Below are 72,089 nucleotides of genomic sequence, written 5' to 3'. Positions count from 1 at the left end.
CGTTTTTGCACTTTTTTTATATTTAAGTTTTACATTAATTGAAGGAATTTGAAATACAATTTTGTTTTTATCCATCTCCCAGGTGTTGTTGTTGTTTTTTGTTTTTTTAATGTTTCCATCACAGAAATTTATTAAGATTTAAAGATTTTAAAAATAACAGATGAACAATTCTTACTCGTTATCAAGGTTATTAACTTTAACAATGTATTGGACGTAAGTATATTTTACAATATGTTTCGTCATTTTGACAAATCAAGTAGGCGTGTTTCTACACGAAATGCCTAATTATTTACAGGTACCATAAAGTATTATCGTGGAAATATAAAACATGCTCCCTTTTCGTTCATTCGTACCTTTCGTCAAAATAGAGCAGTTGTATGAACGTCACATACCCTTGACGAATAATAAACAATACTCTATTTCAAGATCCTTTTTTTGTGTATCGTTGGCATCTTAATCGAAGCACCGTGGAGATTCGATGGCATTTTGTTTGGATATCTTATAAAATATTAGGCTTCCCTGCCCACACAAAATCAAACATATGATAAAACACACATCCTTGCTACATTCAAAAATGTGAAACTCCAAAAATAAAAAGAAAGGAGCAGTTCTTTCTGTTCAACGACAAATAATCAATAATCATCAATCTACCAAGCATGTTTACTGTTTGGTCGATATAGTAAATCCATAATATATAAATATTTTTCATAGTGAAAGATTGTTGATTTATTTTATATCAACATATTTGAGTGTTAAAAAAACAGGTATGTTAATAAAAAAAAACATTACCTTGGGTGGGATAGTCTATGAGTAGAGAACAAGGTTGGATTTTGAAGTGAGTTGTACTTAAATTCCTTTACTCAGCAGACACATTCTTAGCTTTTCATTCTGGATTTTTTTCCTTGGTCTATTATATACAACGTTGTAATACACCGATTTGGTTTAAATTTTCCGAAAAAAACTGATATTTTTTTTCATTTTGTTTTTACCATTTATTGCGTGTTATACAATTTGCACTATGTAACGTTCATATTTAACTTTATTTGCACTGATGTTGATTATCATATGTTTGTTGATTTACTGTTAATCGTATGTCTTACTACCAGCTGTTTATAAAGGTGTGTATGAGTTTGTTATTTGCCAACACCTTCTTGGCATTTACTTTTGATTTCACATCCTTTATCGTGTTAACATCTTCTCCAATGGTTCAATGTACCACTGATTTCTTTTTGATAAAACAGTATCATAATTAACGGCAAAACCATGAGAGGATAATGTATAATTTTGAACAGCGTCCGTGTACCTACTTATTTATATTCAAGAGTATCCTAATGCAAATTTCAGATTTTTTACTTTTTTCAAATCCCGCGGTCTCTCTTCTCTTCTTTTTTTTTTTTTGGTTCATTGTTTTTTTATAAATTTTATCAAAACATTTTATCAATTAGAATGAAAATTGTAAACTAGGTTGCATTTTGAAAAGTTTGTTGATCAAATAAAAATGTGAGAATAACACTCGTTCTATTTGAGCAGTCAACATGCGTTAATTATATATTTCTATGTCATATACAGTCACTGACCTGATATGCCGTTTCCTTATGAATATTTGAATAATAGAGTCGAAAATATATTTAACCATTCATAACGAACTCTACAACCTGTCATTGTTTCCAATGTATACAACGAAGAGTGGAACGAATAAAACTTATTTCATTTACATGTTTGAAAAAACATTTTAAACTTTTTTTCTAGATTGCAGTATAAAGACAATAATAGTTAAATGACTTGTCATATCAACGATATAAGGATTCGGCCTGAAACGGAGAAAAACTCAGCAGAGCCTAGTATTTCCCCAGTTTCTAAGCATCATCCTTATATTTTGCTATTATATCGGTTCAATGCACTGGTTAATTTCTATATAATAAAGTAATTGTCGACATTTGATTCAGTCGACACAATAATTTATCAACCTAATAGTTATGACACTCACCGTCGTTCGTTTATATCGGTGAATATAATATCTCTGGGATAAAACAATTTTTGTATCAACCTTAAAAAATCTATAATTTTGATTTACTTCTTATAAAGTATACAAATATCAATAAGTGTGCATTCATATATACATAATAACATTAGATGTATTGTTCATCATAATACGTTATTTTGATTGGCTACACTGCAATCTTGCGTTATTCCTTAAGCAATTGCATTACATAATAAAAAAATATTATTCAAGATGACACGATGTCCCACAATAAAGTGATATGTAAATTAAATAAAAACATAATAAAAATCGTGTTTTCATGATCCAAGATAAAAAAAAAATGTAATTATTAATGATGCTTTTGTCATTTCTTCAGAAATAAAGTATTTATATGTTATCGAATAAAACCATATTCAACATTATTGGTTTAAATGAACCGCGCGTTTATTTAAGAATTGAATGCTTCTTTTTGTAACTTCATATGGTTGAAATAGCGTCGACCGTGCGCACATTTTTGGAATGAAGCGCTGTCGTGCTTCATACAAAATGTAATTCGGTCAACGCTTTCACACCCATAATGAAGTTTCAAAAAGAAGCATTCAATTCTTAAATAAACGCGCGGTTCATTTAAACCAATAATGTTGAATATGGTTTTATTCGATAACATATAAATACTTTATTTCTGAAGAAATGACAAAAGCATCCTTTATGAAATAGTTTGACTTGCATTAAATTTTAAATTAGGTTCACATATATCCGTGTACTTTAAAATACAATCTGGTTGATAACATACGACAACGCTATTTCAAAAAGAATATGACAAATAGTTTCATTTAAATAAATCGCATTAAATATTTGGATTTGATCTAAAATTAGGTTCGTAGACATCCGTGTACTTTTAAAAAACAAACTTATTGCTTTAAGAACAACTAAACGATATCATTTAATTTAACTTTGTACACAAAAACTCCTTACACTGTATCGAAGCTGGATCTTAATCCTCCCCTAACCTGGGACAGTAATGTAACAGTACAATATGAGAAACGAACTATAAAAATCAGTTGAAAAAGGATTAATAAAGGCAACAGTAGTATACCGCTGTTCAAAACTCATAAATCCATGGACAAAAAACAAAATCGGGGCAACAAACCAAAACCGAGGGAAACGCATTAAATACAAGAGGAGAACAACGACACAACACCGAAACGCAACAGCACACAGAAACGGACCAAGCAACAGACAATACACCATGAGAATAACAAATATAACATCAAAACCAAATACATAAATATGGGATAGACAAGTACCGTGCCACGTCTTATCTCAAAATTAAGAGAAAACAGAAACGACTCAACGTTAAAATGCAACACACACACAGAAACGAACAATATTATAACAATGACCATCTTCCTGACTTGGTACAGGACACTTTTAAAGGGGAATAAAAGTGGTGGTTTGAACCTGGTTTTAAGGCATGCCAAACCTCGCACTTTAATGTCACAGTTAAATATAACATTGAAATGAAAACAAAATATTACAGGACTACAATACAAATAAAAAGCAGAACATATTAGACAAAGAAAAGCATGATTAATAGATAACAAAAAGCATCAGGTTTAAAATTCAATACGCCAAAAACGCGTCTAGTCCACACGAGACTCACCAGTGACGAAAAAAAATTACAAAATTGTACAGCACTGATGATCTAAAGTTGAAAAGGTTTTGCCAAATACGGCATTGTTTGTATGCCCAGGATAAGAACATTCATATTATATAAAACAATTCACACTATTGCAAACAGTAAATTTTAACAAATGAATATGAAAGAGATATACATGTACATAATGAAACTGAAGTAAAAACTAATTACAGAAAACTGATTCCAGAAAACTAAACCCGAATACATAACGCCCAGATATACAAGACCGAAAGTGAAAAAAGTACAAAGTTGTACAGCACTGAAGATCAAAAGTTGAAAAGGTTTTGCTAAATACGGCATTGTAATATGCCCGGGATAAGAACACTATTATATAGAACGATTCATGTTATTGCAAACAGTAAATTTTAACAAATGAATGTGAAAGATATATTCATAATGAAACTAAAGTATTAACTTATTACAGAAAACTAAACCCGAATACATGATGCCAAGTTCAATACAGCATAGACACACCAGAATCAGTGCAGGCGTTAACGCAATTAAAAAAATTAACTCATCCGATGGATAAAAATACAAATACTACAAATACAAGTGGACGTGGCCGGGTACTTGTACATCCCAACAACAAAATACACTACATTGTTCATCCATTGTTATATGATAATCATGGTTTTTAATTGTCATCTTAAAATTGTAATCTTCATGAAATCATCCATGTTTGTTCCTGAAACTTCATTCAAATAAATAATCAATAATTTTGCAGAATTCAGAAGTAATTCAGTAGTCGAGACAGGTCGAGATTAGTTCAGACTGAGTCGAGACTAGTCAAGACTGGTCGAGACAGGTCGAGCCTTGGTCAAGACCATTTCAGACAAATTAAGTAAAGTCTAGACCTAGTCGAGTACACTTAAGTACAGTTAAGTCCAGTCGAGACAATGTCGAGTAAAATGTGTGCTCGATTTTACCGGTCGAGCACAAAAACTGGTCAATTCAGACTCTGAGCAGTTTGTAGTGATGTGAATGCAGAGATCGATCTTAACTAGTATGATTGAATCGAAATTAAATTGTTCGCATGTATGGTGGGAAAATGTAATTAACACGTTTAATCTATTACAAAATGGATGAACATCTTTCAAGTGCTGAAAATAAACGAAACTGTTCAAACAGATATATCAACAGTTGGACTTGTAATTCAAGTGAAACAATCATTCATTATTTTATTTTGTAAGCATGTGTATCAAAACGTGAATTATATTAAAGTTTTTCAATTATGCATATTATACACAGTGCTTATAACCATTTCCACGGTAATAGACAACTTTCGAGGTCCATGCATTTCCGTCAAAAACTTTGGTTTAGTGAACGTCACTCGTGCGTTTGGTGCGTCGTCACTTCCGTTTCCGTGATGAGCAAGTGGTTGAAAAACTATAAAAGCTATATTGCACAAATTACTCGGCAAATTGAATTCCAATAATTGACAATCTGCACCGCTGTCATTAAGGAATTGTAATTAAGTACCTACTGAACAAACTTTATTTCTAGTTTATCCTGCACAATGACGATCACGAAGACGATTGATGAACGTTTATAGTGCAGGGATAGAGGCGAGCCCCTCTATCTGGTAAAAGGCGTCACAAATGCGCGTATAATTGACGATTTTTGTCCGGTGACGGATGAACTCGAAAGTGGTCCATAAGATCAGATCGATTTCATTTTTACTTGAAGTGTGAACACAACAGTTCAGATTAGAACGTTACTGATTATCAAGACTAATGTTAATTTAAACGCTAACAGTGTGTACGGATTAAATCTAAATATACATATTGGGTTGTTGTCTCTTTGACACATTCTCCATTTCCATTCTCAATTTTATTATAATTATATACAACATAAAACATACAACTGATACAGTTACTATTACATGATTTCTTCTCTACTGAGGAATGTGTAAAAAGTTATCAAAGGTATTAAGATTATGATTTAGTACACCAGACGCATGTTACGTCTAAATAAGACTCATCAGTGACGCTCAAATCAAAATATGTATAGTCAAACAAGTGTTAAGTTGAAGAGTATTGAGGATCAAAAATTTCAAAACGTTGTGCCAAATATGGCTAAGATAATCTATGCCTGGAATAAGAAAATCCATAGTTTTTTTGAAAAAAAATCAAAGTTTTTTAAACAGGAAATTTATGTAATGGACCACGTAAGTGATATTCATGTCAACACCGAAGTAAAAGAGGAACGTAAAATACCAGAGGGACAACCTAACTCATACATCGAAAAAAAAACTGACAACGCCATGGCTAAAAATGAAAAGGACAAACAGACAAACAATAGTACACACGATACAACATAGAAAACTAAAGAATAAACAACAGGAGTAAATTGCACAAAATAAATTATGTAAAGAATGAGTAATTTGTTCGGAAATAGTATCAGTGATGCAGAAATGCTTCACAATCTAGCTGTGTTAGAATCTACGCACTAAAACTTTATTTGAAATAGAGTACAGTTTAAAGGTCATCAAGGTTACACTTACCATGCAAGCAACAAAAGGACTTGAGTGTAAATGTACATTTTGTCCCCAATGGTTCCCTTCGCGAAAATCAGAAACCCGCAAGAGGCTCTCACTTGTTTTGTAACGCTACGATTTCTTTTCTTTTGTTTTTCATTTTCTATCGCTCATTGCCAATAACTTCACATACATGGAATAAGCAGTACAAAAATCATACCTTCCATATATTTGCTAAGGGGACATAAACAATGCAATACAATAACCTTGTAACATTATAACTTCATAAGTACCAAACTCTTAATTGGTGGGGACGTTGCATTGCTTTGCCATTAGGCCCGAGAACACAGTTATTTCGTAGTGCATTTCTTTTAGACAATAAATTCAAATTAAAAAAATTGCACCTGCTCTTTCTTAAAAATAGTTTTACAGTGTAGTGTACTACCAGTGAGACAAATAATATCAAAATTATAGAAACTTCTACCAGCTCTAACTCAAAATATTGGCAATTCTGTGTTAAGGGGGTGTAAAATTCAGTTTGACAGCTTCAGACGTGATAAAATTTGACCTTTCAGAACTGGACCAATTCACTCCTTAACATAAAGTTTCAGCACCCAAATTTTTTTGACATGTAATTACATCCCCCTACTTAATATTTCATGCATTTAATATAAATAAATAAATAGGGAAAGTGTATTAAATAAAACATGCAAGTTATACACTGTTTACACTAGGGACTATATTCGTAGACAACGAAAACCAAAGGACGATAACTGTGTCATTGGACCATTAAAGAGAACGTAACGTAGTTCAGAGGGCTTTTGTGTTTGCATAGATACCTGGTGATCTGGTGTTTCCCAAGGTGAACAACAGCAACAGTAAGAAGCTACAATTATTGCAACTATTGCTTCAACAACAGATAGTACGAATATCCAAAAGGATACATTCAACCAGAAGTTTCTGTACTGAAATATATATATGATCAAAGAAAATAATAGGATGCATGTATGGACATCCAAGTAAAAACGGGTATTAAAAGGGTCATTTTAACTTACAATTTGGGAAATACTGAATGCCTTTAAATTGGGTTGACAACTTTAAGTTCAAACCTAGTTTTGGGTGGCGTTATAGTTTATATTTACTACACCTATTTACTGCAAAACTAACATTGAGGATGATTGGTTATAATTTTTTAACTGTAATAAAACGAAAAGTATGTGTTTGAAATAATATCTAAAATTGAAGCTGCATTTTTTCTGTCAAACAAACTTATGAGTTGCTCTATTGCTTATGGTTGCCTATACTACAAAACAAATAGAACGGTGTTTTTTGATTTAATGAAATAATCCTTTTATATATTTGTTGACTGAAAATATCCTTTAAAATTGTATAAGTATTACATGACCAATTGATGTATTACAAACGTCGATTGGATTTGTTTTGTATGTTTTGTATGTTGTGTTTAGAAGTTAAACTATAATACAATTACAAAAAAATAATAATATGACTACTAACCCAAAACCAGAACGAAATAGAAGATACACTTATCACAATCGGGACAAAAACCGCTGCCCCAATAACACTGCACACCAGAAACCCTGTTTTCTAACGTAAAAAAAACAATATAAATATGAATTGATAAATAAGAAGGGAATTTGCTCAAAATATAATCCTCTTGTATGTAATTTGAATTTCAGTTTTGTTCAATAAATCATTTTCTTTGTGTTGTTATATGGGCCGTAAAGGATCGTAGCGTGGTTACGGCCTTTCTCTGCAAAGATTTTGGTGGCTTTTTGATTTGTAGCTTTTGATTGTACTTATTTTTTACGATATATATTCTGTCCTTAAAATGATATCGGGCATCTTCATTATATTTGTCTACCGCACACTGAGAAACACCACTGATCGACAATGTCTATGTGAACAATCAGTTATTTTGAACAAATATGTCATGTTAAGGAGTTTTCTTTGCGAAAAATACCAGTCGAGAGAATGTTAACTTTTGCGAGCCGTAAGGCGAGGGAAATTCATTCTCAATACTGTTATTTTTCGCAAATACCCCTCAAGAACATGCTTTATGTTTAATGACACCATATTTTAACGTTCAAAAACGCATTGATGATCGTGACGTTACAAGCGTCCAGTCGGGTAGAGTATTTTTTGACAAATACCACGACAAAGAGGATAAAAAAGGCATATCCTTTTCGCATATACCCCGGCGGCGTTACAAAATGAACAATATGCATTTGATTATAGTAAATTGGTGAAAAATACTCTGGCTATCAACCAATCAAAACCCAGGATTCTCACATAAGGTGTAATTACAGTGTATAGTCACTTTGCTTCCCAGTTACACTATCTCATGGTGCATAACAATGTAACAAATACTTATAACAAGTGAAACTGCGAGCTTCTGCTCACTGATGATACCCCCACCGCAAGTGGATAATATTAATAGTGTAAAAATATTCAAGTGTTCGGTAAACAGGACGTTGTCGAGTAATGAATCTGAAAACGCATCATACGGTATAGCTGACTTATATAAATCCTGAAACCAAATTATTTCAGAAACCCTTGTATTGTAGTTCCTGAGAAAAATGTGACGAACATTTTCAACTTGGCTATCATGTGTAAAATCATACAAGTGTTCGGTAAACAGGAAGTTGTCAAGTGATCAATCTGAAAACGCATCGCACGGTATAGCTGACTTAGATAAACCTTGAAACCAAATTTCAGAAATCCTTGTTTTGTAGTTCCTGAGAAAAATGCGACGAAAAATATTCATGGGACGGACGGACTGACGGAAGGACAGACAGAGGTAAAACAGTATACCCCCTTTTAAAGCGGGGATAAAACAAGTTTTAAACTTCATTGTAATTTTATCAGTGTGTTCTTTAAACCTAGGGAGAATTTGATGTGTGTTGAAGAACAATCTTTCATATGCCATAATTTATTGTTAATGTGTCTAGTCTCAGAGGCAGTAGGAATATCGATATTGAAACGTTTCTCCATCATTTTTATTTAAAGAAACTATTTTAGATGCGTCTATTGATAGTTTCCTCTCTCATTGCTATGTGTTCAATTGTGATGAAAGGTATCATGAATATGATTTTATATGACAGACGCGCGTATCGTCTACATAAGACTCATCAGTGACGCTCAAATCAAAATAGTTATGAAGCCAAACAAGGACAAAGTTGTGTTCTAATTTATGCTTGTTTATCTATATAAATTAATTCACTGGTGTGTTTTCAATGTTTTGTTTTGATGAAATTTACATTCTTCTAATTTGTTGATCAAAATCTGGAAATGAACATTGAATTGTTTAATTCTTAAAAAACCACACACATTATAACCTACAATTATGCACAAAGGACAAGGAACATATTTTTTTTTTCATTTTATTTTTGTGACATTTCTGACTCTATACTTTACAATGTTCAGTTCTAATATGACTTTCCTCAGAACCAAAACGACACTTCCAATTTAACATTCCTCAGTTCCATGTCGACATTTTCCTGATTTCAATTTGATATTTCACACTTCTAAAAAGCTGCAAAATGTCAATTTGGAATGTAATATCAAGTTCGGAATAAAACAAAATATCATATATCAGAATGTTCTAACCGGTCATTCATGGTTTGGAAATATCGACAGTAGATAAAAAATAGTCTTATTTCACCAAAGACGTTGAAAAAATTCTTTAAATTTCAATATATTTTCTTCTTTTATTGTGATACGTACTATGAAAAAAAAATGACAAAATCGAAGTTCAAACCTATCAAACGAATGGATAACTGTCAAATTCTTGACTTTATACAGTTATTTTTTATGAAGAAAGTTAAAACTGTAGGAAAGTATTGTTAGGAAATACGTTTATTTCTTTTTAAGATTCAAGTTATAAATACCTGGCATTTCAAGCTTGGTTCTGTATTCTTTGGCATGCACTGTGGTAGACACCCAGTCATGATAAACTGTTATGAAATAGAAACGTGTTTGATTAACAGTATGTGTGACTGCATACTATTAAAACAATGAACATATTTAGCATGCACTGCTATTGAAAGTTGATTTAATATTGTCTTGTTATAAAATCTAGTAACTGCAGCTTGCTTATTATTCGTTATAACACAACAGTCAACACTTGGTTACCTATATTTAAACTGGGTTTATTGGAAATTAACACGAAGCTTCAACCTGAAATGAATCAAACTATTTTAGTTCGACAAGTTTTTAACAAACAATTGCGTTCTACAAAGAAAACAATTGTTGATTTTTTTATTATATTTTTATCCTTTTAAGACGAAATTACTTGAAATGTCTTTGATACTTTCACTCCTAATTCTTAGCGCTTTTTCTTTTAAAATTTGATATTTATATATTTTGTGATTAGAAGGAAACAATAGAACTACTGGTATTATATTTTCTAAATTTGTATCTCACTTTGAGCAATGTAAAATTTTAACACGATATTCGTTTTGATAACAATACTGAGTTCCCGAATGTATGGTTTTCGATCGTTTTGAGAATACCATCAAATCTAAGACAGAGATATGTTAATCAAGTGGAAATGTGGTTGAAAAGCAAACCGATAATAATCGTAACTAATTGTTTTTTTTTTCAGCAGATTTAGTAAGTCTTTTGTATAAAAAATCACATAGTATGCACCAGAGTGAATACACAAAGTGTATATTTTAAATATAATGAGGCGTGTTCGAAAGCAAACAATTAAGAACCAAAATTATATAAAGTTAAAAAGTAAGTTATCTTTAATCGTGTAAATAGACCAAATAATGGATAGTAATCTTTTATAATATTTTCGAAAAAAATTATTTTGCTGTGTAAACTAGTCTTAAATTAAACCCTGCAAAACGGTACATAAGGGGGTCATCGGATTTGATTTAAACTTTCGGTGCTTTAACAACAAAATGAAAAACATCAATAAAAATAAATCATCTGGTTTTCATGCCTTTCATCTAGAAAATGCTGCAATGAAGCGATAATTATTTTTCTTTATGTTAGGGGCAGTATTTTCAAATGAAAATAATCAATTTCTGCATCATGAAACAGATGATTGGAAAAAAGAATGAAATAAGAATGAACAATCACGTGTTTAATATTAAGCAACATATAAATGACAAGAAATTTCGAGGATTATCAAAAGTAGTATCAGGCTGCCATAATTGTTCCTAACATTTTCTGATGAGATTAATATAATAGACTTACCCAACCGGAGCATAAAAGTATCAGTAGCTTAACGACCATGAAGGGATGATGATCCTTCGTAAGATCAACAATACTCAAGATTAATAATATTCCTCCAAGCGCAATCTGTACACCACCCAATATTTTAAATTTCTTCACATGGAATATTTGTTGTGGTGCTAGATTTCCGGTTGGTTGTATAATCACAGCGGTCGACCCTTCGTTATTTTTTGAAGTATACATTATACTATGATGAAAAACGTCTTGTTTTACAAATGTTCCTAACCACTGAATAAAATAAATATTTAAGGCCAATATACAAAATTACAATCACAAAACAATGACAAATCAAAACTACAGTAAGTTGTGAGTTCAAAAGGAATTACTCACTGTTTGAAAGATTGATGCATTTAATGAAAAAATTGCGGTTATACTAATCATTTGAAAAGTTAATGTGTATATTATGTACAAAACCCTGAAGAAATTTTTTTATATATCTGACCAGTGTGTTACTGGTCAAAATCGCAAACGAACATAAAATTCTGTATATAAAAAAGAAGATGTGATATGATTGCCAATGAGACAACTATCCACAAAAGACCAAAATGACACAAACATTAACAACTATAGATCACCGTACGGCCTTCAACAATGAGCAAAACCCATACCGCATAGTCAGCTGTAAAAGGCCCCGATAAGACAATTAAAACAATTCAAACGAGAAAACTAACGGCCTTATTTATGTAAAAAAAAAGAACGAAAAACAAATATGTAATTATAACACATATACAAACGACAATGTATGTATGATATGAAATTTGATAAATAAAACGTTGATAATTATCAAATAATCAACATGTATAGGGAAAATGCAAACTCTTGGAAAAATAACATAGAATTCAAAGCTAATAATCAGCAATTTGGTAATAAAAAGCGTTACCAAATGTAAACTCGATCTGTTACTTTTCATAGTTGACTCACATACTACAAATAAACATCTGAAGGCATTAAAAAAATGGAATTGTTTGTCGCGGAAAAAACGAAGACTTGTATATATTTCAATATTTTTAAACCGGAAAAGTCATACGTCTAAGTGAAAATCTAGTATTAAATCATCGTTTCTCTATTCCAAAACATGTTGTTATGATCCCCTTTCTCCTTGTTTATCATGTTGTTTGAATTCTAATACTGTTGTTATCAAACATCCAATATCATGCTTTTGCAACATCATGTCTTGTTAGGAATGATTGGATGTGTGTACCCAAGTATTCTACCAGATAAAATGGCGTGCCTAAACCCTGTGGTGCGTGTGGTTATTATCTGTATTCTCTCGTCATAGTTGATTGTTAGTGTTTTGTTGTACTATAGAATATATTTATGTTTTACTGCAGTTTTACCAACAATGTGCATGTATTACATTTCGTTTTCACAACTTATTGTCAGTTTACCAATTACTCATTTTTAAGGACAAAAAATGTACAAAACTGCAAAGGACTATTCTTTTTTTTTACATTCTACATTTTTTTTTTTATTTCTTTTCTTTGTTTCTATTCATTTGTTTCTCTTCTAATTCCATTTTATTCATATGGTCTGGAATATAAAAAAAAAACAGAATTTTTCGAAGAGGTAAGTGAAAATGAACATGTCTTTCCCGAATTACAAAAAGAATGAAAAAATATAATAAACTGAATTGTAGCTTTTTTCTTTGATTTTTTTTCCTTCTTAATCCTGGACAAAAATTGATAAAAAGATAAAAAATGAATTTGTTACAATATGAATACTTGACACTGCTTGAGAGAAGAAAGTGATGTACATCCCAAAAAAAGAAACAAATGATTAAACATATCATATACACAAAATTAAAAAGGTCTACATTGTTACCTATAGATAGATATGATTTCTAACCTTAGGAAATGAATGAAAAAAAGTATTTATTCCAATTTTAAACCAAACTTATTCATATGTAAGAAATAAATAAGTTTGAAAGGGACAGACACACTTTACCAGTACAGGTAACGTTTTGGTGCCGGATGTCATTTACACACATTTTTAATCAATAAATATAATCATTTCATCTACATGATCAATTCAATAACATAATCAAAATTGACTACCAGCCCATGCTTAACGATCCACCTAAATGCTCAGCATTCAGGTTTTTTTGTTTCCTTATAAATTGTCATTATTTGTTGTCCAACACTGCAGATGTTGGCCATTGATCAGAGAAAGTCAAATGTGTACTATGTGAAGATATTAAGTTTATTTCAGTATAAGGAAATTAAATGTGTCTTTGCAATATAACGTCATCTGTATCACGGAAATTTAAAGTCTGCACACTGAGGCAGTTTCACCTGCGTATTTTATTTATTGTTACTCAAGCGAAACGCCGATGACAGTAATAGATGCATAGTTAATTTGCACCAGTACTTCGTTCATACATGTATATCATTGATTAATCCTTTTTTTGTGTCAACTATAGGCACTTGACGAGATTCAAATTGACAAATCGGCGAAAGTGTTTATTGTAAGTAACTATAAGTCATCTGTCATAATTTAAAATTGAGCAAAACTCATACATTTGTAAAGTATTTACTCATTAGATTTTACAGCATGCTCATTGTTATATTGTATATATTAGTAGCAAATACTGTATTTAAACTTTGATAAAAAAAAATCAGAAATTTATTGAAGATAATTTTATAGTACATATATGTTACAGTAACTACTTTTAACAATTCCAACATTGTTTTCACAGTTTACATAGGGACATCTTTTTGTTCAGATTGTTGTAAGGAATAAAAATAGAAATGGAAAATTTAAATTAAAAAAGTATATTATTTAGACCAGTGTATGCACAAGGATATGACTATGATTAGGAAGAGCTAGTTGTTTCCAAAATAAACGAGAAAAGATCCAGTATATGTATGTTTCCTTCTACAAAAAGTGCGATTGCAACACAGATGTTTATCAAATCCGAACTATCCTTATATTACGAGCAATACTGAAGAGAGACATGTATTGTCGAAATGCGTATCTGGTGCCAAGAAAATTGGTACCGTTAATTTTATTATATCCTTTTTGGTCATATGATTCTTCTATCGGTCTGGTGCTTGTAAATCACTGTCTTTCAAACATTCGACTATGAACAATCGTGATAAAAGTAAATACAAAAAGCGCTTAAAATAGTGTATCCAAAAACATGTTGTTTCTAATTTTTTGGTCGATACCTCTGTTGATTGTCTTTCCGCGCACGATGGGTTCATCAGCTCAGAAAACAGAACCTCGATATAAACTTTGAGGCGACAAAGGAACTGAGGGTTTCACTACCTAAGACATATTTGACATAGGACAAATGTTACATTTTCATGCCTTTGATATAACTCCCAAACTGCTATGGTTCTTGTACATTATTGGTTTCATCATGTTCAAATATTTGGGTTTGAGCATTTATGATAAAGGTAAATCTGAAAGGGCGCTTTAATTTTTTTTAAGCACTGGGTTGACACCTCTGCTAGTCAACTATAGGTTCCAGTGGATATCATCACCTCAGTAGTCATAACCGCGGTAACTGTTATGATTTTTACACACCAGTTTCAAATATATGCTGATAAATTTTCAAAAAAATAGAAAAAAAAATATAAGGTTTAAACGTAAGCAACAAAGATCGTATACTTATCACTAGTATTACAATTTTTTTTAGATCCTTTTTAGTTTGGCTCTACGACTGTTACGGTTTTTGATAAATACTTTGCTTTCAATAATTTGGCTTTGTTCGTTCCTAATCAAATCTAGAAAATCATTTGAACGCATGAAATTTAGAATGTGTTTGGACTTTTGATTTTGCCTTTTGATTTTGGATTTTCATTTTGAATTTTCCTCGGAGTTCGGTATTTTTGTGTTTTTACTTTATACCAATTCAGGAATATGAGAGTTGCTATCCATTCGTTTGATGTGTTTTAGCTTTTTGCCATTTGATTAGAGACTTTCCGTTTTGAATTTTCGATGAGTTCAGTATTTTTGTGATTTTATAATTCTGAACACTAATGACAACGACGATGTAAATACCAATTCGAACTAGAATGAAAGCATGAGGCGGAAGATAGCAAAGCGACATTTAAATCGTAAATTTTGAACACAAATGCCATGGAAAAAAAAAAGTCGCCTTAAACAAGAACAAATCATTAAAACAACAAATAAACACATACAGACGAATGATTAACACAAAGCCAATCAGAACAAGATGCGCAATTATGTGCCCCTGTCATTGGTCGCATACTGTGTTTTCCTTGTGGAAGCTGTAATTGAGATCTTGATACTTACTAGTTATGTGATATGTCTTATTCGCAGGTGTTGCAACCAAGAACAAGATAACAGGTTGTGGATTAGTACCTAGTTTATTGAAGGAAGATTTAGTTGTTCCGCTTTTGGTGAAATACGAAAACAACATAAATTAAATGATGTGTGATTAGACTTTATTTTTCATGATATATTTTTTTGGGGGAGGGAATGTCTTGGATTTGTAATTGGACTGATATCATGATCTAAGATAATTATCATTGTTTGAAGCTAAATTTAATTGATTGTCGTCCTTTATTTATAAGTTCATAGCTAAATTAGTATATTTTAAACAGACTTGTACGTCTATGTAAATAAACTCATCATAGATGCCAGGACTAAATTTAGCATGTACGCCAGACGCGCGTTTTGTCTACAAAAGACTCATCAGTGACGCTCGAATCCAAAAAAAGTTAAAAAGGTCAAATAAAGTACGATGTTGAAGTGCATTGAGAACCAAAATTCCAAAAAAGCTTTGCCAAAAACAGCTAAGGTAATCTATGCCTGAGGTAGAAGAGCCTAAGTATAACAAACAATTCAAAAATTTGTAAACAGCAAATTTATAAATATAACCATATCAATGACAATTCATGTCAGCACAAATAGTGATGACTACTGGGCTTGTGATACTCTCGGGGAAATAAATCTCCATCAACAGTGGCATCGACCCAGTGGTGGTAAATAAACATAATTTATTAAATAAACACTATTTTCCAAATTTTATTTAAATCAACTGGACAATATGAAAAGAATATAAAAGATGTAAATATATTTGTTCAAGTAGTTAGCTTAGTAGATAAACTTTGATAACCATATTAGTAAATGATAAAACATAACAATTTAGATATATTATTAATCGGCATTTTAGGGGATGATTGGTACAGATAATCAAATACAAAAGTTTGCTTGTTAGTAGAAGAGTTTTTGACGATTATAGTTGCAAAAAACCTGAATTAATGATCCGTTGATGTATGATTGATCAATGAGATTCGAGCATAATATCAGGTCTAAATAAAATAGGAACTATAATAATTTGATTTAAGTCTATATAACACTTGAATACATGTCTATACTTTCGTTTTTCGCAGCTTTGCTAGCCTCTGAAATAAAAGAAAGGAATGTAATTATTAAGAATATGCGGTAGTTAACGATCACCAGAATAAATTATGATAGTAAATAGTATTCCTACTTAATTTTAAATGTTTTAACTCTTAGAGTTGCTATTGTAAACGTTTGCTAATATGGTTTGTCTGTATAGATATAAGAAGATGCGGTATGAATGCCAATGACACAACTCTCCATACAAGTCCCAGTTATTAAAACAAACCAGTATAGGATAAAGTATGGTCTTTATACGGCGTCTAGGCTCACAATGAACATCAAGCAATAAAGGACCTCACATACTACTAGTGTAAAACCATTTAAACAGGAGAAACAACAGTCTTATCTATATAAAAAACACATCATTGTTAATAGAATGGATTTTTTTTCGACTGTCATACAGGTGAGAGGTTTAGTTAGTTGAAAAGAAAAATATATAAAAAATGCCTTTACCATGTCAGGAATATGATATTGGTTTTCATTTCAATTGATATATTTGAGCGATTGATTTAGCCATTTGATTAGGGACTTTCAGTATTTTTGTGATTTTACTTTTTGTTGTCCTAAAATGTATGAGTGAAGTAGTTGCGTATAGAAAACATGAACACAGATATAATATATATTTCTAAAAATAATTGGCATGTGGAAAAGAAAGTATAATTCAATGTATGTGCCTGCAATAAGCATAGAACCACAAGCATGCAACAATTTCAATTAATAATTCTTTGTAACATATCGGTGGTTTGATTTTAAGGATGGTTGTTAACTCATTAGTCCCAATATATATCAACTTTGGTTATTAAATCGGCATTATACGATGTTTATCTTTTTTTCCAATGCATAATAGAACATACTCTAGCTGCAGTTCCATGTTAAAAAGTCATCATGAGATTGTGTGATTTTTACTTCAGTCAACTCGAATAATATGAACATATGCAAACTTTGAATTATACCTGATTATTCGTGCTTCATTAACGTCAATTTATTGTATATAATACCAGATACACAGTATTCACAACATACTTAAATGTTGTTATGTCTTTTTTTTTTAAATTGTTCTTTCATGTCTTTGAAAATGATTTTTGAGTTCTAAAATTCTTAATTGGTGTAGCAGTGATTGGGAATAATTTATTGTCAAACACATAGATAATCTCACCTTGTGGTGGCGTCGTCATCGATTCGTATAGCTGAGTACTGTTATCTTTTGATTTCTTATCTTTTATTTTCCTGTTATCAAGCATATATACAAAAGTATACGTTTACTTACAATGTTCAAAGATTATATCTAAATAAATACTCCATTTGTTATATGCATTGTGATTTTATAACATCCTTATCTTAATAAAAGAAATGGTCCCTTTTTCGTGAACCATTTAAATATTAAAAGACTTTATTCTTTGATGAATAAATTCAACAACTGTATCGTAACTAATGATCGTTTCGTTCAAGTTGCAATCCCCAGTTCTGATGCATAATTACCATATGATACTTTTATTTGCTATAGATTTAATGTTCATAAATAATTCAAACTTTAGAAACCTTCTGAAATATTCAACATCCTACTATAAACGAAGACTTTGCAAATGTTTTAAGGATTCAAATGATTCACACTTTGTTTTATCTATATGAACGACACCAATGAGTAATATCCGATTAAAACGCTAGTCTGACAAATGTGTACATGTACATGTATGGAATATTTTTAAGCGATTGATAGCGCTTTTCTGAAAAGTTTGTTCAGTTTGTTAACTTATTTTTGTGATTTTGAACATGCTGAAATATATGTGTGTTAGTTGGTTAGAAAAGGTTAGGACTTTTGTAAATATACTAACCTGCTGTGGTCTAACTTTGAAGTATTTTCTAAAAAAAAAACATATAAGAAGAATATTATTGAGTAGCCAGATTGCTATTTTAATTTTATGTTCATTTTGAATAACCAATATGTATTATCAATAATTACATTGCAGGTATGTTCCATTATAATACAATATTTTAATTGGCTAACAGCAATTAACATTCATTACACAATGAAACTCAACATTGATAATTACACGAGCTCCCACAATAAAGAGCTGACCGTGCGCACATATTTAGAATAAAGTGCTTTCGCGCTTCATGCAAAATGTACTTCGGTCAACGGTTTTACACCCCCAATGAATAAAAAAACCCAGAAGCATTCAATCCTTAAATGAAAAAAAGATCTGCTTCTTCGATTTGGAAAGAAAAGAAAAATATGGAAAACAAAGTCAAACATATTGACTTTGTCTTATGCTATGTATATAAATTTTCGTTAGGAATGCACGCAGCTAAATGTTACCGAGGTAAGTAATAATACCCAACTGGAGTTTAAATGATTTTGACTTAATAAAACTAAAACTTTTGAATATATCCTTTTGTACAAAGTTGCATTTCTTTTTGTAAAAATTGTACAACGCACTTTATATGAAAAGAAGGAAAATAACAATAGAACAGAGTAAACTTTCAACTGATATATTAGTACTTATTTTGTTAAAATGTCATAATGGCAATAATTATTATCATTTTCAAAGTATATTTGTCAGTTTTATTTTTTTTTAATTAAAACTACATGTTGTGGTTTCATTTGTGATGACATTCAGTGTATATGCTACGAGTTTTATCAGATTTGGTACGATTTTGGTCACATTTGTTCATTATTGTAATGTAAGGCTAAAACTATCCTATATATTTTAATTCCAGTAAAATATTAAGGCAATGCATTAATTATCTTGAATTAAAACAAAATGTTAAGTCTGAAATATCAGTATTTATCAGAATTAAATAAAATTTGATAACAAATGATAGTTGACCAATACATGTTTAAAATGCTTATTTAGAATGGTACTGACATGATATCTCTTTTTTGACAAACACTGATGATTATCTTACCTTTTACAGGCGTCTTCATTGATTCGTATAGCTGAGAACTATTGTCCTTCGACTTTGTATCTTTTATTTCCCTGTTGTCAAGCGTGTGTACAAAATTAACCATGTTTTTTTTTAAATACTATTTATACCGATACACTTTTTGATAAATGAATCTTTGATTTCGGGACAAATGAAACATTTCGTATTTTGATACAAAGATTGTCTTAGTTGATAAATAGAACAGAGAAATCATCAGAAATATTGATACATCAAAACGGGACAAAGTCGATTAAAAAATCAATTAATGAATCTTAATTGTTGAGTCATACAAACAAAAACTGTTTATTGGTAAAATATTAAACATGTTATCTATGGGCTGTTAGTAGTGTCGGTTTTGTATTCCGCTTGATATGCATGATGAACATGTAATATCTTTCATTTGCTGTTAATAATTGTTTAGTTAATGTTAAAACCGTCTGAAATATTTAGAAAATGTTTATATCATGCATACACAGACAGTAGAGTAAAGGAGATTTTGTATAATGTTTTAAGTTTTTGGTTTTCAATACATCACATTACATAGTTGTTTTTCTTTCAATGAGTTGTGTCCAAACAAATCGCAAGTCTTTCTAAATGTAATGCCTGGTACATGTATCTTTTAGTGTGACTAGTGTTTTGTAGGGAATTAATTTCTGTTGTACATTAGCATGATTAGGAATAGTTTATATCGATATTTGAAGTATCATCTTAAACATCAATTGCGTTGATTAAATTAAAGTATTGAGATTATTGCTAATTGACTTACCTGCCTTGGTCTGATTTTGAAGCATTTTCTAAAATGAAAGAATAAGAAATAAGTACGATCGCTGGCTTATATTTTTTCAATAATTATAATTAAAGTTATATCCCTTTAAACAGCTACAAAAGGGAATACAACTACACAATTGGTTAATAAACACAAATTTGACATAAAAAATTGGAAATAGCAAACATTAAAATCTGAAAATCAAATGATCCTCTGACAATTGCTTAAACCAAACGACAGCAACAAATGCGATTCTTCCAAAGCGCTTTTCATTTCATTAAAAAAAAATATATCATCACGAATGTTCATAGCGTAATATTGTCTGTTTGGAGATCAGAAGACTTCTTTTAAAAATTAGGATCGATTTGTCAACTAACAGAACTACATGCATATAGCTCTTTACATATTCAAAAACTATATATAGTGGCTTATAATTTGTGTGAGTATGAAAGTTATCAAAGGTACCAGGATTATAATTTAGTACGCCAGAACGTTCCTTGTTTAGGTAAATCTAGAAAGGTATTTCTGATGCAATAAAAGTATCGTTTCCATGTTAAAAAAACTCTTGTAGTGTTAATATGTATGTAAAGGAAATTACAGGTTTACGATGCAATTCTAACATGTCTAATAGCACTCAGTTTATACTCTTAGAATTTATGGCGGTGTATGTCACTGGTCACATTTTCTCATAATTATAATGTAGATTATATCTATATTATAATTTTATAATTACTTCCAGTAAGTTACATAATAATAGGTAAAGCATTTCATACATGTGAATGACAATATTGGGCGTCTGAAATATAAAGTTAAGATATATTAAATGTGATATAGAATGAAAGTAAATCAATGTTCTATGGTCGGGTTGTTGTCTCTTTGACACATTCCCCATTTCCAGTATCAATGTTATGCTCAAATAGTGAACATACTTACGACATGAACGTGCCTTCATTGATTCATAAAGTTGAGTATTACTGTCGGATAAGTGTGCCCTTGGTGGTTTTCTGTAAAAAAAAATGTTAAGATATCCGAACAAAGCATTCATACACTAGTAATTGATAATCATAAAACCCGCTAAACGGGTTCTTTGGTATCAATTTTAAGTGTGATATATTTTGAAAACATGTTTGTATTTACACAAATTATATAAATTCCTTTACCACGGACACTTTAAAAATAAGTACAGAATCATTAGCTTATAATCGACATTTGAATATTCAATATATTTCGTGTAAAAAAGTTTTCAAACTATTGAGGGGAAATCGATCGCGTTCGATGCATATACAATGCCTCAACTGTCAATACATATTTCTGACATGAACTTGCTTTCTAAATTTTAATCATTTAATATAAACGACAAAAATTAGGAATGTAACAGACATGTAAAATACAATTCATAGATCGAGATGATACTTAAAAATTCAAATATGATAAATATAATTACAGCACCATAGTGAAAAAAGAGAACACCTGTATCATTATGATACACAGAAAATTGTAAAATTGATATTCGCGATAAGTTTTGCATGACAGTTTTTTAATTGAAGTTACTGGTGTACTTACTCAATTGGTGGTGTATCTAAAAGTAAACAAAATATACAGACACTGAAGCACACCTACGCATATAAGTGTATGTTTCCAAATTGTATATTTTTTTTATTTTCTACTACTCTTTATTGTCAGTATACAACCACCTGTCGTAATAAAAGCAAGCTTGTTGTTGAAACGAGTATATGCCGACCAAGGTTTTCAAAGTTTGAACCATATTTTGTATTTCCTTGTTCAATTAATTGGTTACGCTGTGAATAGCTGCATTTTGCATGTTGCTTTGTTTTACAGAATGAGTTTCAGGGTTTGATCTGTTTCTTTGTTCTCCCATTTCTGTTATCTGTTATCTATGTTTTTTGTCGTAAGCATTTCAACGATGAGTTTTTTTCAAGTCTATAAAACGGCAAAGTTCACATATAACAGCTATTGTTGTTCAATATGAAATATCCATATGGTATTCAAATGAACAGTTAATGATTGCATTCTATCGTTGTCTAATAACCTTAAAATTAAGAATATTTTATATAAATTTAACATTATACGTGTTTGCCAAATTGATAGCTCCACGTTTATATTACAAGCTTTGCTAAAACTGTTTTTATCATATTCGGAATTTGTTACAGCAACACGAGGTAAGAGATTATTTGTATTAACCAAACTCATATAATAATGTTTTAAGCTTTGAAACAACGTTGAGAAATTGAACAATAAGATTAAATAGCATTATTACCTTTTGTTTCTGTACTCATATCCTCGTATGCATTAGTATCAAAAAGGTGACTTGAATCTGTCCTACAATGAAATAAAATAATACTTGATTAATGTCTGTTTAATGTCCACTAATAATCAATTAAATGAAAAGATTATAAGAATTTTTTTTTCATATTTGCATTGATTAGAGGGACGATGAAAGTTCCAATATGACTTAGACATGTTAGATACGGGTAAAAAATGTCATAAAACAGGTAACTTACGGAAAGATTTTAAAGGCATTTGTTTTTGTGCAGAAACATTACATTTTCTAATCTCATGGTTTTCCAAACATTCATTTAAGAAAATATTAAAAAAAATAAGTATAATAAAAAGGTATCATGAAAACGTCTGATGCAAAGTATTTAATTATTTTCCGAATATCTATCAAACCATTCGTTTCTCTTCATCGCAACGAAACGAAGGCTACTTGGCAAGAAGACGTTAAAATTCAAATATTCCTTAATTGGCTTGCTTGAAACGACTTTGTTTCAAACATGTGGAATTATTATATTAAAAACTGAATTTATTGTACGTACATTTTTTTGTAAATGAGACTATATTTTGATATACATTTTTTGTAATAAAACAATTTTGCAGATTCTACAAATAGAAATGGTTAGTTTTAAGAATGTATCCTTATTTGAAAATATTTGTTTCGTGTTAAGTATCATGATTTATTTTCACACTAAATTAGATTGGAAGTAAAAACTTTTTGCAATCGAGACAAACATAAATAAATTACCTGCTAGTAGATTGAATAGTGGAAATATCTGCAATATATAACATAAAAACAAGTTTTAATTGGTGCCATATTTGATGAAAACATACTCTCGTACTTACTTATAAATTGCGCTTTGTAAATACAGCTGTTGCTCAAAACACGCCACTTTTCAAACTTTTGGGGAGATCTTGAATATTCATAGAAAACTGATTTTGTTAACATACCGGTTCCCAGTTATGCTCTGTGTGTTCAATCTCACAGAGACATAACTTTGGAATGTCAACAGGAAATTTACATGTACATTTATTCTTTACATTGAAATAGGTGGTAACCTTACATTCGAGGTAGGGATAGTAAAGAAAAATAATTTAAGCTCTGAGAAGTTCAGGGCATATAAACGTTGAAAATATGCAGCACAGCTCTGTATTTTAACCTTTAAAATAATAATGGTGCATATGAACTTTCAATAGGATCAAAACTTCATAGTAAAAGTGGTACAGTTTAAGCCGTTAAAGAACTTCCTATTGGAAATTGCATTGTCAATATTAACAGAAATGCAACCTATAGTAATGTTGGTAATATATAACATGTGTGTAGTACAAGGTTTAGCTAGCTATCAGACGTGGTTTAATCCATCATTTTGTACTAAAGAAAATGTATGTACCAAGTCAAGATATGACAGTGATTTTCAATTCGTTTGATGTATAAGGGCACTTGTTTTTGGCATTTGATTAGATACATTCAGTAAATGGAATTTTCCTCGGATTTCAGTATTTTTGTGATTTTACTTTTTGTTTTCGCTTCAGTTGGAGAGCGTTTGTTAAAAAAAGACCTGGTTTAAGTTGAAAAAAGATACATTTCACACTTTTTGTCAATAATCTGAACTCCATTGATTGACCTGAGGCAAGCTCTATCATAATTAAATGTACACAAAATAAAATGTTCTTCTACAACAAACTGACGAAACAACCAATTAAATCTATTCAAATATTTTTAAGAAAAATAGTTAGTCGATGCAATATCAAAATAGGAAAATATGAATCGATTGCCAAAACTATCCATCGAAATTAGGATTGTTGACGTAATATTAGATTCTTTTTGCCTATTAGCATATTAGTTTGACTGTCCCTTTGGTATCTTTCGTCCCTCTTTTTAAAGCTATCCAAGGGTACAAGTGATAGTTTTTGTATGTGCATAGATATTTATGGGTTGTTGGTTTTCACATTGAATTCTTATAATGTCACCCGTGAGTGTGACGAGCGACTCATACATGTTATATTTATCAACATACATTTACGCAGAAAACGCGACAATCTGTTATTAGTGTTTATCCCTTTGTTTACTTCTATAGAATGATTTATGTTTAACAAAAGTAAGAACGCTAACACCTCTTAACACATTTGAATGTCGGTGAAAACATTTTAGTCTACCGCAGAAATTGAGCTATCTAACATATGTGTACTATTAGTGTTTTCTTAATATGCGAGTAAAATACCTCTCGGGACTTCCTGATTTGTATACACACTTCGTTTCTCTGTATTGGTTTCATCTGGATTTCTTCAATTATAAAAATTTGTTAAAAATAGTTCTTGAATGAAACTTTGTCATTTAGGAGTCTTTATTGCAAATGATTAACAACTTTTACAACATTTTTAAACAAAGCTTATCATGGATCACTTTCAAAGTATGTATGTAACTCATGCCGACATCGATACTGGTAATGACTTGAGTATTTATTAATGCAAACTAGTATTTGTTTCTTAGTATTTTTTTTAAAGTGCTTCATTAAAGTCATTTCCCGCTCGTATGTTTTCTCGTTTACGTTGCTACATATTTTTTTTTATTGTTGACGTATACTACTGACTATACACTGTGTTTCTTAAAGGCGTACATTGACCTTGTATTGCATACTTCTTCGTCATGCGAACGGGTAGGAGAGATTTGCAAATAATGAATGTTGATGTTTAAATAAATTATTAACCAAACAAGAACACAGCTTGATTTAAACAAAAAAATAAATGGAGATGTGTACATGTAAAAATGTGTGCCACTCTAATTGTTAAATGTGCTTTACGTTACACGCAATCCTGATATATAATATTTGTTTTTTGTCCCCAAAATAAAAAAAAAATATGTGCATATAATTTGGATACATTTTTTAGAAAAAGTTATAAAGCTTGATCCTCACCTTTGTGTTTTGTTCTTCAATTCTATAAAATAAAAAGATAATGCATTTGAGTAGATTGGAGCATAAAGGAACGAGATAAGTTGAGAATGGAAATGGGACATGTGTCAAAGAGACAACAACCCGACCAAAGAAAAAAACAACAGCAGCAGGTCACCAACAGGTCTTCAATGTAGCGAGAAATTCCGGCACCCGGAGGCGTCCTTCAGCTGGCCCCTAAACAAATATACTAGTTCAGTGATAATGAACGCCATATTAATTTCCAAATTGTACACAAGAAACCAAAATTCAAATAATACAAGACTAACAAAGGCCAGAGGCTCCTGACTTGGGACAGGCTCAAAAATGTGGCGGGGTTGAACATGTTTGTGAGATCTCACCCCTCCCCCTATACCTTTAGCCAATGTAGAAAAGTAAACGCATAACAATACGCACATTAAAATTTAGTTCAAGAGAAGTCTGAGTCTGACGTTAGAAGATGTAACCAAAGAAAATAAACAAAATGACAATAAGACATAAATAACAACAGACTACTAGCAGTTAACTGACATGCCAGCTCCAGACTTCAATAAAACTGACTGAAAGATTATATTTCATCATATGAACATCAGGCACAATCGTTCCCGTTAGGGGTTTAGTATCATACCATCATAACATATATGAGAAGAACATAATCAGTGTCATGCCAACAACTGTTTTTTGAATAACTGTGTTTAGTTCCGATGCAAAAACCCTATAAGTGAATCATTAAACCTTATCTTCCCCCTACTATTTAAATAATTCTTGATAGCTGCTATGAATATATACTTTTAATATGATTATTAAATTTTCAGCACAAATTGTAGACAATATCTATCTAAAAATTTAAAACGGTACAGTAAAATAAGATTTTATGTAAATAAAGACGATAAAAAATAGTATTGTACTTGCAATTTTCCTTAATAACAAAACCCATGCATATAATAATACAAGAATGAATTCCGCTTTTAGTTAAAATATTTTAAACAACATTATTTTACCTGACGAAGATGCATCAATGTAATGTGTTCCTTGTGCTATTTCAGGTTCAGGCTCATCGTATATTGGCCTATTACAAAATTGAAAAGTTTAAATTTTATAAAACAAATATGTGTATATATTGGTTACAAACGTATAACCAATAATATTTTAACTCGGGCAGAGATTATATTTTAATCTGCATATGGAATACTTTAAGATGTGTGTAATAAGGATGATAACCGTTATAATTGTTGTTGAATTCTAATCACCTACTAGTGGCATCAAACGTACATACAAAATAACTGAGTGTATTTGGGACGATTAACTAGACACTTCATTGATATCCCAAAACTCCTGTCAATGGTTTGACTGGTCTTAAATAAGCAAACATCTTAAACCCCGTCCAGTCAAGTAAAATAAATCTAGTAATAATGAGTCTTTGAATCACTTTACCAATAACACTGCTTGTAGACGTATCTCGTGCATTCACGTTACTGTTCATAGCAATTAAAAACTTTTGAATTTGGGTTGGTTCATTCGAGCACCACAAAAGAATCTTACAACGACCAGGCAGCTGTTTTGTGCATAAATTTTGTCTCAGTATTGAATGTTTCTTCGCGAATTTCTTTATTAATCAATGCTAGTTGCATTCTGAAGAAACTGTCATTTGAACTATCGTTGAGAACAATACCGTCATCAAGTTTATCATTAACTTAACATGTATAATTGGCGATAACTCATTTTTCATGATATACATTTGACGTGAAACTGTACTTATGTATCCCGTCATACTTTGAACCAAACCATTATTTTATTTATTATTATTACTTTTACTGTTAAGTCTGGTTTTTGGTATATCTACTTTACGCGAGTCTGTATTTATGTATGCCGACATACGACAAAATTATTTTTTATGTCTACCTGTGCGAATTTCAAACGCGCTATTTTACACCAGTAATGAAAACCTTCTATCATTTATGGGTAGACTTTACATACTAGATAAATGCAGCCGTATTTGACGTGAAACTGTTCTTATGTATCCCGTCATACTTTGAACCACACCATTATTTTATTTATTATTATTACTTTTACTGTTAAGTCTGTTTTTGTTATATCAACTTTACGTAAGTCTTCATTTATGTATGCCGTCATACGACAAAATTATTTTTATGTCTACCTATGCGAATTTCAAACGCGCATTTTTAAACCAGTAATGAAACCTTCTATCATTATGGGTAGACTTTACATAGATAAATTCAGCCGTATAAGAAAAGCAAAATGAGAATGTTAAATTAATGTATGCCTTTTTGTGCTTCTTTGTTACATTTGTTGTTTATGTAGAGATATTAAGATGATAACACAATATTGACTGTTGTACCCCTATTTTGACATTTTTACTCTTTGAGTATGTTTGTTTTGTCCATGCATCGTTGACAATTTAATGGAATTTGATGCGACTGTCATATAAGTGAGAGGTTTAGCTAGCTATAAAACCAGGTTCAATCCACCATTTTCTACATTAGAAAATGCCTGTACCAAGTCAGGAATATGACAGTTGTTACCCATTCGTTTGATGTGTTTGGACTTTTGATTTTGCCTTTTGATTTTTGATTTTCCTTTTTGAATTTTCCTCGGAGTTCGGTATTTTTGTGTTTTTACTTTTCACAAGCCTTTATTGGTGGATTTTGCATAGATCATTAAAATTGTATAATAAAAAGCAAAATAAGGTTTTTAAATGTGATGTATGCTTATTATGCTTCTTTGTTACATTTGTTTGTTTTATATTGATTAATATGGTAACACAATGTTGACTGCAGTACCCCAATTTTTGACATTTTTACCTATTGTTTCTGCTTGTTTTGTCTACGTATCATTGTCAATATAAGGACATTTGATGTGACTGTCGTGCAAGTGAGAGGTTTAGTTAGCTGTTAAACCAGGTTCAATCCACCATTTTCTTCATACGAAAATGCCTGTCAAGTCAGAAATATGACAGTTGTTATCCATTCGGTCAATGTGTTTGAACTTTTGATTTCAGTTTTGAATTTTCCTTGAAGTTCTGTATTTTATTTATTTTCTATTTAAATGAAATAAGGACTGCATCCTGCTTCAAATGAAAAACTTATGGCTGTGGAAGGACAACGATGTGAAAGACTGTTAACTTATAAAACAATATATTACATTGTGAACGACGAGCGACCATTACAAATCTTCAGCTTAAAGATTTTTATTCTTTATATATCAATGTCTTAATGATGATAGCCGTGTTTTATACTTTTATGTTTACCTTGAAGGATTCGCATTAACTTCAACTGCAAAAGAAATGAAATAAATAAACAATTACAAGCGTATTCAAATATGCAAAATGTGTTGTTTAAACTATATATATCATTTTCTAGAATATATTTTAAAACTGTTCTGGCAGGTTTTACTTTGACTTTCATTTTGTTCTTTTGGTTAAGTTATGTTGTTTGTTAGTCTTCTCCATTATGATTTGTCTTCTACTAACGTATCAACTGCAAGCTTGCATTGGGTCTAAAGACTGTTTGCGAAGCACAATTATATTTTTATGTCATAAATCTTATATTTTTTTAGAAGCCTGCATCCTGTTAAAAACCTATTGGTAGCATTTGGCTGTTTATGCACTTGGTCGGGCTATTTTCTCCTTGACACATTCCATATTTCTATTCTCATTTTTTTACCATCAGCTAATATTGCATCGTTATGTTTTCCAAAGGTGTTTACAGATATAAAAGTAAATAGGAACAATTGCACTTTGGGTGAATTTGCATCTTATCACAAGTTAATTAATACACGTATAAGTTAAATAAAAAATGGAGAGAAACTATGTTTTCATATGTTTGCTATACCGTGCCTTTCACATATATCGTTTTGTGTTTCGATTTGTATTAACCTTCAAATTTCAAACAAAATCAAATAAAATGAAGTAAAAAATAGTTACCAACAGCACTCTGACGAATAGATTCATATTGTTGGTTTAACGGCAGCTGATAAACATTGTCTCTTGCTGATCTAACAGAAACATCCCGTACTGGCTTCAGATACCCCTGGTTTTGGTTCTTCAAACTTCAAATATATAGGTGTACTCATTTATTTCATTCTAACAACTGATTCATATTTATCATTTTGTTTTGTGTACTGTTGTTGTCTGTATGTCTTTTTCTTTTTAGTGATGACGTTGTCTGTATATTTTCGATGTATGATAATGAATGGCTGCATACCCTTTGTTTTCCTTATCCCATTTTAAAGATTATTTCACGGTCAACAGTTTTAAAAGCTGTTGCCCTGGTAAATAGTTTTCAAAATCTGTTCATATTTATTTGTTATTAGACACAATTAACAGCAGTACATTTCCGTATTGTTTGCTTCGTTTAGTTCATAAATTTACATTAAAATGTAAAACCAAATTTACGTACAAAGTGCCATATGACAGAACTACAAAATCACAGATGTACAGCATGGATCTGTCGTTGTTCCATGTATAAAATACTATACATTGTGTACCTCAATATATTTTGACAAAGTTACTAGCTGTAATATTTAAACATGAGCAGATGTGGTAGAATTGACAATGAAAGAAGAACCATTCATTTATCCCGTTTCAAAAAATTTTCATCAATGTGGATCCGATTTTACTATAATATAACCCTTGTCGAAAGATATTTAATTAATCCATCAAAACATCGACTTAAATAGTTTTACTTCAAAATGGAACGAAGTGTCACGGTCTAAACATGTTATTTACCTTTCTTTGTTCTGACGCTTGCGATCTGAAACAAATATTTCAATATGTAATTACATGCATATAAGTATATATCTTTATAGCATTTTCTCCATGAAATTCACTCTCGATGAAAGGAATTATTGAAGTGAATTTGTTATCGTTGAATTTAATATACTAAAGACATAAAGAAATTCATATTGCATGAATGTATATTAATTTGTTAAAATAATATTCAACATGTTGTGTCATGAAATATAAAAGCTATGATCTTAACTAATCAGACATTATCAAAAACTATTACATGTTAAAAATGAAAAAAAATATACTGAGAAGACTAAGCAGTAATACTCACAAAACGGTATTAAGATGAAAACAGAAATCATTAATATGATAACGAGTGATAAAATTACAGCAACGACGGCAGTAGCTATGGTTGCGTCAGACGTTCCACTCTGTTCTACTTTGAATGCAATTTCTGAATAGATGGGAAAAAATCTTTTATATTATAATTTTAAAAGATGTTTTGAAAAAATTAGCTTCATAGTTGTATCCATTTCCCATCATAAATCACGGTTAACTTTCTATTCCGGTTTCAATATGGTGTAAAAGTGAACTTGTATTTAGTAATATAGTGATAGCTGTTGATCAAATATTATATCAATCAATGAAAAGTAAAATTTGTCAATGTTGCATTTATTTTCATACTAGTTGCAAAATGAAACAGTGAAGGCATTAAACACGTTTACTTTTCTACATTGGCTAGAGGTATAGTGGAAGGATTGAGATCTCACAAACATGTTTAACCCTGCCGCATTTTTGAGCCTGTCCCAAGTCAGGAGTCTTTGGCCTTTGTTAGTCTTGTATTATTTCAATTTTAGTTTCTTGAGTACAATTTGGAAATTAGTATGGCGTTCATTGTCACTGAACTAGTATATATTTGGTTAGGGGGCCAATTGAAGGTTGCCTTCGGGTGCGGGAATTTCTCGTTACTTTGAAAACATGTTGGTAACCTTCTGCTGTTGTTTTTTTCTATGGTCGGGTTGTTGTCTCTTTGACACATTCCCCATTTCCATTCTCAATTTAATTCAACTGCATTTATCTAATGTGAAGTAATTTTATGTTTTTTTTTTTGTTTTTTTTTTCTAATAGAATTGATGAATGCATAGATCAAGACCAATTACAAATCACTTTTAAGTTCTTCGTTAGATAAGATTTTTATTATTGCTATGTTAGCTGATAATACAATTCAAACACTATATATGTGTTTATCTTTTTTCGCAGATTTTTTACTGCAATCTCAATATTGAAACCTACTAATTGCTAACTACCATTCCATTTAAAGTCAAGCAGATAATTGTCTAATAGGCAGTCATACATCTCCTCATTTTTATAGACTTTGCAGAATCGTATGATTAGGAACGAATACATATTTGATATTATTAGGAAACATTATTTACAAAGGCGGATGATTCCAAAGGAATATTAAAAATGTATCAATTGAAAAGAAAACATGCCATTCGTTAAAATACCAAAACGGCGAAATAAACGCCACAATACTACTTAGAAAATAAGAAAAAAACAAGTTATACAAATCAACTAGTAATGAATGCCAATTACGTAATAGGTCTCATTTAGTGACGTGAAACGTTGTCAAGATAATTGTGTCATTCATTTGATAAAAACGTCTTTAGAGAAAAAACATGAATAGTACTTGCCTTTGACGTCAGTCTTGCACGTTTTAATTGTAGAGTTTGAGGTTCCATGCTTATTTGTAGCTTGAACTATAAAACTATAGTTGGAATCAGGCAATATTTCTTTGATGACAGTCTTCTCAGTTAGGTTTTCTACTAGTGCTGACGAAATCGTTGTACCGTCTAACGTTCTCCAATATAAAACCATAAACGTTTGCCTAGCGCCTCCATCAAATTCAGAATTCCAAAACATTGCCACAGATGTACTCTTACACACCACTATTACTTTAGAAGGTGGCATGGGTTTACCTTTGTAATATACAGGAATAAAAATAGTTGTTTTCTAATATTAATATTTCACTCGTACAATTTAACCCAATAGTCAGCACTTCGACATACAAAGGATTATCTATCCCAGGCATATATTAACTTAGCCGTCTTTTTATGATCTGAGCGACACTGATGAGTCATGTGTAGACGAAACGCGTGTCTGGGGTAATAAATAATACGCCTGTTACCTTTGATTACTATTCAGCTATATTATTGCTTGGTTAACAAGTGTCTCTAAAGAAACCTTAACTTATCGCAATCTTTATCTATACAATAATCCTTGAAAGCAGAAATAAAATTATACACAACACGCGCGTTTTAAATCCCAAAGAGTCATCAGTAATGCTCGAATCGGGAAAAAGGTTTAACTATGCTGTTACATAATACATGTAATACATATACTTAAGAATGGTCATACCTACTATATGTACAAAGCTTAATATATTTTTATAAAAAGGAAGAAATGCTAAAATACAGCATTAACCTGTTTCAACAGACTGACGCAGTTATACGCTCTAAACATTTTGATAAAAAAAGGTGCTTGAATCAATTTTTTTCTTTTATTTTTGGTTATCACTAACTAAATTTCTGTTCCATTAAAAATAAGTGACGTATGTGTAGACAGTCAAAAAATTATAAGATTCAATAAAAAATATTTTTTATATAACAGAACGCTTCTATCTGTACTTTGGTATTCGGTATTGTTAACATGGTTAAACGTCGTTTGATAACAAAATATGACTCCTTAGAACTGCCATCGAATGTAAATACTCACCTTTTGGAACAACATTTACTTTTACAAAAAGGTTCCCGTGGTCATTAAATGAAAACAAGGTATATTCTCCAAACTCCGATTGTTTAAAATCTGTTATATGCAAGTTTGAAACATATACGTTCCCAACCAATGCTGATGTGGAATTGACTTCATTTATAAATATCCAACGAATTTCTGGTGAAGGATATGCTACTATATGAGCAGATAGTTCTAAGTCACCATTTTCTTCAACAGCGACTATTTTGGGTAGGCTTTGATATCGGGTATCTAAACGCGGTGAACCTGATAAATAGAAATTTGCATTTTACGTATTTGTGATATGTGTATTTTAATAATTTCAATTCGTAAAATGCATCAGAATATACATAGAAACAGATTACCAATAATGAAGACTATACATGTTCACAAAACCAATATGTATTAAATGGTGACGTGTATGTGACATATGAAATACTTCTCAAGATTTCTGTAATGTTTAAGCTACCTACACATAACATTTAAAGCAACATCTTTGGCATATGTAGAAATAACCCCACTTCTGTTGTTTGCAGCCTGACATTGGTATGTGCCTGTATGGAAACAGTTGGTATTGGGTATGGTGTAAGTACTGGTATGAACACTGTTTTCTTCGTTAAGTTTCGTCTGATCAATTAAAAACAACCATGTGATATTTGAAATAGGATTACTTTCAACTTCACATCGGAATGTAACAGCCTCATTTTCAGATACTGTCTGTCCATTCAAAACTTCGAGGTTTGTAATGACTGGCGGATCTGTAAAATATCAAATTTACGATTTGTATTTATATTTGGTTTAATGGGTTTTGAAAATGTTTGATGATACCAATGTCAACAGTGTATTGCAAAGTTATAATTTCATAGAAGTGTTTCCGCCATTTAATTTCCATTTGGATATATACAATAAAGTATGAAAGTATGATGTGTTTCATCTCAAACTAGTTGTTCGTTTGATCACCTCATGTTATTATTTTGTATTCATAACATGTCAAATTCAAAACTCAGCTTTTTCTGTTGCCTATCGAGTATACAGTCAGCGAAGTGGAAGAACATGTTTGTGTATGTAAACGGACGTGCACTTTGAATACATTACTAATATATGTGATATGAACGAAATTTAGCATTTTCTCTAAAGATACAAATCGATTATTTATGTCAATGGTGTATATACTACAACTTACTATCTATCATATGAAAGAATCATTTATTTTGTATTCTTATTTTTTAAAACGTTAACTGTAAGACAAAAATGTACATGTGTAAAGTTATGGATACTCACAATAAACTACTAGTTCTGTTGTATTTTCCGCTACAAGAGAACCATATGTTGTAGAAGTTGCGAATGCCTTACATGTATACAGCTCTTCATTCAATAAACGACCAACATCAAACAAATGAAGGATGGACTGGTTTATTTGACGTTTTGTTATATTCTGGTCCTGTTGAAACCACGTAACTATTGGAACAGGATTACCAAAGACATTGCACGTAATTGACACATTGTCACCTTCGTTCACGAATAATGGTAAAGTGGCAATGGAAATTTCAGGAAAATCTATCATAGAAAAAGTTACTTTAAACTAAAGTCATAGACAAATATATATAAATCATCTAATGAAAAAGACACTCGTCCTTTTCAAAATACCAGACATATGGTCTTAAATTATTGGTTTGTGTTATGATGTTCTTATTGGGAAAGTTGCGTTAGAATAGATATCGTATTTCAAATACCGGTAGGATTACTGTAAACAAACTAATTTTTTAGAACGATTTATTTTCGCGATTTTTTCGAGAAGAACAAATATCGCGAACATGAATTGTCAAGAAAATTCAAAATCTTGGTCTATCCTTGTCTTACTTCATCAGGTTAATAAGAAAATCACGAAATTAAATCGCCGCAAATTTGGATTAAAAGTATAACCGCGGTCTAAGATAAACAATAAATTTGTTTACATAATTTATACTTGTAGTCTGTGTTCCCTGAAATCAAAGTAGTAAATCTCGCATTATCCACCATTCGCACAATATCGCAATAACAATCAATTCACAAAATTCTGAAACTATTGTATTCAAATATTATATGTAAACAAAACTCATTTTCAAATAGAAACGCTGAACAGTATAAAAGCGATTGCTTGTGTAAGTCATTCAGCGTTATATGGTGTCGATGTCTATTATGTGTCCCAAATTGATGAAAATAAAATTGTACCTTGACAAAAAAAATCTGTTTAGATATGTTTCACATCTTTCTATTTTACAAAGTGACTAGGCTTTACTATCTGTGCAGATATGAATGGCAGATTACCATAGCACATAAATAGGGTTGTAACACAATGCATTTATGAACTGTCAATGTACAGGTTGTGTGAAAAACAAATTTTCTTAACCTCGAGAAGCGCAAATTGCTTTTCGAGGTACTAGTATCTGAATTACGGAAAATGATACCCACGTCGTACCCTGCAAATGTTACCATTATAAATTATAAATTATAATCCTCGTACCTTTGATAACTATTTACACCACTGGGTCGATGCCACTGCTGGTGGACGTTTCGTCCCCGAGGGTATTACCAGCCTAGTAGTCAACACTTCGGTGTTGACATGAATATCAATAATGTTATCGTTTTTATAAATTTCCGGTTACAAAACTTTGAATTTTCGACTGAAAAAAACTAAGGATTTTCTTATCCCAGGCATGGATTACATAAGCCGTATTTGGCACAACTTTTTGGGATTTTGGATCCTCAATGCTCTTCAACTTTGTACTTGTTTGGCTTTATGCATATTTTGATATGAGCGTCACTGATAAGTCTTATGTAGACGAAACGCGCGTCTGCCATTACTAAATTATAATCCTGGTACCTTTGATAACTATTACCACATATATGAAAACGTTGCTGCTTCGCAGCGAGCCATCGTACATATTTAGCTTTATTATATGGACAGAGAAATTGATGGAATGCTATCATTACCGCTAACTTTAACTGAATTGTAAATCTTGACTCATACGGTCTCAGGTGAATTTGTCTCATTGGTAATCGTACCACATCAATTATTTTTTTATTACTATTATGAAACATTGACTTCAGTAGCAATTACGGAAAACCAATCCTAAAATTCAAAGAACTTACATTCTACATTTGTATGTACAACATTTGATTTCAATATCAATCCACGTCTTTTGGTATATTCATTCTGAACGGTACAAATAACTACTTTCCCATTGTTATATTTCGTGAGAGGTCCTATGATTAACGCGGACATATTAAAATCCACTGTCATATTATCACTAGTCCATTCGAATATTGATTCTGGATTTCCTGGTTCAGATACACATTCTATTTCTGTTATGTTTCCGACAAACCATGGCATTTCAGGTTTCAATTCTAAATTTAGTTTACTAGGCGGAACTAAAAATGAATAAAAATATATAAATTAGTAAAACAGCACACCGTCGTTTGGTCAGATCACGGGCCAGTTAATGTTCCCATGATTTGACTATGATTTGACTATCAACATAATTAAGAAAGGAACAACTTTGTAAAAAGTAAATCACAAAAATACTGAACTCAGAGGAAAATCAATACGGAAAGTCCATAATCACATGGCAAAATCAAATAACAAAACGCATCAAAACGAATAGACAATAACTGTCATATTCCTGACTTGGTACATGCATTTTCAAATGTAGAAAATGGTGGATTAAACCTGGTTCTATAGCGCTAACCCTCTCTCTTTAATAACAGTCTCATCAAATTCCGTAATATGCACTAAAAAATAAAATCATGTGTTGTTTCCATCAAAAACATATTGTAGAGTCGAATATTTTCATTCAAAAACATATTTTATGCAGTCAACGTTTCAAATATGCTGGTGCTACTTATTCTTTTTAAAGTATAAGATCCTATGCATAATTCGATATAGGTATATATTTTTTTATTTTTAAGGAGAATTCAAAACAAATAAAAACTCAGAAGAAAGTTCTTGTATATACGATGTTTGAATTCACAATAGAAATTGATTCAATTCTGTAATTGTATGTACTTCTACTATTTGTATGCATAATTTATCACTGTACTTGTGTGTTTCTATAAAACGTACAATAAACAACCAGTGAAATTTGAGATGTGGGTCTGTAAGTTGCTATAGGATGAGTAGCAGAACAACTACAAATTCTTCCATTATAATTTTTGTCCACTGTTAACTCAATTTCTAACACTGCTTCAGTTTCTGTCGAGGTGTTTGAACTGATACCATGACAATCCCAAGTCACTGTAGCCAACGGATTGCCTCCAGGAACAGAACAAATCAATGTAACTGATGTTCCGGTATCTATTGGTCCAGGAGTAGCTTGTCGTACTGTTGGATTAACGTCTGGTGGAACTAAGAATTAACATAAATGTTTTGCTTAGGTTTTTGTATAATCATATTTCACATCTAGTAACGAATTTGCTAGATGAAAGTAGATTTTTCAGTTTCTTGTTTATCACTCATCATGAACGAAGTGCCTTTCTATACATTATGTTGTATTTGTTTTTAATACGTAGCCGACACAATGAAATACTTCATATACATTGTAAGTTCACTATCTGCCAATGTACAAACTGAAAACGTATCCTTACGTTATTAATCTCAAAGCGTGTGTAATGCGCTCAAATATATGATTAAGGTACTCTCAACAAAAAAATATGATAAGGCCAAACGTAAGAACGATTTAAAACAACAATTTTGATTAAGATTACCAATCTAGCACTGTTAATAAGAGAATATAGTATTAAGGTTTATGTACCCTTCTGAAGCCATTTTTGTACGAATTTTTCAAACCTCAATTGTTTCAAAACTACAGATATAATGAATAATAGAGATAGGACATTAAGTACATATTCCAAGGGGAAACTTGATGCAAAGCCTTTTTTTTTTACTGTTTCATTGCATTTGATAGAAAAAGAGGACTTTGTGGCAAATAATTCAAGATTTATGTAGAAAATCCACAGCCTTTAATACCGAGATTTTTGTTTTAAAATTTGAAACATAACTTACTCACTTGATATTCTATGATGTGCTAGTGTTTATTTTTTTACAAAAAGATCTAAGCAACCTGTAAATTCCAAAACACCTCTGCTGAGTCACTAAAGTCGAGCGCACCCTAAAAGGTGTACTTGATTTTGGCCATATTCATATTTATTTTAACCAATAACTACATTTATAAACTTGTTTTTAAGGAAACCAATGCTAGCACTGCATGCAATAATCCTATATCTTTCAGTCATAAAATTGCCAAATATGAGAGTACAAGGATAAAGGCTGTGGATTTTCTGTAAAAATCTTGATTTATTTGCCACAAAGTCCTCTTTTTCTATTAAAAGCAATGGAACAGTAAAAAATAATGCTTTGCATCAAGTTTCCCCTTGGAGTATGTACAAAATGGTCTATCTCTATTATTCATTATATCTGTAGTTTTAATACAATTGAAGTTTGAAAAGTTCGTACAAAAATGGCTACAGAAGGGTACATAAACCTTAAGGACTTTAAAGGTGATGATTGTAGATTTATTATATCGTTTTAAAATACACAACATTTTTGAAACAAGCTATATGTAGTCTTAGATGCATGATTTTTTTATTAGTTGTTAGTGACTTTGAACTAGCTGTCAGTAAAATGCGAGTACGCTCAGATCTGTACCTAGTGTTTTGTTTTTTGTTGGGATGTACAAGTACCTGGTCACATCCACTTGTAATTTTGTCCGTCTGATGAGTTAAACCTTTTTTAACTGATTTGTATAGTATGTTCTTATGTTGTACTGCTATACTACTGTCCAAGGTTAAAGGGAGGGTTGGGATCCCGCTAACATGTTAAACCCTGCCACAGTTATTTCGGGGCCTTTTATAGCTGACTTTGCTGTATGGGCTTTGATCATTTGGAGAGTTGTCTCATTGGCAATCTAGTATCTATATGTTAGAATATTACAGGAATTTATACGATTATTACATTTTCACTATGTTAAATGTATGAAATCATAACACTTGATTCCCTGTTGTTTTTTTTATTTATTTTTTTAGGATTTTATATACTTATGTAATGTATATGTTCGTTGAATTTAAAAGTTAAGTCGTTATCTAAATTTCAAATTTCGTTTTCAGTTTTTATTGTTATCAGAACATTCACCATAAAAGAAAGCTGTCATTTCCAGATTTTCCATTGCAGTTATTTAAAAAAATGTACTTACAAATTACATCTAGAAGGTGATGAGCTATTTGTTTATAAGTGTCTATAATATGGGTAGCCAAACAGGAACAAACCATTCTATGGTTAAACTGAGTAACAGGTATTTCAATGAAACTCATAGCAGTTGTTTCCGATGAGTTCATACTAATAACTCCAGTACAATTCCAGGTTAATGTTGCCACAGGATTACCACCATTTACGGAACAAACCAACAAAACAGAGCTGCCGGTTTGAACTTGGCCTTCTGGTATTTGCGTAAGAACGGGAAACTTTTCTGGAGGAACTGAAATTGAAATAATTTCTAGTGAATCTTGATTTTAACCTGTACAGCTGTTGTTTAAGTTTTATCGTAAAATAAATTTGGTAAATGTTTATATTCAACCCTGATGATATAACAAAATAAGACTAATACAACAATTGAGAATCACTCCAAGAAATCGCTGTTTTGTGCGTTTGTACATTATTTGTTTATATATATATACTTACAGTATACGTAAAGAGTGGCATGCATCTGTGGTCTATACTCTGCTACTGGATGTGTGGCAGAACAAGTACAAATTTTCCCGTTGTCTTGTTTGTAAGCCATAAAAATGATAGCATAGAAAGCAGTATTTCCGGAAGTGTTCTTTGTGATGTTACCGGAACAGTTCCATGTCAATACAGGTAATGGAAAACCACCGGATATAGAACATGTCAGAACTACTTTTTCCCCACTAATGATTGGTCGATTAGGTGTCTGCTGTATAGTTGGATCATCTGAAGGTGGATCTAAATGTAAGATATAAATACAGAACAAATATCATTTCTTATTAGTTCCTATATATGTTACACAAGCTAAGAAGACCATATGCAGCTTTATGAATATTCATTTTAGTTGATAACACTGTCACTAAAGAATTGAAGGTAAAGGATCGAATGCATTTTACAATAATTATTTATTATCGCGATTCAAATATATGTAGTTAATAAATACAACATTTTTGTCTTGCGGAGATATTGATACAGTAATGATATATCGAAATTCTATTTTAAATTCAACAATGATTTTTTGTCGACCTGATTAAAGTTCGATAATAAGCGCTAGATCTATGTTTCAGGTATTACAAAGTATTTGTAGTATTTAACGAATTTATGTAATGTACGTTTTTAAAAAGTGGGTTGCACAGTTTACAATTTTATAATAAGGACAACGGACCGACGACAAAAAAAACAAATCATATTTACAGTTGAAAGTTGTTTTTCGGAGATCATACACAATCTGTATAGGACTCATGTAGTGTCATGTCTTTAAAGTCAGGTGATGGTTTACACAGTTAGTTACGTGAAAATTCATTGTTAATATGGCTACTTTTTTTCTATTTAGATAGGACAAACTGTACGTGTAGTATGAATTGTCCCTTTTCAATATTTTAGAAACTTAAACTCGATTGAAAATTGCACAAATTTTGTTTTCAAATATCTGGATAATAATATAGAAAAGGTCTTGATGAATTTTCACAAGTATTAAAACATTAAGGCAGGCCTTATCAGTCACAAAACAGAACAGGTGCTCCTCCCAATAGGACGTTTACTCGTTAATAAAAATCATTGTCTTAATACATTCTTATGTTGTTTTTTTCCACAAAATACCATTTCATTCATAAACTAAATCAAAGATTATTAAAAAGAATAAAGTGTTTTAATTTGATACAACTAAAATTCATAATATATGTATAGATGTGGTATAAGTGCTAATAAGACAACTCTCCATCTAAGTCATAATTTAAGAAAACCATGGTATGTCCTTGTACGGTCTTCACAACGGAGCCTTTGGTGACACAAACCAGCACGCTATTTACGGCTTTAATTGATATAAATCACGATAATTCGGCAGCACTGTAAAAACTGTAGTTATGCACTTACAATATACACTCAAAGCGACAAAAGAGGAATTTATAGTTGATATTGAATTATTGGCATGACAATAAATTAGGCCACCATTATCTGTTGCCGTAAATCGAAAGTTCAGTATACTGTTAACCATTTCTCCTGTTATTCCGTTGGATACAGTTGTTGTCGATGATGAGGATATGTCTTGGACTGTTCCCTCTGAATTAACTTTAATCCATGTTAAGGATGCAGCTGGTCTACTGGTAACTTTACATTCAACAGAGGTGTCATGGGTGACATCGCTGATGATTGTAGTGTTTGATAGCAATATTTCTGTCAAGTGTACTGAAAATAAAATAGCTTTCAATTGCGTATAAATAGATAGAGGAAGATGTGGTGTGAGTGCCAATGAGACAAAGTAAATTTGTTTTACTTTGATGGACAGTCTTAACAATAAATGACCGAGGTCCATTGAAAATTACAACAGAAATTAAAGATATAAGTTACACTTAAACTTTAGTCGCTTCTCTTTGTCGCTAGTCTAAATCTGTATAGTGGTCTTATATATAAATGTTGAATAGTTCATAGGATAGATAATATTATTTTGCCAACAGTCCTACATTTTAAAGCAATAAAATATTTCTAAGTCATAAACATATATTTTAAGCATTTCAAAGCACCATTATTTTCAATATGATGTTTCTATAGATTATTTAGGACCCTTGAGGTAACATGAAATAAAGGATGACAATTGGATTGTTTGACTTCTAGTGATGATTTAAAAGGCAATAAAATATGTCTTTATACAATGATAGGACTGGACAGGATAAAACCCTACTCATGCCAAGTATTTCTTTATTTGATAAATTCTGCACAGTTTTTTTTTTTTTTTAAATGGTCATATTCAACAAAGGCAAATTGGGGAAAAGCAAAGGAGATATTAAAATAAAACAAAATCATGCAATTTTTTTCTTTTAAATAAATGGTTAAATACGTAGATACATCTTGTCTACTACGTGTGATTACAACTGTAGGACAAAAATAAACAGGTAAATACATTTCATATACAAATGTATTTGTTGTAAAGGACACAACTATGTATACAAAATAAGATTTATCATATCTGATTCTAAATGTTCAATATATCCATGATGTTCATTTAAATTTGTAAATATACATTGATCAAAACGATTGTGTCTTTTCGTGTGTATATATATAATGATTTAAAGACCTAAGTTAGTATTAAATATTTAAGATGAACCTATTTTTTTCAAAACACTTGAATGCAATTCATAATTTGTAAAACAGACAGGTTATTCTATACACGTCGGTAAGTACAATAGTTAAACTGACATTTAATCTAATTAGTTATTTGATTTAAAGAATTTTAAAATCCAAAGAACAGAAAAGATGCGAATAGGAGTTTGAACAGTTATTGTATGTGTGATTGTGATATGAAAGAAAACATTTTTCATAAAAAAAAATGACACGGTACCTGTATGTACAATCAGGTGAAAATTACACGAATAAGACAGATTTTGACAATTAAACCGGTTTGTTTTCTAAATCAAAAATATATTGATATATCTCTCTTTTGCCGAATGAAGTAATTTGAAGGAGTTTCAGTTCAAGTTCTCAATGGAGTTGGGCATTTCATACGAGTATACATAATTTGATAATCAATAATGCATGTATATCATCTATATTTGTTGGTTTATCTGAAAATTCAATTTTCACCATTCAATTGTGTCCGGACCTAAACTTCTCTCAAGTGCCATTTTGCAATTTATTAATAATCGAAACTAACGAACGACAAAAATAGAAAATGAAAAATTTAATTTGATTTTAATTTGGTCATCAGAAACAAAATTTACAAATATTAAAAACAATCGTTGATCGATCAACAAGTTCAAATGTATAAACAAAAAGCGAAATTAGTGAAAATCAAATTGGTTCCCTATTTAATAAATCAATTAACGGAAATATCAAACTTGGCTTCAATTTGTTCATAAATAAAACCACTTTAAAATTTGAAAAGCATGCGTTGAACAGTTCATAAGTAAATACACGGACGTTGTTGACAGTCGCTTATAGGTGGCCCACCAGGCCGTTGTACGTATGCACTATTGAAAAAACGGGCTTTTCTTGAGGAACCCTGTTTAAAGTGTAAAACATATTTTAATACACTCTGAAAGTAATTAAAACTATCATGAATTAAATTCATAAATTCTACCTCTGACGTAAATTGACGTGTTTCCATAGGCAAATACATCATTACTATTTCCGACTCCATATTGGGCTTTGCAAAGGATGAACGCATTATGGTATTGCTCATCTACATCGAGAATTGTTAAATTGTATTCCCCCTTTGTAGAATCACATGACGCATTATACTTTGAAAACGAGACAGAGCTTATGTTGCAAGAACCGTTTGTTGCATTGAAAAACAATCCAACACTGGGGGCACCACCATTGTTTGTTTCGTCGTGAAAGGATGTACTTCTCCAGTTATTGCGTAGTGATATTTTACACATAAATATAAGATGCTGGTGCAAATCAACATATGCTGGTGTAAGTGGGTACATTACAGCTTGTTGAGCTCTGCTGCCTACAATGAAAACAGTTTTGATTAAAACGTGTGCATATTCTCATTTATCAAAAAATAACAATAGACTTTTCTATTATAGATAACTGTTTCTATTACAATATAAACAGAAATGGATTTCATCTACACTTTGTTTGCAGTTTTAGATTGATCTTTCTTCTTTTTGTATTTTTTAAGGTATCTGTACATCGATAAGTACTTATTTACGAGTTTAATAATCAAATCGTAGAAAGGAGTGATTCCGACTCTAGTTACAAACCCAACCATTCATATGCAACTGAAATGTATAAATAAATGTGTTATGAACACTAATTAAGTGTGTTTGATTCAGGTCACAAACATCCAAGTGGCAAAAATGTCCGTTAATAGCCACATTTATATTACCATACAAACTATGGTTAAAAAAACCGGTCAAAAACAGTATTCACAATAGTCTCAGGAAAAAACAACTATAGCATGAATAGGTCATTTTAATTTTTCAAAGATAAAATTATGTGCAGTACAGAAAAACCTCTCCAAGATTTTACTATGGTTTATATACCAAGACACACTTTTTTTGACATTTGACAATCAGACTTTTGAAATGTATCATTTACTGCTTATTCAGTTTAAACATAGATTGTTCACAAACTATATTTGACCTACTTTACAAAGAAACTGTCCATTGCATTCGATCAATTTTGCTTTTGTTCGTAATTAATATAAAGGCTAGTATATACATGATATAGGTATAGTAATAATTGACCACACAACATTTTTTTGAAACAATATGCATACACGATGAGATAAGTGTTTGATGTTCTCTCAAAACTATTTAATTACGAGTTTGAATGTCAATCTGGTATCTTTCACCCCTCTGTAATAGTTATTATTTTGGTTACATAAGTTCAGGTATTAGCAAATCATTTCTGCAATATGGCAAAACCACAGTATGAAAATATCATAACATTGCATTCAATAATTAACAAATAAACAAATACCTTTCAATACAACAGAAAGTTGCATCAAAATTAGTAAACATCCTTGAAAACCGAACATCCTCATTTCATTGCAGGTTACTGACACATTAGTTATTCTACGTCCTCATTTACAACTGTGAATTCTAATTAGTTATCCGGAAACGTTTACCTTATTTCAACCTCATACATATACACTTTAAATTTCGTAAAATAGATTTTAAAACGAACATTGATTTTAAATAAATCAAAGCCAATATACACCTATTTGACACACTTACTGTCAAATGTATGTAAGCAACTAAACATATGTTAATGGTTTTAGCGTTCAAGACACCGCTATCCATAATAGCCCTTATTGAGTACAATACAGGAAGAGTGTATAAGGAACCGAAGCTATACATTATTTTAAAACATAAGATGAACGATCAGATTTAAGCCACGACTTATATGTTCTACTTATCGACAATCACATCAGATTGTCCACTGTTGCGACATTACAAAGTGTACCAGAAGCAACTTATTGCCAAATTTGGACTTGCTTGGGCAACACAACGGGCTCCACATAAAAGCAGGAACGTATTATAATCCTAGTACACATGAAAAGACGAATTTTGGTGGCGTTCTGGTCGCTCGGTCTTCAGTTCTTTATACTATTGTTTGCATTTTTTCAATTATATTTGGAAACGGTGTTTATCTCTTATTTCACAAACAATTGTCGTTTAGATATATATATATATATAAATCATCATAAACTAGTCTTACAATTAAGTATATTAAGCAACAATCAGCCATTACTTATCTAATGCATTCTAGGAAATATATAGTGAATAACGTACACCAACACGATATAGTTGCTTTATATCGCCAACAAAGGTACGAACAATCCAAAATCAACAATAGTTCCAGATCTAAACCGCATGCTACTCTAAAACTGATTGATTAATTGAATTGAAAATAGTCGAGGGACGGAAACGATCTTTATACGGGGTTTGCGAACAATGAAAAAAATTAGACAGATTCAGAAATTGGGAATTGTTAACTTCAACTGTCAACCATATTTATGATAAACGTAATGCAAAGACAAAAAAGATTTATGTTAGATGTTATCAGAAATCTGCAACACATTTGTCACACGGCGAAAAAAAAAAAATAGAATTATCAATTTTACATGTAAACATATCTTAAAATAGTTTTGACCTGAGGGACACACATATTTGAAGATTTGATAACCCTTCTATAGCACAAATCCGTATATAGCATTTTGCTTCGAATATGCGTGCGTTGAACATAGATGCATTCAGTAATGATTTAAAACACTAGTACACATTGATTATATTGAAATTGTTTGTATCTATAATACACAAGACGTAATACAATTGCAACCCGTTCTTCAAGATCAGATAATATTTTTTAATTATACTTCATTTAAATAATTGTTTAAAATTGGTCAACATTTTATATGTTCTCACGCCTTAATATAAGTATGTTAGTTTATATTATCACTATTAACAGAAGTTCAGTACAAGAGTTCTTGTTTTATATTTTTGCTATTAAGGGAGATTGACAATGCATGATTTTTAAAATAATACTATACAAAATTGAATACACATCCATAATTATTTTTTACAACAAATGTAACATTAAACGAGTGTATTGTGTTTTTAAAAAGACATTTCTTTTTTGAACATTCAAAACAAATGATGACAAGCTTGCAATTTAGCAATTTGATACAAATATAATTACTGTAAATATCATGCATACTTATAATATTGTTTGGATTATTTCAGCCTTATACATGTAGAAGTACTCCTAGATGTGTCAAATAATTTAATTTGTACATTAAGCTGTAACAGTAGTCAAACAACGTATATAAACATTTCGTAAAGGATATGAAATGAAATCATGAATTATTTCAGAGTCTGCATATTTATTTGTTTAACCTGGAAATCAGTAAACGGTGAGTTTTTCAATTGTTGCTATGTTACATTGCCTAATTAACGTTCTAATATTTGACCTCTGAATACATGCGATAGTCATATACGCGTTAAACATAAATATAGATATAAATAGATAATGAACTCGTGCAATTGTTTTTGTTTTCTAGGTCAGTTTAATTTTATATTATAGATCAAAAATATATGTTGATCATCTCGCTTACCTGCATAAGAAAGATTTACCTTTGTTTCACTTTCAATGTTGACAATAGTTTTCTTTAACTTATCGTACACGCATAATTTCATGCGATATCCATCTCTAGCTACGGGTTTAACAGTAGACAAAAGTAGAAAGGAACCATTGAACAGGTTATTCTTCTTTAAAGCGAATTTTCTAATTACTACGGAAATTACTTTTGGTAAATGCGTTAATTGTATAAACGATATCTAACCACTACACGACAAAATGTATGCGAATCTAACGTATTAACTACTCTACACCACTGAGTGGCCCCAAACTGTAATGGAAGTTTCTCCAAACTCCGAAGTTTTTGAAATAAAAATCAATATCCTGTAAATAAGTGGGTGTACATGTAACTCTTGTTCCAGTTTATACTTAATGAAAAATCGTGTTAGATAAAAATTTGCCTTTATACAAAAAGTTTTGTGCAACTATCGAGAAGAAAGCAAATTATCATAAATACAACGGATTCATGAGGAAAACAGTAATTAAAGCGTTATTCCTTTGATTTTGGCGAGTTATATTGCTGAGCATGTACTGATTTGTATCTTAGATGAATACCCCATATATTTTTGTTTTTCTATTACTCAAATAACGAATTGCATAACATTTTTTAAGAATGTAAGGACAAATGTTTTTATCGTGTAGTGGGCTCTTTATCGCATCTCCAACGTTATTAAAAAAAAAAGGAAGAGGTCCGTTTGACAGCCGTTTATAGTTCCTACATAATTAGTCTATCTGTCAATAAATGGGCCGCTGCAGCTAAAATTGTGTAACAATAAAGTAAAGAATAAAAAAATCTAACATAACGGACAGATTTTTCTGACAAAGATACCAACTAAAACAAATATTAGTTAGATCCTTTAACCTAAACAATAACAATAGAGCAAACTATGCTTGGTATGGTGTCTTTCTAGTTATGACACACTATTATTAGCTATAGCAGTGTTGACGTGGTTTTGACTAAATTATAGTTTATATATGCTAGATGGGAGAACCTTGTGTCTTTTCTAAGTTTTTTTTTGTATGTATAGGGTTAAAAATATTATTGACGTGTTTCAATGTAAATTTATATTACTTATATACCTATATGGAGTTATTTTCTTTCAGAACGACAGGTCATTCTTTTTCAGAATCAACCCGGGCGATACCATGTTTCAATTAAATATGCTCAAAGGCATAAAATAATGACCTGTGTGAGGTCATTATTTTCCTTGATAAAAATGCAATCTATAATTTACTTCAAAATTTTATTCGTCTGATAGTTTTTTGTTGCAGATTTGGAAATTTATATTTAAAGTTCAATCGATGATAGATGTAAAAGATACCTTCATTGCCCGTATTTTAATTTTAGAAACAAATATTGCGTGAAGTTTTGTTAATTTATCGCTACAATAAAGAAACATTTATTTATCATATATGTGGGAAGAATTTTAATATAGACTTTCATAAAGAAAAAAGCCAGATTTAAAATATTCATGTGTTAGATTTTGAAAATCTTATTGAGTCACACTGAATAGGTTAGTTGATTTTTGGTTCCTTGCTTAAAGTCCAGTGGCAAATATTTCATGCATATTCAGGACGATAAACGCTGAATAGGAAATCATACTGTGACCTTCATGTATTTACATTCGTCTTTGTGTAAGTTCTTAACTTTTTTAAATTCATTTATACTTATTACTCTATGAAATTATCAACTAATAAGATAGTTTTATATTCTATTGAATAACATTAACGTAACTCAGAAAAGGGTCAGATGCGGAGGGTATATAATTATATCCTGATTATCTGTTAATAAAATGTATTGCTATTCCAAAGACAATCTTTCTGAATTTTTCATTCGATTCAATTAAAATTGTCTCAAAAAAATAACCACTTTTTTGCGGTAGAAATGACATTACAAATAGGAAAAAAATACCCCTCTCCCTTTTTCATTAACTAAGTGGTAAAAATAAATTACTTACAATGTGTCTTGTATTTGCCATACACCGTTATCGGATGGTAACAATACGTTTGTGTCTTACTCCATGCAGTTACAATATTTTTAATTGTGAATGGATAATATTTTTTGAAAGGTTGATGTCTAGATTTATTAGTGAGTTATATTTCACATTCTAAATGAGCCGTAGGGCGTATTAAAACCTGAACGAATTAGAAAGGAATATCCCACTTTAGTGTTGTCGGAAATATAGGATACTAAATTTTGCAAATCTTTATAACAACTAATATTTTTTGACGGTATATAAGTCAGATAATGGATATTTTAAGGTTTTTCTTGTCGAAGAACACACCTCGGGGTGTCAGGAGTGCTCAAAGAAAGACCTTCCTACGGTCGGTCTTTCATTTGATCAATCCTGAAACCCCTTGGTGTGTTCTACGACAAGAAAAACCTTAAAATATACATTATCTATAACATATATTCATGTTTCACCTTTAGTATGAGATAACTTCAGAATTGTCCTACCCATATTGCTGCCCGGGGCAAAACATAAGTTATTAGTTTATGTGGTCCGATTTCAAATAACGTAACGTTATTCGATGTTTAACGACGATGACGAACAATGTCGTGATTGTAAATAAAATGAAAGTTATGAGAATTTTGTAATAATGGCCACTTGTAGCAATGGCCAACCAATTATTATCGATTTAGGTTCAGTCATTCCAATTTATCAATTTTGTGTAGTATCATATTGAAAAATAAAGGGAACGGTTACAAAACATTTGTATGCACCAAATGTTAAAAACAATTATTTCAAAAAGTGATCGTAGATTTAACCTGCTCCGGTTAATCTAATCGTTATGATAAAACTATCTTCTCTTTTCTTCAAAAGGGAAATATGTGATAATATATTATAACAGGTATTTTCCATATTGGCCCTGGATTAATCCCTCGACCCATATCGGCCCTCGGCTAAAGCATTGAGAGGATACCAGGGCCAGTATAAACAAGATCATGTTATAATATATACTTATTTATAGCGTGAAAATGTAATCTATATAAGCTTTAAAATATTGTAGTAAACTATATGTAATCTTTGTTTACAGGTCATATATTAGTTAAAGGATATGGCTCGTCCAAAGTAAATTCCAAATTCGTATTGGCATGTTATATCTCCCCCTTTAGCAGTGGTGCCACATGGATTACTGATAATGCTTACTTTCCGACTATAACATGTACCAGTGGCGGATTTTGTGACACAGTTTATAGAGACAACTACAGGTTTTTCGGAAATGTATCTGGTATTTATGTGGTAATTGATCCATTACAACATAAAGATAATCAGATGAAATGGACGTGTTATTTTGCTTCGGCTCGCACATCTTATACAATTCAAATAAGTGAGTTCGCATATTTATAAATGCATTGTTTGATTTAGGTATAAAGCCTAACGACACGCTGATTCTCAAAGTGTTGGTTCACAAGGTAGCAGTCATAAAGAATCGAATATAAATTGATAGTTTTGAGCAAAAGATAATGGAAATCCACTACAAATAATTTCTGCACCATCGGGGCACAAATGTGACTGTACGGACTGTCAAGCAAGAAAATACCAATGAAACAATATTGATGTTCAGATGATGTAAAACTAGGAGATGTGATATGATCACTAATGAGACAACTATCCACAAAAGTGAAGTGAATGCAAGAAATTATATGCAGTTATAGGCAACCTTACGGCCTCCATCAATAAGTAAAAATATAAGCCCACTTTGAAGGCTATATATTATTCTTCAGCTATCTAGCAACCAATTGCAATGCAAAATAATTAAATTCTATTAATTAACATCATCATGGCAAAATGCAAAACCAAACTCTGGGCTATGTATTGCTTACTTAAATATTTCAAGAAATGAATCCAAAGTTTCGTTACCAATTTCCATGTTTTCCTAATGGACTGCTGACGTCCCTCTCCGCTAGTATTTTTTTTAAATACCGTCTAACGCCAGGCGTCAGAGCGATCTCTGAAAAAAATATCTAGTATAAAAAGTCCATAACAATATATTGACGAAACAGCTTAGTTTCAGTATAGAAACCTTTATCAAAATGTCATGGTACTTTCAAAGTGAAAACTTATGGAAATATGCATGAACGTTGATTGGGTGAATTAATCAGAACATGGTATAAAATATTTGAAAAATATATTGGTGGGTATATATGGCTGTCCGTCTTAAAGTTAACATAAAGTCTGTGTTGAGATTGTAAATGATTCATGGTGATTTGGCTTTGTTGTTTATAGCAAACGTTCACAAAAATTATACAAACCAATTACTAGCCATTCACAGTATACCTTATATACTTACACATGCTGGGAAAATTTCATATGGTTTTCTGTCCCTGACAGAACAATCTGCTAACGAGACAGTAAAATGGTAATGGTATGATGTAGATGAGACATTTAACTGCAAACTTTCAAAGTCACAAAACAAAGTATTGTGCACTTGATCAAAAAAGGTTACAACTCCCTCAGACAGTTTAGTTTTTTTTCAATTTGTTGCTGTCGAATGTTGAATGATAAAACACTAATTTCTTTTTCATTTATGTCGATCTTTAAAAGGAAAATTTCGCTCACAATTTTTTCGTGAAGTCTTAAATTGATTACTTACCTCAATTTTATTTTATTTTAAACTAATAAATATCTATGCATATTCTTCTTCAGATTCAGAATTATCATCCTCTATAATACAGGAAGAGTCAGGTAAGACGATTTGAAGCAAACTATATTAAGAGTTATTTTCAGAATGAAATTCACAATTAACTTTTGCACTTTAAGTACATCCAAAAAGTATTTGAAATGATACGTGTTCAAATTCAAACTAAATAAAAACAGTTGTTTTACAAATTTACAACGACGGATGGTCGATGCCAAATGATTCCAAATGCGCACATGGTCTCTTCCACAAGTTGAACTAAACGGGCCCAACGACAAATTTAACATTTTCAAATGGGATTTAAATCGGAAGGCAAAAAAAAACATAGCTTGCGTAACGGTACCCAAATTGCAACGAGTACCCAAATTGCTCCTATTTAGCAAAAATGAAAATGTACCGTACGCCATGCGACGTCATCAAATTGTCATCTTATTAAGATTAGCAAATACAATATGTTTCAAGTATTCAATTTTTTTTTAAAGAAGAGTAAGCATGGACAAATATCTAAATGTTCAAAATATTTTTAAAAAAAGAAAAAAAAAGCTCTGGTATTCGACTTTTGACGATGCGAATTTAAGCATGGATGCAATTTGGGTACTCCGCATTACAGAATCATTGATGGTTTGGAGGTTAGTTCAGACCAATTTTTTTATGATTCCATATGAATTGAAAATCAAATTGTTGTATCTATATAATAAAGAAGGATATGGCTACAAAATAAACATATAAAGGAAACTTTTGTCACAATCATACAAAAACATAGTTGAAAAAACTGTCAAAATAGGTGCAATTTGGGTACTGTCACGTTATTTCAATTGAACTATGATCAATATGATTTTTTTGAAAACTCTGTAATTGAAAAAAGTATGATCTCATTTTTTTTTATATTTTTTTTTCAGTTTTAAATGGCGGTCAAATAGCTGGCATCGCAATTGGTTGTTTTTGCTTTGCTATATTAATTATAGTAATAGCAATTTTGTTTTGTACATTAAGACAAAAGTCGAGGAGAGATGGATATCATCAAAACTCGAGACGGAGAAGGGACGCATATAATTACATATATCATATATAATATTCGATTGAATAAAAATGCAAACACGTCGATGTGATATGCTACACATGATACAATTTTCATAGTTTATCTTAACTTTATTGTTTTTTTCTTCATTTTGCAATTGTTTTGGCTCAAAACATATATATATATATATACCTATTTGATATGGAATGTGGTTGATTTTGTTTAGTCAAACAACATAGATTATAAAAACATCGACTCAAAATATGTAATGGGAAATGGATAGTCAAGTGTTGTTACCAGTTGTACACACAGTCAGTAAAGTATCAACTTCGTCTCAGTTCACAATCATTATCCTGTTTGTTCTAACTAAATTTCTCCACATTATTTATGTATTTCCCTTTGGTGTGCATTTTTCAGAGTTATTTAGAAACAACAAATTCTTTTTAACAATTTACACCTACACGTCACTATTTATTTCTTATATAATATATTTGAAATGTACCCAAAAACTCGTGTGAAATGGATTTATTTTGGTAAATTGTAACATGCAAATGTTTGCACCTGTCCAAAGTCAGGAATCTGATGTACAGTAGTTGTCGTTTGCTTATGTAATATATCGTCGCTGGGCTTCTAAAATGTTATATATGACAAATTTTAAAATAAAAATCACACAAACAGGCTTTGAAAATTTTGGCAAAATACATGTTTCCGAAATGTCGTACGTGAACGTGAACATTTTTGTAAATAGCCGAGTGAAATAAAAACTTTGACATTTCTGGATTATCCAAGAACTTTAATTATTTTCACAGAAATAAAGAATATACAATTATATTTTAACCAAAATCATTCTACAACGATTTTCAAGTTTTCAAACAACATTTTGGAAGTAAACTTTATAAACAACTGACATTGGCAATTTTGTAATATGTCTTATTTTTCACATTTTGATTGTTCTAACTGTATGCTACTTTGTAATACCAAAGATTTCCTCCCGCCCAGACCATTGGTGTCAAAAAGTATTTTTAGCCAAAAAAGTCATATACGACATTTTAGAAGCCCAGCGACGATATACATGTTTCTCGTTTCTCGTTTTTTTATATAGATTAGACCGTTGGTTTTCCCGTTTGAATGGTTTAACACTAGTAATTAAGGGCCCTTTATAGCTTGTTGTTCGATGTGAGCCAAGGCTCCGTGTTGAAGGCTGTACTTTGACCTATAATTATTAACTTATTTTTTACATTGTTATTTGGATGGAGAGTTGTCTCACTGGCACTCACACCACATCTTCCTATATCTATAGGGAAAACATCCAAAATGTGGTGACTCAAACTATTTGCTCTTTGTTTTATAATTTATTTTATCGACTCTATCATCAGAAGTGGCCAATTAATTTTTCCCTATATGTCCTACTAAATCTCAGTGCAAAATCACACAAGGAGGAGTGTAGTCCTGCTACATTGGTAAGTTAACGAACTATCACCAGGGTTATTTCAAAATGTTATATTCCATATTGTTTAATAATTTGTTTTCAGTCGCTACAAGTTAGATGACTTTGAAAAGAAATATTCAAGTAAGTTATGTGATCATCTGAAGCTGTTGTGAATCTGTATGTTTATGTCGTTGAAATCCTATAATACTTAGTTGTTACATGTATTGGCTTTTTTAATCGCTATTTTCTATCTGCGTACCAGTGCTTGAAGTGGGGTAATAATACCTACGGATATGCAGGGCGATAAATTATAATGACCACGCATAATTGTAAGATGGGTTTTAGGGAATTCTTTAGATTCAGGATTATTAGTTTGTTAGTGGAGTGCTGAATGTGTTTTAATAGTCTCTGATAAATTTATTTATTATTACTTGTTAACTTAGTGTGAATGTAAATGCAAATACTACCAAGTCGTACTTTCTTGTAACTTTGACCTGTGGATACTATTTGTAATGCTTTTTTGTTACTAAATGTTAATTTATATCTGGTCTATATACAGCTTTGATAAGTGTTGAAATTACTATTTATTTTCACTTCTTTGTACTTTCTCCTTTTATACTATTTATACATCACATTTCTGGCAATCTCCAAGTCACAATTATACAAGTAAACCATGCTAGGTCAAGGTACGCTCTCCTACACGGAGCTTTGGATCATATTGAACTGCAAGCTATAAGGAGCATCAAAAGTGATAAATGTAAAACCATTCAAACACAAAAAGTAACTTTTACTTTTATAATTGTGTCTTTGATGGAGTTTGTCTCATTCGCACTCATACCACATCTCCCTATATATATATTTATTGTATTATCTGTAACAATGCATTAACTGTTTGATAATAAAGATAACTTAATAATGTCTGTATTCCACCGTATGCCCACTTTGTCCTCCCCCAAACAAAAAAATATTTCACGTTTTCTTGGAACCTAACAGGGTTTTTTTTTAATTTGCCATTATGCATGTCTTTCTACATAGCTAGTGCATTTAATAAATGTATACAAAACGGTCACATATTTATCAGCAGACCACTCTATTGATTTTAAAACTGCATACTGAGTATCAAGTTTGTCATTATATTCTAAGCGTGTGGAGAACACAAGTTATCTAATATTAACTGGTATGAAGTTAATAGATATAAGCAGATGAACCATGAGTTTCAATGAGACAACTCTTCACACTACGGTTTTCAACACGTAACATTTGCTCCCAACGAGCAGCAAGCAATAAAGAGCACCAAATATGACTAGTGTAACACCATTCAAACAGGAAACGAACTTAATAAAAAACAAAACCGAGAAAAACTTATGAACCACATCAACAAACGACGACCACTGAACATAAGGTTCCTGTTTATTTTTAATAAACATAGACAAATAAGCGTGGATTCTGGTGAGGCCTAATCGATTGGGTACTCTCAAACATGCTCAAGGTTTTTATGAGACATTTTATTACTAGCTGACTTGTGTAGCATCAAACATATTTGTTTAAAATCAATATGTTTCTTTTTATTTAATGCATGTAAATATGTTGTTATGATATGAAAAAAAGCTCACTTATAGCTGTCAATAAAGTACAATGTTATTTCATTGAAGTGCAATGTAGGTATACATAAAGGCAACTGTACTATACTAGTATGTTAAGGTCATAAAACGATTGAATAAAAACAAATCCGCGTAACAAACTTAAACCGAGGGAAACATATCAACTATAAAAAAGGAACAACTGGAGCACTAAAGTGAACAACAAATAAACGCATTAAGGATACCAGGATTAAAATATTGTATTTGCGCAAGAAGCACGTTTCGAATACAAAAGACTTATCAGTGACGCTCAGATAAAACAAATATAAAAAGGCCTAATAAAGTAGGAATTTAAAGAGCTTTCAGGCCCAAAACATTCCAAACGTTTTGCCAAAACATCGCACACGTACATAGAAAGGATTTATTTGTGAACAACTGTCATTTTCCTGACTTTTTACATGACATTTTAAGAAAAAAAAATTGTGGGTTGAATCTGGTTTAATGTCTAGCCATACCTTTCGATTTTTGACATTGTTATGAATTCAAATATCACTGAAATGACAACAATATTTCAAACATACAGCTGTTGTTATAACAAGTCGTATGCCGGACCAGATTGTCATAAGGATTTCATCTGGACACTAAACAATAATGTATACTCTTTTAGGTTTTTTTAGTAGCAATGAACAAAATAACATTGTCAATTGGACATGCTTTGATACTATGTATGCGCTTGAATTTTTACTTGGTAACATCTGTGTTCGCTTCGGAGATTCTGTATATCGTCAAGTTATTGGAATTCCAATGGGGATTAAATGTGCATCCCTTATTGCGGACATGTGTTTGTATTGTTATGAGTTACAATATATGACTACAATTAGCAAAGTCCCATCAAAACAACAATGGATACAAAATTTGATAAATACTTTTAGATATTTGGATGATATATTAACTCTCAATAATGATGACTTCAGTATGTATAATAAAGAAATTTATCCTGTTGAACTTACTTTAAATAAAGTTAATACTAACAATTACCACTGCCCTTTTCTCGATCTTGATATGTATATCATTAACGGGAAGCTTTACACAAAAAAATATTATTAAAGGGATGATTTTTTCATTTCCTATCGTTAATTATCCATTTGTAGATGGTGACGTTCCCTTGCCACCATCTTATGGGATTTATATATCTCAACTTGTACGATTCGTTCGTGTTATCGTTTGAATTAATAATAATTGTAATAAGGCCATCTTTATCATGTTTATAGAATTAACTAGAGTATTTTTTGTTACCATCTCACTTGTAAATTAATCTGTTCAACGGGTTGGTTTGCTTTTCCGGCTGTGTCTTATAGTGTTTCTTAGTTGACATATTGTATAATTTTTCGTAATTAACCATGGGTATTGTCATTAATGACGTCTTCCTCAAATCAGATCAGAAGTATGAGAAGTAAATTAATCTATTTGCAAACAGCGTCATCTTATAGGATGTTCTCTTTTAATATTATTATTAAATCACATCTATCGGGATTCAAACTCTTGCTATAGTTGCTGTGAATAGCCAGGGGATAATAACATCTATCAGAATTTAAATTCTTGTTTGGTAACTGTTAATTGCCGTGACTTGTTTTTAAGAAATCGTAAAGATTGAACTTTTAATATCTTCGGAAAGTGTTCCTACTTAATAATTCTCTCTGAAAAATGTATAATTAAGAAGATCCATAACACTTGTAAACTATAAAGGTTACTTTATATCCTGCAAACGTTTTTCGGAACATCACGTACAACCAATAAAAATTGAGAATATTATTTAATAATTAAAACTCCAAGGCAATTTCCTAAGGAGTTTGTTTATGAAAACTGACAAAAAAGCTGTCAATAAACGGAATAAATTAAAAAAAAAAATTATACATACATGTAGACTTAATTTATACTCTACGACTTTTTTGGTCAACTATGCATTGGATACATCTAGGAACTATGTTAGACACACATGTTTTGGGATGGCTATATCTTCTTATGTCGCGGGGTAATGTAATATTTTGATAACCAAGTTATATATATATATATATATATATACTATATAGGATAGCTGTATTCTGTTTTGGTAGCCCATCATAATAGTTATTCACTGCAAACTGTTTATTATTTTGGACGTTCGAAATATAAGAATTTAGGAAGTATTTGTTTATGTCCTATCTTTAAAATTGAGAATAAAAATGGGGAATGTGTCAAAGAGACAACAACCGACCATAGGAGAGGCAACAGCAGAAAGTCACCAATAGGTCTTCAATGCAGCGAGAAATTCCCACACCTGGAGGCTGGCCCCTAAATAAATATATATATATATATTAGTTTAGTGATAATGAACGCAAAATTATTCACAAATTTTTTTTTAAAAATAATACAAGACTAACAAGGGCCAGAGGTTCCTGACTTTGGACAAGCGCAAAAATGCGGCGGGGTTAATTTGAGGAAGAACTTTATTAGCTTTTGTATTTTCTTAGGGTAAATTGTATTTGCTTGGGAGGGGTGGAGCTTTTTGTTTCTGTTTTATGGGTATTTTTTCCTGTTAAGCCTATATTTAGGCTGTAGAGCTATCTCCTTTCACCTAGTGGAATTATATTTTTCACCTATTACATACGTTCCAAAATCTTTTATCTCACGCACAAATCTAATTCAACAAGTGTTGATGTATGAGGGGCAACGGTCTTTAATATGCAACGTTAATGTGTATGTCAAAATAAAGGATCCCTAAAACGAATCTAAAGTACGATTCGTCAAGCGTAGGTACATTTGTCAAATTGCAAGAAAGCTCTCATACGATACATATACGGATCAGTAAATTTCATAGGAGATGAGAGTGTTTATGAATGATTTTTTTTCGGCTGCACAATAGCATTTTACTTTTTAAAACACCCACAGTCCTTGGATTGTTAAACTTCCCACTAACATCATACACCATTACATCATTTACCATACACCACTACACCATTACACCATTTACCATACACCATTCACCATTACAACATGCATCCTATGCTATTACACCATACACGTTAAAGGGGCACTAGTTACGAGATATATCAAAAAACTAATATATTTTTGTGGGCTCAATCAGTAATGAAATAAAAATACTTATTAGTAGTGAAATAATAATTCCTTTTTAGTAGCTAATAATGTTCAATGTTGTCAAAATAACAAACAAAACATTGATTATGAGTAATTCACTTGCAAGTGAATACTTCGACCTCATTGTATTCGTTTTAATGTGATATTGAAGTTAACCCCTTATCTTGAGATGGATAAGTAGTTATCAAAGGTACCAGGATTATAATTTAGTACGCCAGACGCGCGTTTCGTCTACACAAGAATCATCAGTGACGCTCATATCAAAATATTTATAAAGCCAAACAAGTACAAAGTTGAAGAGCATTGAGGATCGAAAATTCCAAAACGTTTTGTTAAATACGGCTAAAGTAATCTATGCCTGGAATAAGAAAATCCTTAGTTTTTCGAAAATTTCAAAGTTTGGTAAACAGGAAATTTATAGAAATGACCACATTATTGATATTCATAACAACACCGAAGTGTTGACTACTAAGACATGAATTGTATGTGTAAAGTTATTTAAAGGAAGAGAATGTCAACATAGAAAATGAAACCAAGGTAAATCATTTGATTAACTGATTCGATCCACTAATAAACATTCTATTACAGGTAAACAAGATGATAAACATTTATTTTTGTATCTGTAATATGAAATTAAATAGACCTAGAATAGTTCAACAGCACGTGTTTGCTTAATCTATTTATATCTATATTTATGTTTACATCGCTGAACTTTCCATTTCTAAGTAGCAACATTCCAGCAGCACCTGCATACGGGGTATATATCTCCCAATTGATACGATATTCCCGTGCTTGCATTTCCTATCATGATTTTCTTGATAGAGGGTTACTGCTCACAAGGAAGCTATTAAACCAAGAGTTCCAAATGGTGAAGTTGAAATCATCCCTTCGTAAATTTTACGGACGCCATCACGAGTTGGTTGACCGTTATGGAATAACCGTTTCACAAATGATATCGGATATGTTCCTTACGTCGTAACTACAATCCCCTTCCCTTTCATGAATTTGACCTACCGAATTAGACTATTTACCGGATTTGTAATCACATAAGCAACACGACGGGTGCCGCATGTGGAGCAGGATCTGCTTACCCTTCCGGAGCACCTGAGATCACCCCTAGTTTTTGGTGGGGTTCGTGTTGTTTATTCTTTAGTTTTCTATGTTGTGTCATGTGTCCTATTGTTTTTCTGTTTGTCTTTTTCATTTTTAGCCATGGCGTTGTCAGTTTGTTTTAGATTTACGAGTTTGACTGTCCCTTTGGTATCTTTCGTCCCTCTTTTATAACAATTAGATCGATACTGTATGTCAAACATACTTGACGACAGTGAATTCAAAATAATCCTTGTAGCGCTGGTTGTGGATTAAGACAAAGAGTAAAAATAACGACCCCTAAGGATCATTCAAAAAGGAAAGATATAAAAACAAATTGGTAAATTCAAAGTTCATACGAGGTGAAAACAATTGTCACATTCCTGATTTGGCAAAGGCATTCAATGCAGTTTTAAAATATTGGAAAAGATATATACGAAAAAGTGAAATATTTCCAACGGATCAATTCAAACGTATGTGTTGTAAAATAACGATTTGCAGTTGATGTCCTTTTGAAAATCTAATTAAATACAACAATTACAGATAATAATTTTCATTTGAAACACCACGGTTTACGCCCAGATTGCAAGCATAGAGGTGTTGGCACGCAATGTTGCCACGTTGGTTTTTAACGCTTTCCCACTCTGATTTTGATTTGGTCGTCCCTGATGAAACGCCAGTATGACGTACTAAACTATGAAATTGGTATACCTGGTGAGTTTTGCATGTTCTGATAAAAATCTGTTCAATTTAACAATTAGTAAATACTATTAAGAGTTTTTAATCTAATCAATTATCACCTTCTTCTTTCAAGCTACGCCCCACAAAATTTGACTTTTGCTTTGAAAATCAAAATAAACTTATTATAGATACCAGGACTAAATTTAGTATATACGCCAGACGCGCGTTTAGACTACAAAAGACAGTGACACTCAAATCCCAAAAAGTTAAAAATGCCAAATAAAGTACCAAGTTGAAGAGCATCGAAGACCAAAATTCCAAGTTCAAAAAGGTTTGCCAAATACAGCTAAATTAAATGTAATCTATGCCTGAGGTAGACAAGCCTTAGTATTTCACAACAGTAAATTTATAAATATAACCATATCAATGACAATTCATGTCAGCACAAAACGTGCTGACTACTGGGCTTGTGATACCCTCGGGGAAATAACCAGCAGTGACATCGACCCAGTGGTTGTAAATAAACTCATCATATATACCAGGACTAAATTTACTATTTAAATACCTCAATTTCAGAATGGTTATTTCAATTTGAAACACCACGGTGTATCTACTCTCAGCTGGCGAGCATAGAGGTTTTGGCACACAATGTTGCAAGGTTGGTTTTTAATGCTTTCTCACATTGAATTTGATTTGGTCGTCCCTGATGGAACTCCAGTATGACGTACATAACTGTATAATGTATATCTCATTTGTTAGTTTAAGGAAGTTTAAATACCAGATTTCTTTATATTTTTGTATGCTTTTTTCATAATTCTAATAAAAAGTATGGGTCAATGTGCTTTTTTTTAAGCTACGCCCCACAAAACTTCCCAAATTTGCTTAGATTGTTCATAAAAAAAACACATTTTTGTGCATACAAAGAAATCTAAAAGATACAATTTTGAAATAATATATCAAAAGATAGGTTTTATAATATTTTTTAAGAAAATAGAAAAAATTAAAAGAGGTATCTCTCCTAACATGGCTTCGTTGAAAAATTGATTCTAAAACACAAATACTTAGTATTTGTTTAAGAATTGTATCAGTGCAACTAATCAATAAGCTTTCCATAAATGATTAATAAAGGCAACAGTAGTATACCGCTGTTCAAAATTCATAAATCGATAGAGAGAAAAAAAAAATTCTGGTTACAAACTAAAACTGAGGTAAAAGTCTCAAATCTAAGAGAACAACGACACAGCCGAGACACAACAACGCACGCAGAAACGAAGTACAATGTAACAATGGCCATGTTCATGACTTGGTACAGGGCATTATATGAAAAAATGGTGGGTTGAACCTGGCTTACCTCCCGCTTTAATGGCAATGTTAATTATAACATTAAAATGACAACATTACACGACAAGGTTACAATTAATAAACATATAAATTGGATAAAATAGAGACAGAGAAACAAACGAATAATAGCCATCTAAAGGTAACAGGTAAACAAATATTTGTATATGCCAGACGCGCGCTACGTCCACACAAAAGTTTGCTCAGTTTGTAATGGGACAAAAACATCATTATTATCAAGAATAATACATAGTTTTGCAAACAGTAAATTTTATACAATTCCTATATAAAGAAATAAACATGATTAAACTGAAGTGGTGACTAAGTATAGAATAAAACAAAATACATTACAAAATCACAGCCCTGTTAGCCATAGTCAATGCAACGCCCAAAGTGACGTCACATTTAAATTTCTAAAACGTGTTTCAAAAATTAAGAAAGAATTTGGATGAAATTCAAGATTAGATTTTCTATGACATATATAACTTCTATTAATAACAATTAAAATTATAATACTTATCAATATTTAATTGTAGTAGTAATTTGATAATTTATTGTATTATCTAGCTTTATGGCTTTTGTGAATAAATATATCCATTCTAAGAAATTAATGACAAATTAGTCGTAAAATTTGCAGATTTGGGCAAATAACTACATTTTGTTTACCGATTTTGTACTGCAAATAAACTCATCATAGATTCAATATGCCGATATACCATGAATCTACCTTAAGCTTTTGCAGGTGCAAATTAATAGATCATTTACGAGACCCACATACCTGCATGCATATTTGATCTTCGAAATCTATACATCCCTTTCAGCGAAACATATCAGATTTGTTAGATTTTGATTTGTCCATTAATAGCAATAGTATTACTATATAGTTGTAGTAATATATATATAATGTTTTGAATTGTTTTAAGCTAGTAATTTTGGGGCTCTTTATATCTTGTTGTGTGTTGTGAGCTAAGGCTCCGTGTTGAAGGCCGTGCATTGACCTATAATGGTTTACTTTTTTTAAATTGTTATGTGGATGGAGAGTTGTCACATTAGCACTCACACCACATCTTCCTATATCTATGTATAATATTTATTTGCAAATTTTTGTTTAAGCTTTTACGAATGCAAACGTTGCATTCGGGAAACCCTCAAAGCTGTCTTCAACATTTGAACTATATAACTCTTCATTTGCTCTGGATGGATATAGGTCAACAAGATCAGTTCAAGGGGATTTCACCTGCGCACATTCAGACAGTCTTGATAATCAGCATTCGTGGTGGGTAGTCGATCTTCAAAATGTGTATTTCATTAATGAAGTAGATATGTTTGGACGTACAGATTGTTGCGGTGAGTTGTTTTGTGTTCTCAGATTTATTAAAATATATAAATAAGACGCGTTATAATAATATATAACGCCATGCTGACGTGTCCCAATCTAAGAATGAGCGAATAATTCAGATAAATAGAAAATGGAACAACGCCTACCTCAAAATTTCATTTTAATGCAACATTATCCGAATTAAGAAAGTACATGTCACGGGATAATCTTCAGCTGCAGAGTTCTCATTCATATGTCGTCATGATTTAACATAACATTAATGCGCCAATATAATGTTTTATTTTTTTATCTTGTTTTTTTTTTTAACATCGTATCAAACTTTTGTTTGTTATGCATTATAATGGAAATAATGGTAATGTATTTTTTTTTCAATTTAAATTTGAACTCATAGACATCAACCTAGTTTTCCATGGTTAGGATACATGTTAGTATTGCAAAAAAAAGCCTTAGGGATACGTGTACAGTTTACATACTCACACGATCTTGAACAGCTAAATTATTTATCATTGGTTTCAGCAAAATACTTATTTGTGAAATACAGATGTCGTAAAAAAAATGAAGGGTGACATTACCCCTCAGCAATAAATTTCACATGACGCCTACTATCCTTCTGGCATATTTGCAAAAGCTCATTCATGTAATTAATTAAAACCAAAAACCATTCAATACCTCGAAAACATTTAAAATTAAAAGAATCAAGTCAAAGAGATCACACAACATAGTTCAGTCATTTGTATCTTCTGGTTCATCTGTCAAGGAAAATGAATGGAAATTTGTACATAATTCTGACCCTTTACAAAGCTCCGAACATGTGAACAAATACATGACTTTTTATATGGAGATTTTCCCTGACATGAAAACACAAGATCCTGTATGAACTCTGCTGAAATATGCCCTTTAAAATACACGGGTTGTAATGAATAATTTAACTCTCGCCAACCGTATTCTAAAGGTGACGGAATAGGGATTTAGCAATGTGTGATGCGGTCAAAATTTAAGTTTAAAACGAAGCACTTGTTATATGCTGTTTCAGTGCTGCTTCACAGGGAGGTAACCTTATCAAATTTGAATCTTTATTTGTGGCAAGCTTGACGCTCAATTTATTCATATCATGATGCTTTCAAAATAACTTTCTTGCTCAAACAAGGACCTCATCTTAGGCAGTATAAACGAATCTCTGCAAACCACTAAAATGGTCGCGCGTGTCCTTCAGAGTCCTGTAGACAGTTTTCTTACCTAATTTAAACAGATAAAAAGTTTGTGATAAAACCTTGAAAAATTTCAGGATTTACAAACGTTCTGGTTAAGCAAAGCTCACAATCAGTTGGAATCATAGAGGATTTTGTCAAAGTTTTGAAGAATAAAACTATCAAAGAAATGAAGGAGAGCCTGGTTGTTTTCTTTAACAGAAATAATTTCTGCCAGTATAAAAGACCTCTCTCTTAAAACACTTTATTGAAGCTGTAGATTTTTAACATCAATACAATGAACCAATACCATACCATCTCTAGTTTAAGCTGAGTTTGATTGGTCAAGGGAAGGTAGATAAAGTGCACAAAAGACTTCAGATTTGAATTTCTTCACCAAATCAGACTTTCATATAGTGTCTTAATCACGACAAAGAGAGATTGGAATGGGACCAACAGGGTGCGACAGCATTTTCTATTGTAACATTATCAATAGTTAAGGTGGTACCCAACACTTTCACTAAAATTAATTTGGCTCGTTTAATTTTCATAAACTTTTATCAAAGCATTTACTTTGACCCTTTGAAAAAATTTATAAAAATTTCTAAAATATTGAACCAAGCGTTTCATCAGAAAAATTACACTGGTTATATATCAGTTTGACAAACGCCAATTTTGATCACTGAGAAGCTTGATATTCCCTTTACAAAACAACGTAATTAAAACGTTTTGCTGACTTAACAAAGTTATCTCCCTGTAGTGTTAGGTACCACCTTAACATAAAAATTTCTATAGCCAAAATCAGTGCATGTCTAAAAACAAGTTCTGGATTTATATGAAGTTAAACTATTTCCCCCGTTTTAAATTTAAGGTTTGTTTTGTTGTCATGTTTTCAAACGTTATAGATTTAACTTTGATATTGAACTATAAAAACTCTATGACTGTCCTACAGAAAGGTCAGTAGTAATTATGAAAGGACGAGACATTTTAAAGTCTTTCTCGACAGCTGTGAGCAAGGAATCTTATATATCTCTTGTAACATGCATTCGAGCAGAAGAGATATTGATAATAAAGTTAATGGTACTAATTTTTGTGCACCAGATGCGCATTTCGACAATACATGTCTCTTCAGTGATGCTCGTGGCCAAAATATTTGAAATGAAAAGCTTATATAAAAAATGAAGAGCTATGATCCAAAAGGTCCAAAAAGTATAGCCAAATCCGTGATAGGAATCAGAGCTTTGCATAAGGGAGGTACATTCCTAAATTAACGACATGGAGGATTGAATACCACATCAAAGGGATCAGTCATGGTTTCCATCAGATGGTTCACAAACATAACATAGGCAATAACATGTTCTTCATCTCGTTTTATTGTTGTTCGGTTTGTTTCCTCGTGTGAATTTGTATTAATTGCAAAAATTCCAGCTTTGATATGTTATGGCTTCAATGCCAACAGATCTTTTCTGTGTTTAAATGTCCACGAGTCTGTCAAATAACAAAGTTGCCATTTATAAACGCTGACCAAACATTATCTAGAAGTTGAAGCATATCGAGTATGTAAACTGGCATCAACTGTAAGTGGTACGGTTGGTTAAAAATAAATAGGTAACATTTGAGATGACGATATCAATTGATGTCACCAATTACCCTCTTGTTCTGCTCTTACATTTGACATTTGACTGCTTCAAGAAAACTATCCCAGTATTTAAATTTAGGTGATGCAGCATAACCCCATTGTTTACATGTATCTATAAGAAGCTGTATATCGGTCAAAGTTGGAATTAGGTCTTGTGTCTGGCTTTAATTATTAAATTATTAGTGCTTCTGAGATAAACTAATTTGATTTTGTTGTATTACTAAAGTATGAAATAACATTTTCCCTTTAAAGAAATGAAAAAACTATTTTGAAACGTACTGTACTAAACTCAAAATATTCGTAGTGTTCAACTTTTACAATAACTCTTTAATAACGGATTAATTTTGCTAAACCGTATTTTAAATCGTAAAAAAAGGTGTACTTTGTATCGTACTTCAAGTCGTTCTTTTGTTATGTTAGTTTTTAATAACATTAAATATCTGATCGAGTGCGAAACGTTAACGATAATCTGAAAGGGAACGTATAGTTCATTCATAAAAACTATTGGAGTTATGATTTTGATTCCCAAAACGGATTTATTTTAAAGATATGGTGAGTAAATATTTGTTTATACTATGAACCTGTTGATACACCATGTTTTTTTTACAATTAAATGATATACATGAATTACATACACAATAAAAATTACATGTCGGGAGTTTAGAGCAGTGTACATATGATCATTTAATCAGTATAGTAATATTTTTTTGTAACAATTACTTACTCAAATTTTTTTTAATTTTATTATCAGCTCACTTTCTCGCTAACTTTGATGTTGAAATTATTTTGCCAACATGTACATGCAATCATTGGAATAATCTAGAGGAAGGAGATATACTTAATTGTCATTATCAGGCAACAGGAAGTCAGAGAATCACGGCTACCTGCCCTCTTAACACTAAGGGAAGGTATGTCAGGATGAAACGCAGGGATACGGGATACTTAATTATTTGTGAAATAGAAGTGAAGGGAAATCCAGTAAACAGCCTCCATGAGTCAGGTAGAATAATTGATTTAACTTTTAGTTACACATTTGTTATTTTTGATTACTTTAATAATGTACCTTTAGAAGAATGTCAATTAACAGGTCTGAATAAAAGACCGAGTAAGGGGATACTTGTTATGTAGCTGTACAACTTTTTTTAAAACAATTAAGCAAAAGCTCTTATAGTAAGATGGAAAATAAGTAAAAGAACAAAATACCGACCTCCTTGAAAATACATCACAGTTTCAATTGAAGAAAATGGTGTTTTAAATTTTTATAGCTAGCTAGCTAAACCTGTCACGTGTATGAGAGTTGTATCAAATATGTCGTATGGTATCACAAAGTACTTTAGTAATACATTTATGGTGTATGCTATCATTTTCAATTTGACAAGCATTATATATTATTTATTTTAGACGATTTTGCAATTTTGCATGGGGAATGGTGGTAAACAAGATAGGAAAATCAGACGTCTTGAGAGGACTTATTTCAGAAAAAGACCAATATGTAAATTATCAAAGGTTCTGGAGAGTGTTGTTGAGAAACCCACGAACTTTAACGTGACGTCCTGCATCACTGTATCTTTCGTGTTGCACAGCTCCAATTAACTTCATTGTTGCATTATGTATATCATTTGGTGTTAGATATGTTTGTTTACATGTGCCAATACTCGAGCTATTCATCTTGAAATAGTTCCAGATATGACTGAAAAATCGTTCATGCTAGCTTTTCGTAGATTCATTAGCAGGAAATCGATACCAAGAGTTATGATATCGGACAATGCTACAACATTTGTTGCCGCCGCGGAGGAAATACGAAAGTTAACGGACTCTAAATCTTTACATGACAAATTGTGCCAATTTGGAACAACATGGAAATTCATACCAAAACGTGCTCCATGGTACGGCGGATTTTGGGAAAGACTGGTTGGACTAACTAAAAATTGTCTAAAAAAGATTCTTGGACGCGCATGTATAGATTTACCTCTGTTACAGACATTAGTGGTGGAAATTGAAGCTTACCTTAACAATAGACCGCTTACCTATATATCGTCGGACATTGCCGATCCAGAGCCGCTTACCCCGTCGCATCTATTGTATGGAAGACAAATTAAATCTTTCCCGTATCCGTTATATACAGATGAAACAGACAGTTATAGTGCCGATTTAACAACTAATCACGAAACTATGAATGATCAAGCGAAAAGGAGATTCCGTCTTATTGAACAATTTTTAGCAAGATGGAAACACGAGTATTTGACCTCCTTACGTGAATTTCACCGAGTGTCTGGAAATAACAATCAAAGTGTAAAACAAGGAGATGTAGTCCAGATATATGATGATAATTCTCCACGTACGACGTGGAAACTCGGTGTTATTGAAGAACTTACATACGGAAACGATAACCTTGTGCGATCTGCGACGGTCCGAACATCTAACTCTAAACTAAACAGACCAATTGTCAAGTTATATCCTTTGGAGATTTGTGAATCCGACTCAATTACTACACAGACGCAAAGATATCAGCGAAGAGCCAAGACAGATGCCGTAGAGAAAATCAGAGAGTGTTTAAAGTGACATTTTTCAATTATATTCAAGTGAAGTGACAGTAAATTTAAATTATTTAATTTATATGAGACATTAATTTTAAAAGAAATATTTCATTTCATTTATTCGTAAAAGTTCATTCAGTTCTAGAACAATTCATTTAATTTATTCCGTATATTTGAGACACTTTCTGCGGCCCCGGAGAATGTTGAGAAACCCACGAACTTTAACGTGACGTCCTGCGGACGTCGGTAAGGAACTTTAATTGTAACGTCATTCTTTTTGTTGTTGTTACTTTATACATGAATGTGGCTTATGCAATATAAATATACACCTTAGATCTTTTGTTTCCTTCACGATAAGTGTGTTTAGAATACACTTACGTAAACAGTTTCACAGTATTTCTGAAGGCCCTCTTCCACTGTGGACAGATATCCAACACAAACGCGATGAATTCTACAATTTGCTATTTAATATAATCATGGTAATGTTCTTTGCAGCAATTATGGCCTTGTATTCGCCGAAATATTATCCTTGACAAATACTATGTTTTTGCATGTAAGATAATCTAAGTGCTCGTGTATTCCTAATTCTTTTACAACATGTACTGAACACTCGTAATGGTAAGATTTGCATGTAAAGACAAAATTACTGTGCAGTTTTGTCCACAGCATCAATTCATGCATACTTATTGTGATGATATGACAGACAATTATACAGCTTCCTTGTCTCTGAAAAAGGATTTTTGTCATCCTTCATACAGTTTGTTTTAAAATTATGAATTCGCTGTTTTATTACAGACCTGATTATATTGACCTATTCTGACAAAGTATTATGTTTAAATTCCTCCATGCTCTGGTGTAGTCGTCAAGGCAATCCATAATTATTTTTGAAGTTCTTATGGATGTGTTGGGGTTCTTTAAATGGTGGACCATGAAATATTTACTTTCGGAGATTTTCATGTTGATTTTTCCAAGTATAAAGATTGCCAGAGAGTCTGTAAATATAAGGCGAGTGGGAAACAGTCCGATGCCAGCGGCGTTTTTGGGGTATTGTTCGTAGTTTAAGTCTAGAAATGCTTGCTTACAGATTAAAATTTAAGGTCCAATGGATTTGGAGTAGCTGTATTGTACACTAGGAACAAATTGATTTTTAAAATAAAGTGAAATTTTATACCATACCTCCTTGTGATTTAGAACGTTCCTGATGTTGATTGCATCTATTCCTTTATCATGAAAGGCACAGAGAGAAATTCCCTCTTTTCATTAGGTAAATGTTTCGATCTTAATGGTATGAAAAGACGAAGAAAGACTACTTAACAAATATACTGCGATTCAAACGCACAAAATCTATAAAATGCTGTTTTCATTTATTTATTTCAACATGTTTAATCATGCTACAAAGTCAGATCGTACGTCAATACCAGACTAGTCAATGTAATCATAACAGATAAAAGAACAAATAAATAAAAATGATGGGTATTTAAAACCGAAGATTTCGTGATATGACGCCACAACTTATATTTCATTGAGTCGAAAAATGTGCTTCGAATAATTTTACATTTTGAAAGTTACTCAAAATAACATTTTACACTTCAATAACAATCTCATTGTAGCAAAAATATATCTAAACTCATGTATAATGATACCGAAAGATATTGATAACCGCTGCAGATTCCTGTTATGTTCTTGTTTTGTTTTTTAATGTCAAATAATTTAAACACATTATTTTTCTTATTAAGGTTTAGGAAGCACTGTTTCTACATATGCATGTGGAAAGATTGGATACGGATATTTCGGTCCTGTTTTAGATTCATCTGTAATGCAAAGTAACATTCAGTGTACAAGTACGTGCATCATAAAGACTTTGTGTTACGTTGCAGAGTATAACATAAACACTAACGTCTGTACACTGAAGGGAGAATGTCTTAATGGAACGCAGTCATCTTTGTACACAGACAACGAAAAACAAGTGTTTTTTATTCCATAGGATTTTGAATGTTACCTGCACAACTGGCGAGCTGATCCATCTATAATATGGTATTTTGTTTGATGTAGTAGTCTAAATGTTATGGTTTAAGGATTATATACTTTATGTTTGGTTGAAAAAACAATTGAGAATATATTCTTAAATATTGACTTGTTAAGATTTTTTAAGTTCGGTTAATGTTTATCTCAGCGTACTTTGTAGATCTTTAACATTTACTGTTAAGGATGTCTGCTTGTCATGTTTTGTAATTTTTGTCAGACTTTCTGAATCCTCTAATTTTATACAAGGGAATGCCTTACAAAAATCCCCCTGAATCCCTATTTTTCTTTTTATAAATCATATAATTAAAAGTCATTTGTAAAAGTCTCATAAAATTGTATTTATATTTTAATAGTATTTGAGAACTTGCTGTAACAAAATGTTAGAAATTATTACAAAGTAAGGAATGTATCTCCCTCATGCAAAGCTCTGATTTCTTTCACGGATTTGGCTATACTTTTTGGACCTTCTGGATTATAGCTCTTCATCTTTTATATAAGCTTTGGATTTCAAATATTTTGGCCACGAGCATCACTGAAGAGACATATATTGTCGAAATGTGCCGCTGGTGCAAGAAAATTGGTACCGTTAATGTTATTACTACCACTGGGTCGATGCCTCTGCTGGTGGATAGTTAGTCCCTGAGGGTATCACCAGCACAGTAGCCAGTGCTTCGGTACTGGCCAGGAAAATACGGATGTTTGTGTTATTATAATTTGCTGTAACAAAATGTTAGAAATTATTACAAATTAAGGAATGTATCAACCTTATAAAAGCTCTGATTTCTTTCACGGATTTGGCTATACTTTTTGGACTTTTTGGAGTATAGCTCTTCATCTCTTATATAAGCTTTGGATTTCAAATATTGAAGCCATGAGCATCACTGAAGAGACATGTATTGTCGAAATGCGCATCTGGTGCAGGAAAAATAGTACCGTTAAAGTTATTAACTGATCAATGATAAAGCTATGAAAAATTAAGAGAGAACATTTTCCCGCCAAAATTCCACTGGCTAATTTTTGAAAACAAGCAAATTGACCCTGATTTTTTTTTGGCTTTTTTTATCCTCTATTATTTACTTATCAATTCATACTAGTTTTATTTAAATTATTTATTTTGAAATTAAACAGTGAACATTCTGAGGTCCCTTTATGATAACATTTTTTTCACTTCCTCGGTATTTATACATTGTGTTATTTTTACCTTTGTATTTTATTTTTTTTTGCTTTTTTTTTGTCTTTTTATTGTGTTTATGTGCCTTGTCCATAAAGTGTCTACACGACATTCTTGTTATGGCACCCTCAACGGAGTTGGGGTGACGTATTGTTATTCATCGATTCTTTTTTATGGCACCCTCAAC

The 72,089-nt window shown here is 31.4% G+C and overlaps 3 protein-coding genes and 1 long non-coding RNA gene across 4 annotated transcripts; 2 read left to right on the top strand and 2 right to left on the bottom strand.

The window, feature by feature from the left end:
* Positions 1-16,565: 16,565 nt before the first annotated feature.
* On the bottom strand, positions 16,566-19,767 carry LOC134723277 (uncharacterized). The gene is made up of 4 exons (XR_010108035.1): positions 19,705-19,767; positions 18,630-18,657; positions 17,954-18,024; positions 16,566-16,796 (listed from the first exon to the last, which is right to left on the bottom strand). It is a non-coding gene; the product is annotated as an uncharacterized LOC134723277 (long non-coding RNA).
* Positions 19,768-20,484: 717 nt separating this feature from the next.
* LOC134722443 (hemicentin-1-like) lies at positions 20,485-45,042 on the bottom strand. Its single transcript, XM_063586064.1, has 22 exons — positions 44,931-45,042; positions 43,579-43,953; positions 41,379-41,690; positions 39,963-40,244; positions 39,478-39,759; positions 37,353-37,634; positions 36,383-36,661; positions 34,532-34,807; positions 33,724-34,008; positions 33,236-33,517; positions 32,155-32,439; positions 30,461-30,485; positions 29,657-29,781; positions 28,982-29,006; positions 26,715-26,782; positions 25,699-25,720; positions 25,006-25,067; positions 23,532-23,559; positions 22,767-22,828; positions 22,052-22,067; positions 21,422-21,492; positions 20,485-20,516 (listed from the first exon to the last, which is right to left on the bottom strand). Exons 1-22 carry the CDS (start codon positions 44,992-44,994, stop codon positions 20,485-20,487), a joined length of 3,540 nt encoding a protein of 1,179 aa, XP_063442134.1. The 5' UTR covers positions 44,995-45,042.
* Positions 42,609-54,047, top strand: LOC134720985 (uncharacterized). Its single transcript, XM_063583621.1, has 5 exons — positions 42,609-42,675; positions 46,697-46,866; positions 50,130-50,423; positions 51,743-51,781; positions 52,634-54,047. The coding sequence occupies exons 2-5, from the start codon at positions 46,812-46,814 to the stop codon at positions 52,804-52,806; spliced, it is 561 nt and encodes a 186-aa protein (XP_063439691.1). The 5' UTR covers positions 42,609-42,675; positions 46,697-46,811; the 3' UTR covers positions 52,807-54,047.
* Positions 54,048-67,855: 13,808 nt separating this feature from the next.
* Positions 67,856-68,731, top strand: LOC134722442 (uncharacterized). Its single transcript, XM_063586063.1, has one exon. It carries the CDS (start codon positions 67,856-67,858, stop codon positions 68,729-68,731), a length of 876 nt encoding a protein of 291 aa, XP_063442133.1.
* Positions 68,732-72,089: the final 3,358 nt, after the last annotated feature.

The sequence above is a fragment of the Mytilus trossulus genome, chromosome 6 (genome assembly GCF_036588685.1).
Source record: "Mytilus trossulus isolate FHL-02 chromosome 6, PNRI_Mtr1.1.1.hap1, whole genome shotgun sequence".
Classification (NCBI taxonomy): Eukaryota; Metazoa; Mollusca; class Bivalvia; order Mytilida; family Mytilidae; genus Mytilus; species Mytilus trossulus.
This window is presented reverse-complemented; position numbering and strand designations above follow the sequence as displayed.

Coding starts and splice junctions, on each gene's coding strand:
- LOC134722442 (XM_063586063.1), top strand. CDS start 67,856: ATGACTGAAAAATCGTTCATGCTAGCTTTTCGTAGATTCATTAGCAGG.
- LOC134720985 (XM_063583621.1), top strand. CDS start 46,812: ATGAATTATTTCAGAGTCTGCATATTTATTTGTTTAACCTGGAAATCA. Junction 50,424..51,742: donor ATCTTATACAATTCAAATAA/GTGAGTTCGCAT, acceptor ATTCTTCTTCAG/ATTCAGAATTATCATCCTCT. Junction 51,782..52,633: donor TATAATACAGGAAGAGTCAG/GTAAGACGATTT, acceptor TTTTTTTTTCAG/TTTTAAATGGCGGTCAAATA.
- LOC134722443 (XM_063586064.1), bottom strand. CDS start 44,994: ATGAGGATGTTCGGTTTTCAAGGATGTTTACTAATTTTGATGCAACTT. Junction 23,560..25,005: donor AAATCAGGAAGTCCCGAGAG/GTATTTTACTCG, acceptor TATATATTGCAG/ATATTTCCACTATTCAATCT. Junction 20,517..21,421: donor AATGAAGGCACGTTCATGTC/GTAAGTATGTTC, acceptor CTTTCATTTTAG/AAAATGCTTCAAAATCAGAC.